A 72,089-nucleotide genomic window follows, 5' to 3' on the forward strand; every position below is an offset into this window, starting at 1 on the left:
TCACGATAGATTAAGTAGATGGAAGCTGTATTTACAGGAATTTAATTTTACAATAGTTCACATTCCCGGTACGCAAAATGTTATAGCAGACGCACTATCGCGTTCTCTCAGCAACAATCAGCAAGACGTAGCAACCCACTTCTGCAAAGCAAATTTCAGTGTCATGTACATTCAGCAAGTTGCATTTGAAAATTTTATTTCATCGTCATTACAGGACATAGCACAAGAACAAAACAAAGACAATGTGTGGAAAGAAATTAAACAGCTTTGGCAAGATAAGAATAATGTTACGATTAGAAACCACTACAATGTACGCAATGACATTCTGTTTCGCCGCTCTCATCCTGACAGCAACATTTGGTTATTATGCATTCCTGACGAACTGGTTAACAAACTAATTTGGTACACTCATTTAAGTTACGCACATTACGGAGCACGAAAATGTTTTCTTATACTGAGACAGAACTGTTATTTTACCAACATGGAAAAACGTATACGACGAGTTTTAGCGTCTTGTAAAATTTGCCAGAAAGCTAAATCAGACACCACTTCACATATTCCTCCTTTATATCCCATTATACCTGTGAAATTAAGACACATGGCCGCAGTAGATATTTTTGGTCCGATTCCGAGAACTAACAGAGGTTTTTGCTACATTTTTGTCGCTGTTGAGCTCACTTCAAAATTTGTTACTTTCACTCCGTTACGCAAAGCTACTGCTAAAACTGTTTCGAAAGCATTTGTAAAACATTTTCTATTTCATGTAGGGCATGTAATGAAAGTAATTTCTGATAATGGATCTCAATTTCGTAGTAGTGTATGGACACGCATGTTACGAGCTAGAAACATTTCTCCGATCTATATATCCAAGTACCACGCTTCTTCGAACCCTTGTGAAAGATTAATGAAGGAAATTGGTAAGCTGTGCAGAATATACTGCCACAAAAGACATATTGATTGGGATACACACATACTCTCATTCCAAGATGTAATTAATTCCATTCCAAATGAATCCACTATGCTATCTCCGACTGTTATACTGAAAAACGTTGAACCACTGAACAAAATTAAAGAATTAATAGAATTCCCCAAAAATCGTCGCCTACGACACCACGAAATAATTGACATTGCGCTGAACAACATCAAACGTGCCGCAGAGCGCCGGAGAAGACAGCAAAAACTGGTTTGTACACGCCGCGACTTTCACGTTGGACAGAAGATATTAGTACGTACACACTATTTATCCAGCAAATTAAAAGGTAAGTGCAGTAAATTTGAACTTCTATACGCAGGTCCGTATCGGATTCGCAGTATCCCTCACCCCAATGTTGTACACGTCGAAACTTTGAAAACCAGAAAATCGAAAGGCAATCACCATATCTCAAACATTAAACCGTTTATTGAGTGAAACCACTGTATGATTCAACACACTATGATGCCATTTACTAATGCAATTAATTCACCTGACTACTTATTGATGATTATCGTATTTTTTTTTTCTTGGCAAGTGCCCGGCAAGGTAAGGTTAGCAGGTCGCTTTTCTTGTCGTTACACATCAGACCGTGCAAATTTTCCATTTTTTGTGTATATGACTGTACTCCAGTTTTGTTTGTATGCACTATGAAATAGTTAAGATATAACACACACCAGTCGACTTTGACATTTTTTTTTTTGCCTTATGACATCTCAACATCGTGACTGTTTCACATTTTTTTTGCTACTGCATTGTATTATTCTGTGTACATTTTTTCGCATCCGAACACTGTCAATGTCTTGGACATATTACGTTTTCTGTCATGTTATGCTGTATGGTTAATTGTGTCACCATAAACCAGTCATTATTTAGTGGGTATAGGATTTAAATGCAAGACATTAATCTTTGTTCATCAATTTCAGAAAGGAATGATGATTCTAAGAAATAAATTTAACATAAATGGGAATTTCACCTACGGAATAAACGAAAGGAGATGCAATAACTTTATGAGGAAGAGTAAAGGGATCAGGATTAACAAGCATTAACAAGACTATACTATACTCATCACAGAATAGCAGTCTTAACTAATTTTTTCTTTCAGAATACAAGGTGATTGATGCAGGCTGTCAGAGAGAACTACACATCTTAGTTTTAGTGATGAAATATGCTAGAGATAAGGAATAGTTAGGTAATGAGTAATGAAGTGATTTTTTGCAGATGATAGTGAATACTGATGAATAATGATGAAGGAAATGGTATTATGAATAATGAAGTTTTTCTCTACAGGTGATGATAATGGTGAAGTTATGATGATATGGATAATGAAGTTTTTTTTCTTTATGCCACGTAGTTATTTAAGTAATTGTTGCGGTTTGCTTTGACAGCAGGTGTTACATTGCATAGTAGGATGACGGAAAGTTTTGGAAAGGACAGCTATGGAACACATTTTATACACATTTCACTACTTGTTAATTCGAAGTTCACTACTTTTCAGCATAGTGTGCGTTTCTTCTTTCAGGTCAATAATCCGTTTTTGTATTTTTTCCAGGAGAAGTTTTTCATGACACTTACTAAACCTGTTACCTATTATACCTGTTCTAGTACTTGCATTTTTATATTTTTTACCCATTTGTGTTTATCATTTATAAATGTGATCACATGTACTGCCTTGTTACATAATCTTGCTACAGCTGACTCATGACGAATGACGTTACCTATCCTCATTTGCAGCAATAGGTCAAAAGCAAAAAGTATTATGCCTCAGCAATTAATTATCGATCCCAACGCAATGCATTGCTACCAAAAAAATGTATTACCAGTCCCACATAATGTCACTAGTTTCTGATAATTCGGAATAATACTGATCAACTCTGAATAGCATGTCACTCGAGTAATGACCTCTTAATGAGACTATATTCAAAATAATGCTTTGTCACTAGCTAATAACTGCCACTGTTTATTGTAATGCCTGTGATTACTAATGATTTGACTGTAATTAACTGATTTTTAATAATGACTTTGTAATGATCTGAATAATACTGAATGATGAACTATGTTTTATTCTATTCAATACTTGATGGCCACTGAATGCCAATAATTAATGTCAATCAACGAAATTGTTATTAATTATGCCATTAATTAACTCTTGTTTTCAATGTTCATACTTTGTAATTGGAAATAAATGTGATTGTTTAATAATGCTTTGTAATTAGGAAAAGACTAATGATTCTTAATAGATTGGAATGACACATAATTAATTAACTATGGTACTGTTTAATAATGCTTTGTAATTAATTAAGGCTACAAATGATTAATTAATTAACTGTAATTAGACAAATGATTAATTAACGACAAATGATTAATTAACTGTAATTATACTAATTAACTGTAATTAGACAAATGATTAATTAATGACAAATGATTAATTAACTGTAATTAGGAAAAGGTTAATGATTCTTAATTATACTCTGTAACTGAAAAGAATGCGATTATTTCATAATATTTTGTAACCAGGAAAAGAAGGCTACTGATTCTATGTAAAACAATTAATGAACATTTTTCTGTAATACTACATACTTGGTACAGAAATGTTCAATAACTGGGCTATGAATGCCACGAACTATCAATGAAGACTGTAATTGTCAATATTATGTGACTTGATGTCCTTCACCTCATAAGCTGACTACCCTGAATTACTGCAATGTCCATTTGTCCTGTTTATCCCAGTGATCATGGAGCACTATATTTGGTTTTGCACTAATTCTACGTTGGTGTGCCTTGTAAGAGTGTGGTGTTGACACGACATGCTGTCCACCACCATGAGCGATGAAGACATTATTATGGTCCCACTGTTTGGTGTACCTAATGTACTGCCAAAATGAAAACATGGAACATTACTACGACAGTTCAGTGTCTTGGCTACACTGATAAATTCTGATGGGAAAAGAACTTCAAGTTGTGTCACTTGGTGTTGTACTACTGTGGAAAGATATGGACTTTCAGAGCAGCTGTGTGCAATCTAAAGTGCTACAACCATGATGCAATCCTTCCCTTTCCTATCCTGATTCTTGTCACATAAAGAAAAAATTTTTTTTTGGTAACATCATTTATGTTCATAGGTTATACATTTTTCGATTCGCTAAACTCCAGTGTGAGTACACTTATGTCACTGGTCGACATGAATTTTTTTGCCATTATGTTTATTTATTGTGAAAATACTAAAGACATTTTTCAGTGCATGTGCACTTTGGACATGAATTTTTTTTTGCCATCATGTTTATTTGTTGTGAAAATGCTAAAGACATTTTTCAGTGCATGTACACTTGTCAACATAATATTTTTTGCCAGTCTGTTTATTTGTTCTGAATATGCTAAAGAATTTTTTCAGTGCCTGTGCACTTTGTTATCTGTCAAATAATTTGTATATACTTTTCTGATTTGCTACTATGTTTTGTACTCACATTTTGTCTTTGTCTGATATATTTTGTACTTAGTGCGTGTGCACAACATTTACTTTATGTACTACACCTAATTATTCTTGCCAGTCTGTTTATTTGTTCTGAATATGCTAAAGAATTTTTTCAGTGCCTGTGCACTTTGTTATCTGTCAAATAATTTGTATATACTTTTCTGATTTGCTACTATGTTTTGTACTCACATTTTGTCTTTGTCTGATATATTTTGTACTTAGTGCGTGTGCACAACATTTACTTTATGTACTACACCTAATTATTCTTGCCAGTCTGTTTATTTGTTCTGAATATGCTAAAGAATTTTTTCAGTGCCTGTGCACTTTGTTATCTGTCAAATAATTTGTATATACTTTTCTGATTTGCTACTATGTTTTGTACTCACATTTTGTCTTTGTCTGATATATTTTGTACTTAGTGCGTGTGCACAACATTTACTTTATGTACTACATCTAATTATTCTTGCCAGTCTGTTTATTTGTTCTGCATATGCTAAAGAATTTTTTCAGTGCCTGTGCACTTTATCTGTCAAAAAGTTTGTATATACTTTTCTGATTTGCTACTATGTTTAGTATTCACATTTTGTCTTTGTCTGATATATTTTGTACTTAGTGCGTGTGCACAACATTTACTTTATGTACTACATCTAATTATTCTTGCCAGTCTGTTTATTTGTTCTGCATATGCTAAAGAATTTTTTCAGTGCCTGTGCACTTTATCTGTCAAAAAGTTTGTATATACTTTTTTCTGATTTGCTACTATGTTTAGTATTCACATTTTGTCCTTGTCTGATATATTTTGTACTTAGTGCGTGTGCACAACATTTAAATATTCTGTAAGTTGTAGGATTTTGTTAATTAAAGAAAAATTTTGCCGCGCTTGGCAAGTCCAAATGACTCACCATCGCTGCCAAATTTTTGCCCCCCGAGTGGAGGGTTATGAAACACGTATGTAACGCAGCAGCGATGGCGAGGCATTGTAGCATCTGTGACCAGAGAGTATGCGCTTGACCGCGCGAGTGTTGCGAGCGGTTCTCAGTCAGTAGTAGTCTTTGCGAGTTAGTTGTCGCTATGCAGAGTAGCAGTCAGTCAGTGGTTGCGAGTCTGTCAGGTCAGTCGTTGCGAGTCTGTAGCTCTGTCTAGTTGAGAGCAGTACTCAGTCTGTAGTCGTCATGCAGAGCGGTCGGTCAGTAGTAGCAGCCCAGTGCGGTTGTGTGATGTAGGCGGTCGGCAACAATGGTCAAGATGAGGAATAAGGTATACTGTTAATTAATATAATCATTAGATAATGAAAAATTTTATTTATTGTAATTATTCTCCAACAAGTCTCCCAATAATAATTTTTTATTTCAAAAGCATTTTCTCAAAAGTTTAATTTTTTTTGAACTAAAGATCTCGTTGCACTTCCCATTTCATTCCACTTCTTTTTGAAGAAAAATTTCACTAGAATTACAAAAAAAAGGAGAATATTATTATTTGCAATGTAGTTCCTCCAAGTGGTGCGCAACAACAAGAGCAGATATGTGACATCCATTTATTCTGAGGTAAGACTTTAATTCTGATTGTTTTTACACAGGGCCAAAAACCGATATTTCGGTTTAATTGAATTTTCTTGTCACTGAATGGACTTTAATTTTTTGAAGGATTTATAATTGAGTCAGATTGCGAATTTCACATTTGTTGCCATTGTCAGTACATTTGATTGTAGGCAGGTTACGCATAGAGCCATGTCCATCAGCATTTCTAATTAGTATCGATATTTTCTTTTAAAATTTTTGTGGGGAGGTTACACTTGGCTCCCATTTCTATTAAGTATTGCTATATTTTCTTTTAAAAATTGCGGTGGGGAGGTTACAACCTGTCTTGAAGTATCCTATTCAATACCGCTTCAACCGCACGCGAGCTATGTGCCGGACATCGATCATGTTGGAAGTGCATCGCCATACTGCCATGCAGTGAAACTTCTTATAGTAACATCGGTAGAACATTATGTAGGAAATCAGCATACATTGCACCACTTAGATTGCCATCGATAAAATGTGGGCCAATTATCCTTCCTCCCATAATGCCGCACCATACATTAACCCGCCAAGGTCGCTGATGTTACACTTGTCGCAGCCATTGTGGATTTTCCGTTGCCCAATAGTGCATATTATGCCAGTTTACCTTACCGCTGTTGGTGAATGACACTTAGTCGCTAAATAGAACGCGTGCAAAAAATCTGTCATCGTCCTGTAATTTCTCTTGTGCCCAGTGGCAGAACTGTACACGACGTTCAAAGTCGTCGCCATGCAATTCCTGCTGCATAGAATTATGGTACTGGTGCAATCGATGTAGCATTCTCAACAGCGACGTTTTTGAGATTCCCGATTCTCGCGCAATTTGTCTGCTACTGATGTGCGGATTAGCCGCGACAGCAGCTAAAACACCTACTTGGGTATCATCGTTTGTTGTAGGTTGTGGTTGACCTTTCACATGTGACTGAACACTTCCTCTTTCCTTAAATAACGTAACTATCCGGCGAACGGTCTAGACACTTGGATGATGTCGCCCATGATACCGAGCAGCATACATAGCACACGCCCTTTGGGCGTTTTGATCACAATAGCCACACATCAACACAATATCAACCTTTTCCGCAACTGGTAAACGGTCCATTTTAAAACGTGTAATGTATCACGAAGCAAATACCGTCTGCTGTGGCGGAATGTTACGTGATACCACGTAGTTACACGTTTGTGACTATTACAGCGCCATCTATCACAAAGCGAAAAAAGTGGTCCAACTAAAACATTCATATTTCTTTACGTATTACACGAATATGTAATAAAAATGGGAATTCCTATTTAAAAAAACGCAGTTGATATCCGTTTGACCTATGGAAGCGCCATCTAGTGGGCCAACCATAGCGCCATCTGGTTTCCCCCTTCAAGATAGACGAGTTTCGTTCTTTGTAGTTTTTTTCGTTTTTTTCGCAGGACGTTCTTGAGTTTACACCACATATAACTCTTACTATACGTTTTTGTGCCCGGAAAACTTTAGTTTGGCTTGATGAATTACCCCAATGGAATGAAAGTAAGCACAGCATGCCAGCTTTTTCGTTTTTATATCGCCTATGTCTGACACAATTCGCATTGCAAATAGAGATTTGTTAAGACGCTTCAGCAGTTCCGTGGTGTGCTCCTCCGAGTTGAATTTATTATCAAGCTGTAATTCCAAGAATTTAACACTGTCCACTTTTTCCATCTTCTTGTCATCGTATGTTAGGCTTATGCTAGTGGACACCCCTTACAAGTTCTGAACTCCATGTAGTGTGTTTTTTCAAAGTTTAGTGACAAAGAATTGGCTAGGAACCAGTGATTAATGTCCATAAATATTTTATTAGCCAATCTTTCTAAGACTACACTTGATTTGCTATTTATTACAATGTTTGTATCATCGGCAAACAAAACGAACTTGGCATTGGTAATGTTACTGATAAAGGTCATTTATATACAGAAGAAAAAGTAAGGGCCCTAAAATGCAATCTTGTGGCATCCCACATGTAATTGGTTCCCAGTTGGATGATGCCTGATAGCTTGATACATGTCTCTTTACTAATAACGCCCTTTGTTTCCTGCCAGATATATAAGTTTCAACCATTTTGCAGCGTTTCCTGTTACACCATAATATTCTAATTTACTTATAAGGCTATTGTGATTTACACAGTCAAATGCCTTTGACGGATCACGAAATATACCAGTTGCCTGCAATTTTTTGTCCAATGAATTATGCACATTTTCACTGTAAGTGTAGATAGCCTTCTCAATATGAGAACCCTTTAGAATTCCGAACTGCGACTTTGACAGCATGTTATTTGAGATAAGATAGTTATAAAACTGATTTTACATTATTTTTTCTAAAATTTTTGAGATTTCTGGCAAAAGTTAATTTGGACGGAAATTTCATGCTATTTCTTTATCTCCCTTCTTAAACAGTAGCTTAACTTCTGCATATTTCAACCATTCAGGAAATATTCCACTGATAAACGACTGGTTACACAGATAGATTAATATGTTACTTAACACATAATTACATAATTTAATTAACTTTGTTGCTATTTCATCATACCCACTAGATGTTTTTGATTTTAAAGATTTTGTGATGGGCATTATTTCTGCTGGGGTAGTGAGAGCCATATTCACGTTATGGAAGTTACTTGAAATGTCTGGTCTGTGGTATTACATAGCAGCATCTACAGAACCTGACAACCCCATTTTTTCCATAACAGTTATAAAATGTTTGTTAAAAAGTTCTGCAACACTATACATATCTGTCACCAATGTATCATTTACCCTTAATGAAGCTGTTTCGGATTGACAGATACAGTTTTCTTTTTGTTTTACAAGATACCCATATGCCTTAAGTAATCAATGGTTTCTTTGTAGACTTTACTCTAACCCTGGTTGGTTTTGGGGGAAAACATTGTTCATATAAGGGAAGCACTTTATTAGCAAAACTGTTATATTTTTCATTCATGTCATGAGCACTGTAATCATCAGTCCAGTGAATGTCTCTGAGGAGTGTCCTGAAATAATCAATTTTTGGCTTCTTGATTACCCCCTTGAGCTCAGATTTAACAGATTTTATATCCTGTTCAGTATTAACATCTAACAGAAGGAACTGCATGTCATAGTCCGAGAGGCCATTGACTATTGGTTTTGTAATGTAATTTTGTTCATTAGACTTTTCTATAAAGATATTATCAATGGCTGTTTCTGAGCAATTGGCTACCCTAGTCGGGAACTTTACAGTGGTAATTAAGTTGAATGATAGTGTTACTAACTCAAAAACGTCTTATTGGGAGAGTCTTTAGGGAAATCTACATTGAAATCACCAGTACAGCTTCAAGGTGGTTTGTGAACAGATTAAAGTTATCTGCAGGTGCTTGATATACACTTAATATTATGAAGGATTTTTTGTGTAATTCTAGTTTTGTTGCACATGCTTCCATATGCTATTCTAGGCAACATTTATGAATGTCGATATCCTTAAATTTATGACAGTTCCTGAATAATGTGGCAACTCCTCCTTTCTCCATTTCTGCTATACAAAAGTGAGATGCTAACTTAAACCTTATAACACTTAAAAGTTCTATACCCTTGCTCACATGATGTTCAGAGAGGCAGATTATGTCAGCTGGGTTTGAAGACCAATTCATCTATGCAGATAATTAATTCATTAATTTTATTTCTCAGTCCTCGAATATTTTGGTGCAACAAAGGTAGCTGACATTTCACATTGGGTAGATTGAACTATCTGCCGACTGTTGAATATTCTTAACCAATAGCTGTGTATGCTGATGTAATAAGCTAAAATGATGGTTTGTTTTTGTTTCCTTCTCAAACCAAAGGTTTGTCTCAATCCTAACCTCTCTTAAAAGTTGTTTTCTTTCTGTCTTCTCTACCTTAAAAAAATATTTTCTGAACCCTATACCACTGGTATTTTATCACTCATGACAGTGCCTCCCCCCTTTAAATTTCCTTCTGTTTTCCCAGCCAGTTTACCTTTCCCTTTCCTGTTGAGGTGAAGGCCATGTCTAGTATAATCCCACCTATTGTGAGAATCAACACGAACCACACCAATGTGTGACCCTGCACCCGACATTAACAGCCGTTCCAGCTCTAAATTAACTCTCTTAACAAAAGAATTCAAATGAGGTCGGTCTACCCAGGATCTCTGTCAATACTATGCCCCACCCACTATAACCATGGTGTCTTCCCTAGTGAAATCTTTGCAAAGTGATCCTAAATACTCTGTCACCTGCTCCAGACCAGCACTAGGTTTAAAAAAAATTGGTGACCAGGTATTCTGGTCCTAGTTCATCCTGCAAAAGTTGGTCAACACCTCTTACATGGGAAGTACCTAACAACAACACTTTCTTTCTCTTTACTGATTTCCCTACATTCTTACTTTTCAATTTGCTGCTGAAAGTTTGTTGTGCCCTGTCTACACCTGCAACTGCTTGAGGCGCACCAGCTTCTAACTGAAGCAACAGGTCAAATCAATTTTCCACATTCACCACGAAGCTGTCAGACAAAGATCTAGTCCTGTTCCTCCTGTTGCCTCTGGCCACTTCCACCTCTCTTTACCCTTCTCCCTCCTTAACATGTCAAGATCTCCCCTGGCCTTGTCTAACTCAGCCTGAAGGGCGGCAATATTCCCCTCCTGTTCTAATATCTTCCTATCTATGTCTCCAGCAAGCTTAACACAGTGTCTAACGTTAATAACATCCAGAAAAGATTTATGAATTAGATCGAGCAGCGATTGAAAAAAAAATTGTTCGTTGACGCTATTGTTCTCAACTGCAAAGTATGGTCTCCAAAAAAAATGTTCAAATGTGTGTGAAATCTTATGGGACTTAACTGCTAAGGTCATCAGTCCCTAATCTTACACATTACTTAACTTAAATTATCCTAAGGACAAACACACACACCCATGCCATTGGAGGAGTCGAACCTCCGCCGGGACCAGTCGCAAAGTCCATGACTGCAGCCCCTAGACCGCTCGGCTAATCCCGCGAGGCTATGGTCTCCAAACATGAGTAAACTAACGTAACCGCTAGATCCCTTGAGGAATCAAGTACTGTCGAAATAAATGTGAATGGCATTGACGTATAATTTACAAAAGATACACTAGATACACTATGTGATCAAAAGTTTCCAGGGACTCCCAAAAATATACGTTTCTCATATTAGGTGCATTGGGCTGTTATTTACTGCCAGGTACTCCATATCAGCGACGTCAGTAGTCATTAGACATCGTGACAGAGCAGAAAGAGGCGCTCCACGGAACTCACGGACTTAGAACATGGTCAGGTGATTGGGTGTAACTTATGTAATACGTCTGTATGCGGGATTTCCACTCTCCTAAAAATGCCTAGGTCCAATGTTTTCGATGTGATAGTGAAGTGGAAACATGAAGGGACACGTACAGCACAAAACCGTGCAGGCCGACCTCCTCTGTTGACTGACAGAGACGGCCTACAGTTGAAGAGGGTCGTAATGTGTAACAGGCAGACATCCATATAGACCATCACACATGTATTCCAGACTACATCAGGATCCACTGCAAGTACTATGACAGTTGGATTTCATGCTCGAGCCGCTGCTCATATGCCACACATCATGCCGGTAAATGCCAAACGATGCCTCCCTTCGTATAAGGAGCGTAAACATTGGACGATTGAACAGTGGAAAAAGTTTTATGGAGTGACGAATCACGGTACACAACGTGGCGATCCGATGGCAGGGTGTGGGTATGGCGAATGTCAGGTGAACTCATCTGCCAGGGTACCAATAGTAAAATTCGGAGGCGGTGGTGTTGTGGTGTGGTCGTGTTTTGCGTGGCACTCTCACCGCACAGGCCTACATTGATGTTTTAAGCACCTTCTTGCTTCCCACTATTGAAGAGCCATTCGGGGATGGCGATTGCTTTTTTCAACACGATTGAGTACCTGTTCATAATGCACGACCTGTGATGGGGTAGTTACACGACAATAACATCTCTGTAATGGACTGGCCTGCACAGAGTCCTTACCTGAATCCTATAGGACACCTTTGGGATGTTTTGGAACGCCGACTTCGTGTGAGGCCTTACCGACCGACATCGATACCTCTCCTCAGTGCAGCAGTCCTTGAAGAATGGGCTGCCATTTCCCAAGAATCCTTCCAGCACCTGATTGAAAGTATGCCTGTGAGAGTGGAAGCTCTCATCAAGGCTAAGGGTGGTCAACACCATAGTGAATACCAGCCTTTAAGAGAAAGTAGGATGTCAGACGTTGCACAGAAGAGATACATTTCTGTATCCACCCTTCCGAGCACTGAAAATGATGTCCGTTGCTGATAGAGACGAGACATTAATTCCTGTGAGTCAAATTAATGACAAAGTTTCAGTTACAGATAACCATGTAGTAATATGCTGTTCTGTTTTTTATCTTCTTCATCATCTCCCTCAAGCATTAGACCAGTTGATGCAACGATACATCTTGACCAGTCCATCTCTTCTTTGATTTACCAATGTTTATCGATGTACTGCAGCAATTGTTTCAGGATACGTTCAACGCCAATTATTTCGATTTGTTCTTTCCTTAACCTTTATTTTAACATAAAATTCCTTCATTATTTGTCATGGTCCCATTTTTAATCAATCTTGTTACGCCATAGTCTGTTGTCAAATATCTCATCTCGGCAGCCTAGAATACGCTACATATTCTAGAGTTCAAAGTATAGTTTTTCACTTCAATGTCGTCCACTTCGTAAAATTTTAGCATTGTTGCATTATTAATTGTTCCTTACAGTTTTTTAGGGTACCACGCATCACATTGAACGTCGCAATCCTATTTTTATGTATTCATTTCGTCGCGACATGATTGTCGCATCCCAAGAATCTGAAGATATTAACTTGTTCAATAGCTTTGTTTTCCATTATGAATATACATTTTAAAGGCTGAGAGCCCTGAAGCACCATCAACTTGTTTTTACTTGTCGAAATACTTGTTGCTTTGCCAGTACGTATAGTTCATATAGTGCTCTCTGTAAGTTACATTTGTTGTCGGCAACTGGATTCATGTTATCAGTTAACATAAAGCGTTTTCAACAATTTCTTTCTTTGAATCTGTCTTCTATATGGCTCTGAGGACTATGGACTTAACTTCTGAGGTCATAAGTCCCCTAGAACTTAGAACTACTTAAACCTAACTAACCTAAGGACATCACACACATCCATACCCGAGGCAGGATTCGAACCTGCGACCGTAGCGGTCGCGCGGTTCCACACTGTTGGGCGTAGAACTGCTCTGCTACTCAGGCCAGCAGTCCTCTATATCAAATTTCATAATCCGTTTATACCATTCCGTCACAATATCGTCAACATGTAAATTATAGAGTACCGATGGAATGCACACTGGTCTGAACTCTTTATTAATAGTTCCTTGGGACCTATCTGCAGATTCTAGCTTTAAATTGATCGTAGATCTATTTCGGATAGCTTCAATGAGATATAGTGGTGTCCCTCTTTTTCTATGATATTCCAAAGTTTTCCTCTGGGCACACTGCAAAAGGCTTTAACATAGTCTGCAAAGATTTTAAATTATTTTCTCTTCTTTTTTATGTGTTTTATTTTAATGAGAAAATATAGCTTTAGCAGGCCTTCCTTTCCGAACACCAGTTTATTCTCCGAATAATGTGATATTTACCATGTGTCTCATTCTCTTTACTGCTATTGACACAAGTATTTTGTATTACGTATTTAAGCGACTTAGTCCTCTAATTTCCATTGTTATTGATGCTCTTCTGAAAATAAGAATTACTGTTGGTTTCTTCTATTACATTAGTAATTTTCTTTGCTGTCAGCACTGATTTACAAAATATAGAGCCTGTGCTAGCTTCTTACGGTAGGTATTTGCAAAGTTCTCTATTCAGATTGTCAGTTTCTTGAGGTCTTCGGATTTTCCAGCTTAGTAAGGTGTCTTGAAATTTCTTAAAATCTATTTTCTCATTTTCCGCAAGACATAGCTTCATTTCTTCTACTTCCTCATTCTCCTTTTATTCCGATCGCCGATTTTTACACAACGTTTTTTTCCATTTGTTATTAAATGATGTTATTCTTAAACATCTCCCGAATATGCAGGTAAATTCGTGAATCCGTCTCCTCTAGTAAAATTTATTTCTGTTCGTGGTGAATTTAAATTTACAAAGTTTCTAGAAGTTTTTCCATTCTGATTAACTGCAGATTCTCCGTTTATTCCGATTAGGTCTTTACTGGGCTGTTTTCCTGTTCTAGCATTTATATCTCCTCGTGTGACAATATAGTCTTTCTTATTTATGGAATCAAGGACACTTTACAGGCTCTTCTAAAATTTATCAGATTCACTCTTCCTTCTTCCTTGTGGGTCATAAGCTAATATAGTACTCTTACATCCTGAAGCTATTTTAAATCTGTGTGTTAAAATTGTTTCATTTACCCAGCCGTAGGATGTTACCCTGCTTTTCCGGAGCTTATGATAAGCCCGTCTAGAGAACGTCAGACGTGCTCCCCAACCACAGAAATAAAGTGATTGTTTTTTAAGCTGCTGGGCTGTGGGCCACTCGATGCTGAATCTGTCAATGAGGTTGTGCTGTACTTAATGCAAATGGGTGATGATGATGATGACGTGACTCGGTTGGGTGGTGGAAACGTAACTAAGTCTAAATCCGAAGTTAGCTATTTTTGCGAAAAATCCAGACAGTGAAAGAAATTTCAGTGCGGCAGGGAACCTTATCTCGGAAAGACGAAGCAGACTCGATCCGAAATGAGTAGATGGTATTCTAACAATTCATTGTAATTACAATGCTAATAAAGTATAGTAAGGATTTCTGATTTTTAGATGGTAACTAACACGTATAAAATTGAATCAATAAAGGAGATGATGTTATACAGAAACATAATTTTTTCACTCTGAGACCGACCACCATTACAGAAGGTGGTAGTTCCTTAACTTTTCTTTGGAACTTTTAACTGTTTAAAAATTATGTAGTCGTCTAAAGCAAGCTCTTTTCTCTTGTGGGTCTTAACGAGGTCGCGATTACACGCTACCATACAGAAATATACGTCTACAGCATAACTAAACGGATGTTCGGTTAGTTTCAACAACGGGGTCGGTGTGCCAGTGGGGGGGGGCGGGGGGGGGGGGGGGCAGAATAACTCTAACTTACGGGCTTACGGGCACACAGGGCTACTACTACGGTCTTTGCAGCAGAGCGGTCAGCACGCCAGACCTTCTGAAAACGGCGCCTCTTTCGACCGCAACCTGGCCGGCCCACCAACGACCGAGACGTGAAATAATTGAACAATGTGTTATTATCTTTGTCGATATTCGACTTTCTAGGGCTCATCTGCTATGCTTGTCGTCTTTGCGTATGAAAGACGACAATCTGTGCACGTTATTGGTGTTTGTTAATATTGCCGTTCATTTTTAAAAGGATTTTTCCCCTTTCTTCGGTGAAGAACTGCTGAGCATCTGCCGGATATTCACAGGTTTTTGATACCCATTATTAACAATTTTGTTATTATAATTTTCTGCTTTACCCTAATCTTGAATTTGTCTTACTGTCTTTAAACCTACATGTGGACTGGGGTGCAAGGTCACAAGTGAAGTCAAAGTCTTACAATAAACGGTTGTATCTGATTACTACAGAGAAGTAAACACAAGTTTAGTTTACCAGGTCTATTCGTACCGAAAAGGGTTCTCTTTATCGCAAATAAGTAAAACGTGTAGCAGTGCCTGTTCTTAATTTTATAAAACGTAGGAATCTTTCGACAATATTAATCGATTTCTCTAACTGCAAGCACCGGCAGGACAGGACGACTGCTCAGGTGCAAAATTCAGATGCCTCTTTGTTCATTTCTGGAACCATAAACTGGCAGACGGTACCCAGAAATGACAGAGATTGTACGATCGCATTCTATTTTGGAGATTACTGTGCTTGCTGTTACTTCAGCAGAAATTTTCGTTGTCGCTATTTTCCAGCTGCATTATCGTGATATTTTAGCTCTTTGATTTAACATTTGAAGGCAGAAAACTTCAATTATCCGTGCATCTGACGCGTGGCAGGATTATCTGATCCCTGGCCGTAGGACTGTAAAAAAGTGAACAGCCGGCTAGTAATGGGGCATTACCTTGAGCAATCTCAAGCAAGTTTCTGGCACAGCTCATGGAGATGACTAGCGCGGTCTTTGGCGGCCTACCGGTGAGTGGGGAACGATGCCCTCCAAGGACCTTATATATTACGGCGTGCGCATCGGAGGGCACTAGTTCTCCAGGCACCTCCAGCAGAAATGGCCGTCATCAAGGTGAGTCACCGGGATATATTCTTGTCCTTGTGTAATAATTGTTACTAGTAAAACCTGTCCGCTACTGTTGGTGTCGTAAATGCCTGAACAAAGGCCTGTCATTTTGCGTTTCAATGGACTGGTAGACCTGTAACACAATTTACATACTCCATTAGCAAATTTTTAATAAGTAAAAGTTATAATAGCAGGGCAAGTTGGTTTTTATTAACTCCTTTTTAAATTTTTTGACTTGTCGAAGAAATTTTACTGATCGAATAGCAGAATTTTGCTAGAAACTCTACGTCAGCTTCATTATGTAACTGCGAAATAATTCCCGCTATAGTTAATGAAAAGAGTAAAATAGGTTACATACGTAGGTCATAAATATAGTAAGCGGACAACTTTCTGAGTAGAGAGATTCATAAATGAATATCTGAAAGGTTCAGTCTGATGTCCATCATGTAAGTAAAAGACGCATTTAATACACAACAAGCAGTACTAGCACTTTTAGCAGATGTATGTCAATATACGGAATCAACAGAAGAAATTCTAAATAACATGTGTAATCAAACTGGTGTCTTGAAAATTCTCTCTGTGTTAATAACGACGGCAGCCTTAATTCTCACAGTAGCGACAGTATTTGCTGCCTAGACACTGAGGAGAATTTACTTTTGTGAAAAATAAATAAATAATTAAGTAAACACGTTTGAGAAATCGTGAAATGCTTCTGTTAAGTCACTTTATTTTGTGCTTTCTCAAGTCTAGGAGACAAACTACTCCATTTACTCATTTTTGTATTTTGTGTCATTACAAGTTGTGGACAGAAACTGGCATCCTACTGTTTTTACTACCACTGCTGTCCTGTAGAATTGTATTCTGTAGTAACCTACATTTCGTTGCAAGAAATTTGTAGTGAGGGTAATATGCTGTATTCACGCTGGATCATATTGTACAGAAATGCTAGTTCTGTCATTTCGTTACAGTATCAACAGTATTTTCCCATTAGAAACACGTTTCAAACAATTCATTAGAATTTAATTTAGCGTGTTCATTTGTGTACTATACTACTCTCAAAACTTTTGGTGGCTGATTTAGTAACAGACGACTCCTTTCACTCCATCAAAATTTTTTTATGGAATGTGTAACTTCATTAATATTACTACTATTGTTATTATTTAATGGATTTCTCCTTTTGCACGATACTGTTTTCTTCAGGTCAGTTTGAGCAACGCGTTATCAGTTACCTGTGTGTTAACCGAGAGCCCCATGTACTACTCTGCAGGTGTTCTGCACAAGTGTGACCTGCAGTCGCCATTACAGTGAAAGCAGCAGATAAGGTTCCTGTAGACTCTTCACAGTTTGTTTTGGGAAAATTCCGTTCTTGAAATTTGTACTGGGTCAACGTAGACATATATAACTTCCTACACAACTTTTACGTCGTCTGACATATACCTATATTTACTCATGTCCTGCGTTTAGGTTATCTGCAGATTATGGGTTGCACTTAGCGATGTTTATGAAAAATAGTTATTATTGGCACCAGATTTTCGCTACAAAACTTTGTCACTAATATGCAACCTCTGTTCGTTGCCTTGATTTCAATAAATGCTCAGTGGCCAAACGTATTAATGTCAGGCTGCCAATGATCAGGATTCTAACTTCTGCCGATCCTAGGATTTTTTGTGCCACTTGTCGCTTCTTTCACCTCCTGGAATCATTTTTTTTACTATAAGAAGCGTCAAGAAGTACTGTGGGTCTGTGATTACGTCAAATTGTACTTGCCCCTGTAATTAGCCACGTAAATAGTTTCAAAGGACGAATGAAAGCAACGTCATGCAACTTCCAAAATGACCCTATTTAGTAAAGCTCTCCGGTGCTGAAACAAATCTCTGTATTGAGGATGACTTTGGTTTTTCTACACACTGGCCTATACATATAGCTCTGCTCTAGAATTAGTTTGATATGACTCGGTCTCTGAATAGGAGCCGCACATACACTACTGGCCATTAAAATTGCTACACCAAGAAGAAATGCAGATGATAAACGGATATTCATTGGAAAAATATATTATACTAGATCTGACATACGATTACATTTTCACGCAATTTGGATGCATAGATCCTCAGAAATCAATACCCAGAACAACCACTTCTGGCCGTAATAACGGCCTTGATACGCCTGGGCATTGAGTCAAACAGAGCTTGGACGGCGTGTACAGGTACAGCAGCCCATGCAGCTTCAGCACGATACCACAGTTCGTCAAGAGTAGTGACTGGCGTATTGTGACGAGCCAGTTGCTCGGCCACCATTGACCAGACGTTTTCAATTGGTTAGAGATCTGGAGAGTCTGCTGGCCAGGGCAGCAGTCGAACATTTTCTGTATCCAGAAAGGCCCGTACAGGAACTGCAACATGCAGTCGTGCTTTATCCGGCTGAAATGTAGGTTTTCACAGGGATCGAATGAAGGGTAGAGCCACGAGTCGTAACACATCTGAAATGTAACGTCCACTGTTGAAAGTGCCGGCAATGCGAACAAGAGGTGACCGAGACGAGTAACCTATGGCACCCCATACCATCACGCCGGGTGACACGTCATTATGGCGATGACGAATACACGCTTCCAATGTGTGTTCATCGCGATGTCGCCAAACACGAATGTGACAATCGTGACGCTGTAAACAGAACCAGGATTCATCCGATAAAATGATGTTTTTCCATTCGTCCACCCAGGTTCGTCGTTGAGTACACCATCGCAGGCGCTCCTGTCTGTGATGCAGCGTCAAGGATATCCACAGCCATGGTCTCCGGGCTGATAGTCCATGTTGCTGCAAATGTTGTCGAACTGTTCGTGCAGATGGTTGTTGTCTTGCAAACGTTCCCATCTGTTGACTCAGGGATCGAGACGTGCCTGCACGATTCGTTACTGCCATGCGGATAAGATGCCTGTCATCTCGATTGCTAGTGATACAAGGCCATTGGAATCCAGCACGGCGTTCCGTATTACCCTCCTGAACCCACCGATTCCATATTCTGTTAACAGTCACTGGATCTCGACCAACGCGAGCAGCAATGTCGCCATACGATAAACCGCAATCGCGATGGGCTACACTCCGACCTTTAGCAAAGTCGGAAACGTGATGGTACGCATTTCTCCTCCTTACACGAGGCATCACAACAACGTTTCACCAGGCAACGCCGGTCAACTGCTGTTTGTGTATGAGAAATCGGTTGGAAACTTTCCTCATGTCAGCACTTTGTATGTGTCGCCACCGACGCCAACCTTGTGTGAGTGCTCTGAAAAGCTAATCATTTGCATATCACAGCATCTCTTTCCTGTCGGTTAAATTTCGCGTCTGTAGCACGTCATCTTTGTGGTGTAGCAATTTTAATGGCCAGTAGTGCATTACCGAGCTCATACATATAATTGACTGCCATGACTTTCTTCAGCTGTGGAGAGTCACAGCATCACTCCTACGTGAATTGCCACGCTCAAGGTGATCAGTCTGCTAATTTCAGGTCTTGACATTTCATGCTACACGGAAAACGCATTTTTCGGAAGTAACTGAATTTTTTATTGGAGGTACATGGACGATACATTTAGCCTATTATTTTAAGCAGAATTTATCCTCTATTTTTATAGTCATCACGAGTATACTTCGGTTCAAACGTTTTTCGCTTACGATACTATCATATCTGATCTAAAGTTTTCCTGTATGTGCAATTTAGCCATTTACTGAGGAACGAAATGTTTTTAAAACCACTATAATAAAGATGGAATGAGATATTTTAAGTATGTATAATCAAGTTAGTGGCTAGTATCTCTTATAAAAGTCATATCACATCAACATTCACTGGACATCAGAACATTTTGAGGGTACCATTTTCAACCAAATAACAGTTTCCAACCTTGGAGCCACGAGGAAGGCCGATTTGGAGAGTATGATGCAGTGGAAAATTACGTAACGATCACTTGTTTTGTTAGAACTCGTATCGCCCTCTGAGGTGTGAAACGATTGTAGAATGCATTGCTGTCACTGTCGATCTTCGATTTTGGAGGGCTGATCTGCTGTGATTATCGTCTTGGTGATCGAAAGAGGACAATATGGGCACCATCTCAGTGTATAATAATAGTGAAATTTCTGATGGTTTGAAAAAAGTATCTTCCTACTTTTTTCGTGGGAAAATTCTGAGCAACTGTTGAATGTTTTTTTTTTAATTTTGTGTGTGTAGGGCACCAGTTGAAGTCAAAGTCTTACAATAAGCCGTTGTATCTGATTACCACAAAGATGTAAAAGACAAAGTTTATCGAATAAGCTGTTCATACCTAGAAGAGTTTTCTATAACACAATTAAAAAGTGTAGTAGTGCGTGTTCTTCGGTACTGTTTATATATTTGTTTTTCTGCAAGTACCGGTACGATACGAAAACTGCTCTGGTGCGAAATTCAGATACCCAGTCATTCATTTCACGAGCCATAAACAGGCAGACGCTACCCAGCAGTGACACAGATTGTACCCTCGCATTCATTTTAGGGAAATACTGTGTTTGTTGTTGCTTAAGCAGAAATACACGCTATTGCTTTTTCGAGCTCCATTATCATGACACTTCACCTCTTCGATTTAACGTTTGGAAGCAGAAAACTTTTTTCTGTGCGTGGCAAGATTAGCTGGGTACAGCAGTAAGACCACAAGAAATTGAAGAGCCGCCTAGTAATGGATAATTATGTTGAGCAATTTCAAACAAGTTTCGAGCACAACGTCTTGTAAGACGACTAGCGCTGCCAGTGCCTCCCTACCGGTGAGTGGGGGGTGGGGGGGGTGGGGGCGGGGGGGACTGGTCGATTCCCTCCGAAGACCCTATATAATACAGCGCGCGCATCGTAGGTCACTAGTCCCCCAGTCCCCTAGAAGCCTCCAGCAGAAATGGATACCGGCAGGGTGAGTCACCCGTATATATGCTGGTTCTTTTGTGATAACCTCGTTAAGCAGTCTATCTGCTACTGTTACTGTCGTAGGTATTAACACAGGACTGTCGTTTTGCATTTTAAAAGACTGGAGGACTTCGAACACAATTTACATATTCACTTATCACATTTTTACAAGTAACCTATGTCACAATCGTCAAGTTGGTTTATATTCACTTCTTTTTTTTTATTTTTGTGACCTGTCCAAGACATTTTACTCACTAAATTGCAGAATTTTGTTTGAAACTCTTTCTCAGTTTCATTATGCATCTATCAAATAATTCACGCTCTATTTAACGAAAGGAATAAACAGGCTGTGCCAGGTAACTCATAAATGTAAACAGTGTATAACGTTATGAGAGGAGAGATTCATGAATGTATATCGACAAGATACGGTCTTATTTCTACAAATGTCCATCGTATAAGTAAAAGACCAATTTCACGAACATCAAGGAGTCCTAGCACTTGGTGCAGGTGAGTGTTATAACCAATATCAGTACACGAACAGCAAGAGAAATATATGTAAAGAAATATGTGTATGAACATCCCCTCCCTGCTCACAAAAATAGCAACCTTAGACCTCACATTATAAATTACAACTCCAGTAATACGTCGTGGACAGTAGTTAATAGCCAGGTGAGAATATTTTGTGCCTAGACAGTGAGGAGAATTCATCTTTGAAAAAAAAAAAAGCAGCAGCATCCTGAAACGATACTATGAAGTCGATTTCATTTGAACTTTTCCAACTCGTGGAGAGAAACTTCTCAGTTTACTCATTTATGTTCTTTTTGTTATTAAGAGTTAGGGGGAATGCAACAACCCTCTGTTCCTACAATAAGTACCATTCTGTAGTATTTGGTGTAACTTACTTATCGTTCCCAGAATGAGATTTTCACTCTGCAGCGGAGTGTGCGCTGACATGAAACTTCCTGGCAGATTAAAACTGCCTTTCGCGGGCAAGTGCTCTACCATCTGAGCTACCGAAGCACGACTCACGCCCGGTCCTCACAGCTCTACTTCTGCCAGTATCTCGTCTCCTACCTTCCAAACTTTACAGAAGCTCTCCTGCAAACCTTGCAGAACTAGCACTCCTGAAAGAAAGGATACTGCCAGGAAGTTTCATATCAGCGCACACTCCGCTGCAGAGTGAAAATCTCATTCTGGAAACATCCCCCAGGCTGTGGCTAAGCCATGTCTCCGCAGTATCCTTTCTTTCAGGAGTGCTAGTTCTGCAAGGTTTGCAGGAGAGCTTCTGTAAAGTTTGGAAGGTAGGAAATGAGATACTGGCAGAAGTAGATCTGTGAGGACCGGACGTGAGTTGTGCTTCGGTAGCTCAGATGGTGGAGCACTTGCCCGCGAAAGGCAAAGGTCCCGAGTTCGAGTCTCAGTCGGGCGCACAGTTTTAATCTGCCAGGAAGTTTTACTTATCGTTGCAAGAAATTTGAAGTAATGCTACTGTTTTAAGTTGACTCACGAGCATATTCTACAGCAAAGCTAGTTTGAGCACCTCATCATAGTATATGTATTCTCAGCAGCAACTCGCTTTAAATAGTTCATTAGAATTGAATTCAACCTAGGCATTCGTGAACAATGATGACTTGTTACTAACAGGCAATTTCTTTTTATTGATGCCGCTTTTTTCACCTCTGGAAATTATTTGTTATTGTGAAAAACATCAAGAACCATCGTGGTTCTGAGTTTGCTATAAACTGAAGAATCCCTTGTAATTGTCCACGTAGGTCGTTCCAATAGACAGATGAAAGCAACGGCATGCAACCTGCAATAAGAGCATGTCTAGTGGAGTTCTCCACTAGAGGATAACTTTATTTTACAGTTCACTAAACTAAACATTTATCTCTGCCCTGTAATTAGTTTGATTTAATGTAGCTGTCCATGCTACTCTATCCTCTGCGAGCCTATTCATCTCGGAATAACTTTTGCTACCCATATCCTTCTGAATCCGCTTACTGTATTCATCTCTTGCTCTCCCTCTACGATTTCTAACACCCACACTTTCCTCCAGTACTAAGTTGGTGATCTCCTGATGTCCCAGAAGTGTCCTATCGACCGATCGCTTCTTTAGGTCAAGTGGTGCCACAAATTTCTTGTCTCCCCAGTTATTATTCAGTACCTCTTCATTAGTTACGTGATCTACCGACCAAACTTTCAGCATTCTTTTGTGGCAGCACATTTCGAAAGCTTCTATTCTCTTTTTCTCTAAACTGTTTATCGTCCATGTTTCACCTCTATAGATGGCTACACTCGATACAAATACTTTTAGAAATGAATTCCTAACATTTAAATCTATTTTCGTTGTTAACAAATTTCTCTTCTTCAGAAAAGCTCTTCATGCCATTGTTAGTCTTCATTTTATATCCCCTCTACTTCGGCCATCATCAGTTATTTTGCTGCCCTAATAGCAAAACTCGTCTTTTGATTCGACTGCATTCCATTATCCTTGTTTTGGTTTTGTTGATTTTCATCTTATATCCTCCTTCCAAAACAACGTCCGTTCCATTCAACTGCTCATCCAACTGCTTTGCTGTCTCTGGCAGAATTACAATGTTATCTGCAAACCTCAAAGTTTTTCTTTCTTTTCCCTTTCTTATTTCTTTCCCGTGAAGTTTAATTCCTACTACTTGTTCAACGTACAGATTGGATAACATCAGGGACAGGCTACGAACCTGTCTCACTCCCTGCTCAGTCACTGCTCCCTTTCATGTCCGTCGACTGGAGTAGTATTTATTCATTTATTGCTTACTTAGCCGGAACTGATTAGGGCCTAAGGCCATCTCCTACAGTTAACCCGGAACAGCACATGGCAAGGAAATTTTACAACAATAAATTCGCCAAACCCAAATACTACCATTGGATTGCCATAGGGTACAGTCTGACTCATCACTCCATGTCACTCGTTTGCAGTCAGCCTCTGTCCAATGGCTTCGCTCTTTACACCACTCCAAGTGTCGCATAACAATGACTACAGAAATTCGTGGAGTATGAAGAGCTGGGCGAACACTGTGTCCCAGTCTTTTTAACTTCTAACGCACAGTCATCGTGCCGACTGCTGGAAGCACTTTGGAACTCATGGGTCATTCTTTCCACTGATTTCATACGATTTTTTACAACGACTCGTCACAATGCTCGGCGGTCCCTGTCCGTCAATACGTATAGCCCGCCTGTTTTTGGTTTAGCTGTTGCTGTCCCTTCACGTTTCCACTTCACAGTCACACTACTAGCAGTCGTCATTCAAAAACTCAGTAATTCACGCACTTTCAAATCCAAACTGATGAGTATCCTCGCGGGCCACTCCTTCCAGTCTGTCGATGATGATAATGATGAAGTTTGGTTTGTGGGGCGCTCAACTGCGATGTTAGCAGCGCCCGTACAAATTCCGAACCTTTGCTTAGTTCAAACTCGCCACTTTCATGAATGATGATTAAATGAAGAGGATAACACAAACACTCAGTCATCTCGAGGTAGGAGAAAATCCCTGACCCCGCCGGGAATCGAACCCGGGACCCCGTGCTCGGGAAGCGAGAACGCGACCGCGAAACCACGAGCTGCGGACTGTAGTCTGTCCAGGAAACCTTTGAAAAGTTAAAGTGATCCCTACGTTATATTGTTGATTGCGCTTTTATAAACTTATAGTCTGTCGTCCTTTTAGGATTCATAAACATTTTATTTTATTTATTAGTACTTTTCTGTTGTAATTTCATGTACTGACACGTTCTGTGGCTACGGAGATTTGCTCCTCAGTTTGGTCTTATGCAACTAGACGTGTTAAAAAGAAAAAGAAAATATTAGCAGCTGTAGAAGGGTTTTAGATCTCCCTTACGATTTCTTACCCATGTCATAGCGAATGACTAGTCCACATACGAAGTCAGTGAGCACTCCTGACGGACACATCCTGCTGTTACTGGTCCTCTACTTAAAACAGCGCCCGCCTCCTTTTATAGTGGCTGCCCCACATCTAATGGTCAGTTCTGCATTATATGGTGTGCACAGATTAATTTTATAGGGGAGTGTATAAGCGGTACATTTCATGTGCACTCGCATTTGGCCGTCATATCTGGATGATGTGTGGCTGTGGTCGACTGATCTAGCTACAACACTTGCACTGTAGGTCGCGACTGATTGCTAGATGGAAATGATGGGTACTTCGTGTATGATGGGAGGCCACTCTGAATTCCCGTCCCCCTCTTGGCGGCTCATATGTTGTCACCATCAGAGGTAGCTTAAGAGGTGCTCTGGCATCCCCAAGCAGCGTCCTTTTTCACAGGTTTCTTTTACTGAATGTTTTAGAGTCAAGTATCTTATACCTAGTACAGTGTGTAACATGGCCTCAAGGGGAAACAGTCGCTTTTGACTGCTGGACAGTTGACTGCAATGGATACAGCTTCTCCACCGCTAAAACCTCTGGGATTCCTCCGCCGTGAAGCTGCTGATCACCAAGGGTTTACCATCGCTGTTTTCGTCCGCTGAATTAGTGTTTGTACGATTTCCGTATTTGATTTCTCCGGTACTTACATTCCTGGAAATCATTCCCCTGTCTGAGACCTAGGGAACCGATGGATGAAAGGCTAACAGTCCGCGAGTTGTTACTGTTATATTGTACTAAAATAATTATCATTACACTATTACTAGTTGAAATTACAGGACAAAGAATGATAGCAAAAGTTTAAATATTACTTATGACTGTATTAGGAATAATATTGCTCTGCGTACCCGTGGTCTAGGGGTAGCGTCTTTGATTCATAATCAAAAACGTCTTCGGTCCCGGGTTCGATCCCCGCCACTGCCTAAATTTTGATAAATAATCAGCATTGGCGGCCGAAGACTTCCGGCATAAGAAGTCAGCCTCATTCTGCCACCAACGGCCTTGTCGAAGAGGGCGGAGGAGCGGATAGAGGTTCAGGGCACTATCTTGTCCTAGGGGTGGGAAATTGCCCCTAAAGGCGGAAGAATCAGCAATGATCAACGGCATGAGGATGCAGAAGGCAATGGAAAGCAACTGCATTAAAGACACGTAACGTGTATCCACAGGACATGTGGCCTGTAATTGAAGAAGTGTCATGATGATCTCTCCATTGGCAAAAGATTCCGGAATAGTCCCCCATTCGGATCTCCGGGAGGGAACTGCCAAGGGGGAGGTTACCATGAGAATAAGATTGAATAATCAACGAAAGGGTAACCTTCTACGAGTCGGGGCGTGGAATGTCAGAAGCTTGAACATGGTAGGGAAACTGGAAAATCTGAAAAGGGAAATGCAAAGGCTCAATCTAGATATAGTAGGGGTCAGTGAAGTGAAGTGGAAAGAAGACAAGGATTTCTGGTCAGATGAGTATCGGGTAATATCAACAGCAGCAGAAAATGGTATAACAGGTGTAGGATTCGTTATGAATAGGAAGGTAGGGCAACAGTTCAGTGACCGGGTTGTTCTAATCAGAATCTACAGCAGACCAACACCGACAACGATAGTTCAGGTATACATGCCGACGTCACAAGCTGAAGATGAACAGATAGAGAAAGTGTATGAGGATATTGAAAGGGTAATGCAGTATGTAAAGGGAGACGAAAATGTAATAGTCATGGGCGACTGGAATGCAGTTGTAGGGGAAGGAGTAGAAGAAAAGGTTACAGGAGAACATGGGCTTGGGACTAGGAATGAAAGAGGAGAAAGACTAATTGATTTCTGTAACAAGTTTCAGCTAGTAATAGCGAATACCCTGTTCAAGAATCACGAGAGGAGGAGGTATACTTCGAAAAGGCCGGGAGATACGGGAAGATTTCAATTATATTGCATCATGGTCAGACAGAGATTCCGAAAACAGATACTGCATTGTAAGGCGTACCCAGGAGCAGATATAGACTCAGATCGCAATATAGTAGTGATGAAGAGTAGGCTGAAGTTCAAGACATTAGTCAGGAAGAATCAATACGCAAAGAAGTGGGATACGGAAGTACTAAGGAATGACGAGATACGTTTGAAGTTCTCTAACGCTATAGATACAGCAATAAGGAATAGCGCAGTAGGCAGTAAAGTTGAAGAGGGATGGACATCTCTAAAAAGGGCCATCACAGAAGTTAGGAAGGAAAACATAGGTACAAAGAAGGTAGCTGCGAAGAAACCATGGGTAAAAGAAGAAATACTTCAGTTGATTGATGAAAGGAGGAAGTACAAACATGTTCCGGGAAAATCAGGAATACAGAAATACTAGTCGCTGAGGAATGAAATAAATAGGAAGTGCAGGGAAGCTAAGACGAAATGGCTGCAGGAAAAATGTGAAGACATCGAAAAAGATATGATTGTCGGAAGGACAGACTCAGCATACAGGGAAGTCAAAACAACCTTTGGTGACATTAAAAAAAGCAACGGTGGTAACATTAAGAGTGCAACTGGAATACCACTGTTAAATGAAGAGGAGAGAGCAGATAGGTGGAAAGAATACATTGAAAGCCTCTATGAGGGTGAAGATTTGTCTGATGTGATAGAAGAAGAAACAGGAGTCGATTTAGAAGAGATAGGGGATACAGTATTAGAATCGGAATTTAAAAGAGCTTTGGAGGACTTACGGTCACATAAGCCAGAAGGCATAGATAACATTCCATCAGAATTTCTAAAATCATTGGGGGAAGTGGCAACAAAACGACTATTCACGTTGGTGTGTAGAATATATGAGTCTGGCGACATACCATCTGACTTTCGGAAAAGCATCATCCACACAATTCCGAAGACGGCAAGAGCTGACAAGTGCGAGAATTATCGCTTAACAGCTCATGCATCGAAGCTGCTTACAAGAATAATATACAGAAGAACGGAAAAGAAAATTGAGAATGCGCTAGGTGACGATCAGTTTGGCTTTAGGAAAAGTAAAGGGACGAGAGAGGCAATTCTGACGTTACGGCTAATAATGGAAGCAAGGCTAAAGAAAAATCAAGACACTTTCATAGGATTTGTCGACCTGGAAAAAGTGTTCGACAATATAAAATGGTGCAAGCTGTTCGAGATTCTGAAAATGTAGGGGTAAGCTATAGGGAGAGACGGGTCATATACAATATGTACAACAACCAGAGGGAATAATAAGAGTGGACGATCAAGAGCGAAGTGCTCGTATCAAGAAGGGTGTAAGACAAGGCTGTAGCCTTTCGCCCCTACTCTTCAATCTGTACGTCGAGGAAGCAATGATGGAAATAAAACAAAGGTTCAGGAGTGGAATTAAAATACAAGGTGAAAGGATATCAGTGATACGATTCGCTGATGACATTGCTATCCTGAGTGAAAGTGAAGAAGAATTAAATGATCTGCTGAACGGAATGAACAGTCTAATGAGTACACAGTATGGTTTGAGAGTAAATAGGAGAAAGACGAAGGTAATGAGAAGTAGTAGAAATGAGAACAGCGAGAAACTTATCATCAGGATTGATGGTCACGAAGTCAATGAAGTTAAGGAATTCTGCTACCTAGGCAGTAAAATAACCAATGACGGACGGAGCGAGGAGGACATCAAAAGCAGACTCGCTATGGCTAAAAAGGCATTTCTGGCCAAGAGAAGTCTACTAATATCAAATACCGGCCTTAATTTGAGGAAAAAATTTACGTGGATGTACGTCTGAACTACAGCATTGTATGGTATTGAAACATGGACTGTGGGTAAACCGGAACAGAAGAGAATCGAAGCATTTGCGATGTGGTGCTATAGACGAATATTGAAAATTAGGTGGTCTGATAAGGTAAGGAATGAGGAGGTTCTACGCAGAATCGGAGAGGAAAGGAATATGTGGAAAACACTGAAAAGGAGAAGGGACAGGATGATAGGACATCTGCTAAGACATGAGGGAATGATTTCCATGGTACTAGAGGGAGCTGTAGAGGGCAAAAACTGTACAGGAAGACAGAGATTGGAATACGTCAAGCAAATAATTGAAGACGTAGGTTGCAAGTGCTACTCTGAGATGAAGAGGTTACCACAGGAAAGGAATTCGTGGCGGGCCGCATCAAACCAGTCAGTAGACAGATGACCAAAAAAAAAAGGAATAATATTTGCAGATGATGTGGAGACATACAGAGAGAAAAATTTAATACGGTGGTTTACCTTTTTCTAGCAGCAGCAAAGGTACTAAACCGGCAGACCATCGATTTGAAATGAGCTCGGATGATAGCTAAGGGTATTTGGGCATCGTCGTACGGGACCAGCACTTGACCGTTATGAGCTGGAGTATCACTGGGTAAACGATATACTTTCGCACGTTGCCGATGCTGTCGCTACCTACCTCGCTACAAAGAGTGTTCGACTGATGCTGTGGCGCCGGCCGAAGTGGCCGTGCGGTTCTGGGCGCTGCAGTCTGGAACCGCGAGACAGCTACGGTCGCAGGTTCGCATCCTGCCTAGAGCATGGATGCGTGTGATGTCCTTAGGTTAGTTAGGTTTAACTAGTTCTAAGTTCTAGGGGACTAATGACCGCAGAAGTTGAGTCCCATAGTGCTCAGAGCCATTTTTTGATGCTGTGGTCGTCACATCCTTCAGATCCCTCAGTCATTGCCACGGGTCATGGGATGCTGCTTCTACTCAACCATGCCAATTTTTGGTCATCCCATGACCCGATGTTTGCAATGATTGATAAATGTGAAGGATGTGACGACCAGAGCAACAGTCGAACACTCTTTGTAGCTCATAACGTCAGGTGCTGGTCCCGTTCGACAATGACAGCTGTAGTCTGGCACCGTTCGTTGTCCATGGTTTCACTATAAATGGTTCAAATGGCTCTGAGCACTATGGGACTTAACATCCGAGGTCATCAGTCCCCTAGACTTAGAACTACGTAAACCTAACTAACCTAAGGACAGCACTCACATCCCTGCGACCGAAGCAGCCGTGTTGTTCCGGACTCAAGCGTTTCACTGTAAAAGAAACCGGAATACTTGACTACTCCTGTCTCCAGTGTTGCCATCGGACCCACCGCTGTTCCCGTGCCTGTCCCTGCTGACACGTCACGTGAAACTGCAGCAATAATAGCTGTGCTAACAGTCTTGGGTGCTCCACATGTCATCGCTCGGTCCATTTGGATATACATACATCAAAAAAGTTTTGCATCACCTCGGTTCCGTAAATTCCGGAAGTTGTACAGAAAATTGGAATAGAGATCAACATAAACATCATTTCTGCCCTTTTTATTGCTCGTGAAAACCAGACATTGCATGTTGTACCATCCTATAGCGAGACCTTCACAGGTTTATGGACCGGATTTCTGTACGCAACGGTACCTCTAAAACCTAGTAGAACGTCCTCTTGCATTGATGCATGTCTGTATTCGTCGTGACATACTATCTACAAGTTCATCAAGGCACTGATGGTTCGGATTATCCCAGTCCAGACGGCGATTCCGCGTAGATCCCTCAGAGTAGTTGGTGGGTCACGTCGTCCATAAACAGACCTTTTCAATCTATCCCAGGCATGTACGATAGGGTTCATGTCTGGAGAACATGCTGGTTACTCTAGTCGAGCGATCTCGTTACCCTGAAGGAATTCATTCACATGTGCACGACGGGGGCGCGAATTGTCGTCCATGAAGCCGTTACGGCGCCTATCATGACCACCAGCGGTGTACGTCAGCCCCACATAATGCCACCCGAAAACAGGAGGGAACCTCCACCGTGCTGCACTCGGTGGACAGTGTGTCTAAGGCGTTCAGCCTGACTGGGTTGACTCCAAACACGGTTCCGACGATTGTCTAGTTGAACGCATATGTGACACTCATCGGTGAAGAGAACGTGATGCCAATCCTGAGCAATCCATTCGGCATGTTTTTGGGGCCTTCTGTACCGCGCTGCATGCTTTCGTGATTGCAAAGATGGACCTCTCCATGAACGTCATGAGTGAAGCTGCGCGTCAGCATTCTATTGCGCACAGTTTGAGTCGTAACACGACGTCCTGTGGCTGCACGAAAAGCATTATTCAACATGGTGGCGTTGCTGTCAAGATTCCTCTGAGCCTTAATATGTAGGTAGCGGTCATCCACTGCAGAAGTAGTAGCCCTCGGGCGGCATGAGCGAGGCATGTCATCGACAGTTCCAGTCTCTCTGTATCTCCTCCATGTCCGATCAACATAACTTTGGTTCACTCCAAGACGTCTGAACACTTCCCTTGTTGAGAGCCCTTCCTGGCACAACGTAACAATGAGGACGCGATCGAGCAGCGGTATCGACCGTCTAGGCACGGTTGAACTACAGACAACACGAGCCGTGTACCTCCTTCCTGATGGAATGACTGGAGATGATCGACTGTCAGACCCCCTCCGTCTAATAGGCGCTGCTCAGTCATGGTTGTTTACATGTTTGGGCGGATTTAGTGACATCTCTGAAGAGTCAAAGGGATTGTGCCTCTGTGATACGATATCCACAGGCAACATCTGAGTTTTGAGCGCATATTTTTCGCTGAGAACAAGCCACATCCTAACTCGAAGTGAGTTGGCTGTACGCATGAGCAAAAAGTCTGACCTCTCGCGCGCTAGTCGCGTGGGGCTAGAGTCTGCTAGGCTTTGATTGTGGCCCTCCTTAAACCATCCAGTTCGTATTCGCATTACAGCTGTGGGATGCTGATTAACGTGAACACCAGTATCGCGAAGCGATAAACTGCAATCTCGGTAAGCAGTATTTCTGCCACTGGCGATTTCCGATACAAGTTCACAGACGTTTGCCCTTTTTACACAAGCCTCTCACAAACAACCATCGTTTCAGTGCAATGTCAGTGCAGTGTAAAATTTTCTTACGCATAAAATCTACATCTGCTTTCATGGATTAGGTTCGAGGAAGCTGTTCTGGTTTCAACTTCTTAGCTCCATCGCTTCCTGCGCCCACCTATGTTCCTAACAACTGTAGGGTATATATTGCAGAAATTTCTAGTGTGTCTGCCATCCTGCTCTTGTTGGCATGTTTCTTCCATTTATGGTTATATGTGTCGGTTTTCTCTCTTATTACAAATATTTTAAGGTCATTGCTTATGTCTTTGTTTCTTAATCCACTGTCCTTTAACTCAGGTGAGACCAAAAATTCGGCCCAAGGGCCAGGCATTGGTACGAGTGCCATGCAACTCAACCTATCTGGCACATTTTCCTCCAACACTACGCCACGCTTTCTGACGATGACGAGGGGGAAACGCGTAGACTTGAAATTTCAATGCACCAGTACTGTGGAGGATTTGGTTTTATATTTCACATTCCTCAACAACATAGACGAAAAACAAAACAATGTTTCAGTGTTATACAACCATTTTTGGCCCGCTGAAGACCTATAATTTTTAATAAAAACAAATCTTTCTCACACATTCGTGTATGTTGATCGAAATAATTTAGCACTTTTGCAACCTCGTTATGGAAACATGGAAACTCTGAAGAAAGAAATGTACAAGTCCTGATCAGTCAGTTACATTTCTACTGAAACGGCATACGATCTCTAAAACAGCTGTGAGATTGACAGTGCCCTCAAAACGTGTATTGAGTTAAACTTGTAATTTTTGCAAGGCCACAATGAATTATTCAAACATCGCGATTTCTTTAATACCATTGAGCTTAGGGACTGGACTCTGTCAGAATGTGTCCTTGCTATAATGCGATTTTCTCTTTAAATGCATCCCCAGAAAATCAGAAATAAGTCGTTTATCCGCTTGCAGTGTCCTGCTGTCGGCAGTGTGCAGCCAAGCACACTTAAAATGCAAGGTCAACAATCCATTCTGGGTGTTCTAATTTTCGTTCCTGCACTCGTTTTTCCTTTAAAAATTCAACCAAAGCGAGTTTTAAATTGAAAAATCGTTTCAGGCATGCAGCTTGAGTTTACTTTTCAGTAATATATAAAGTCTCGATACTCTTTGTTCAGTTTCATTGAAAATTGTAGAAAGTGACAGCGGAATATTGCATGAACGTATTCGTCATTCCAAATATGGGTGGCCATCAGCTGTAAACTTGAATGACGACAATGGAAATTTGTGCAGGACCTGCACTCGAACCCGGATTCCGCTTCTCGCTGCTTACTGCTCGCGATAAACGGGAACTGGTGTGTTGCTGGTGAATTAGTGCGAAGGACTAAGAGTGTATGCGACAGAACCATCGATTAGCCGTATTTGTAAACGCGCTTGCTACAGTGCCACACATATGCACTAATGATGATGCTGATGTTTGGTTTGTGGGGCGCTCAACTGCGCAGTCATCAGCGCACATACAAAGTCCCAATTTTTTACACAGTACAACTTTTACACAGTCCAATGTATACAATGTCGCGAATGATGACGATGAAATGATGTCGACAACACAAACACCGAGTCCCCGGGATTTACACAAATGAAGAATATGCGGGTATGGTGTATGTTTACGGCTTCTGCGAAAGTAGTGCTCCTCCTGCTATAGAAGAATACCATCGGTGCCTTCCGAATCGTCGATTTCCTGATAGATTGTTTGCCACAGTTTTCAACACAGTATGCAAAACAGGTATTCTTCCAATGTCCCATTTTTCTTTTGAACGTGTAGTTCAACGACCTGTTCAGCAACTGCAACATATTGTTGAAATGGTGCAGCCTAGTCCTATCGCCAGTCCACGGCAGCTTTCCGCACTAACCAATGTCCAACAAACACGGGCATGGCGAATATTACTTGCAGAAAACTAGTAGCCATTTCACACACTTCATCTCCACAGTCTTCACACTGACGACAATTTCACAAGACTTGACTTATGTGACTGGTTAAATGAAACTCTTCATTTGCTTCTATTACTACCATTCGCTGCTGAAGCCACTTTTACACGGTTTGCAATCAACATCACACGTAATAATCGTTGACCGTCGCAGGAAAATCAATGGGCTACAGTGGAAACCAGTTTCCAAGTTCCATTTTAGAAGGGCGAATGACTGGACAGAACGGGCTTTTTTTTCCGAAGCTTGTCCACGTTTTACGAGACATGCTGTGGAATATCTCAGCCGCTCTTATCCTAATCGCTGCGTTGGTCATGGTAATACAATTAATTGGCCATCAAGAGTCCCATACCTTACGCCATTAGATTTTTGTTTATGGCATTGGATGAAGGCTGAGGAGTACAAACGAGCGGACAATACGCGACATGAACTGCTTGGTCGCATCAAGGGCTCTTCTGTCGTCATTATGGAAGCTGCAGAGGCACTCAGACAAGCGACACAACATCGTCTCCCACAACTACACAAATATATTGAAGTTTACGGTGAAATATTCGAACATCTATTGCGAACCATGCTGCATGTGTAATGTGACATCAACGATAACGTTTGGAGACGGATTTACTTGTTAATATACGTATTGTCCAACTGATACTTCGTGAAACGCATGCTTTAACGTTTACTTACTGTTGTATATGTGTGCTAGTTTAAACCTGAGAATGTACTGAATAACACAGAAAATAAATATCAGTTTACATTGAATTCAGAATATGGCATATGTCCATATGAAATTTATTGCTCCAAGTAATAGCTTGTCACACCTCTGAATGTTGACCGTTGCTCCTGACACACGCTAAACACGGTGATTCAGTTGCCCCTACTACTGGCTTTCATGCAACCTGTAATGCGTTCTAATACCCATGTGCAAGATTTTCATATTCTTCGTTTGCTACGTGTGAACTATTAGTCATACAGAAGAAAATGAATAAGACGTTTTTGTCATCCTGGGATGCGTTTTCGCTAGAAGCCGTAGTTTTCGAATTATTCAAGGAAAACGTACAAAAGTAACCTTCACACGCATTTTTCTTGATTAACTGGAAAGCCTTGGCCTCCAGCACAAAATTTAATTACATTATGTTTCCTACAAAAAAGGCCTGTTCAATTTTTTTCGGTACAGCTTTCCGCTTAGCGAAAAACATAACATGAAAATCTCGCATGCGGGTAGCTGAAGAGGTTACAAGTTGAAGGCGTTGCGGGCTGCACAAAACCCAGTGACATGGGCAGCTGAATAATCCTGTATAATAAATTCAACAGACTTGTGAAAGACTCAAGCTTGTTCAACTCCTTGGTTAGTTATAATGTCGTACTTACTTCGTTTATTTCTTATTTTTCTTACAAATTTAGTTTCATTCTATGAATTTTAAGGTCTATATCAAGTGTCATACAATTCCCATTTTTAAATCCATATTGTCTTTAATTAAATTTTGTTTTCTATTATACAAACCAACCTGAAAGTGGTAATCATCCAAATGTATTTCGACTTTGTAACAGTTACGTCATATATCATACAACTGAGGCAAGGAACACATACTAAGCCGCACTATATCGCTGTAGACCATTTCTCAACTCTTACTAATGTCATCAGCTGCGGTAAAGGTTTTTTATGTTTAGACAGATTCTTGAGTCATTTAAATAGTTTCATCTGCGCTTCTAAATAATGTGGATTTGTCGTCCTACACGGTGTCTACTTGACGATCGATTTTGACCTCGCTGTCTGCTTGAAGTACCACGCGATAGCAGTTTGGAAAGGCATGTCTTAGGTACACAACGTTTTGCTAATGAACTTTCGTATCAAAAACATGTAATTCTCTTCAAATGCTACCTGCGTGCTTTCATTTGGACTAATGTGAAAAAGGGTAAATGGTATTAGATGAAATTGAGCCCACAGTCATTTGGTGACACACACACACACACACACACACACGCACACACGCGCGCGCGCGCAGTGTTCAGTCACGGAGACCCATCTGCTATGAGATTGACTGTCTCTAATAGCATGAACAGATGCAGTTGTGAGGGTAATGGAATCTCTACTTCGACAACATGTTGGAGGAGAGGCAGCCCTTAATAGTAGCTTCCCGGCGGAGGTTCGAGTCCTCCCTCGGGCATGGGTGTGTGTGTTTGCCCTTAGGATAATTTAGGTTAAGTAGTGTGTAAGCTTAGGGACTGATGACCTTAGCAGTTAAGTCCCATAAGATTTCACACACATCTGAACATTTGAACAATAGTAGCTTTATAGGAGAAATCTCTCCATCACTTGGCGCTTGCTTCGTACAGTGGTATAATGAATTGTATTAAATCTCTTACGGTATGTGCAAGTAGGTGTTCTTTTGTTTTCTTCTGACGTATGGGATAGCCCAGCATCTGGTTTCCCTTTTTGATAAATTGTTTTCTCGCGAGAGCCGACGAGGTTCATGTACACAGGGCAGCCTCGGTGGAACTATATACTCAAGACCAGGGGGCAATTTGACCTTATTAGCCAGGACGAATATAGTGTCTCATCCAGTAACTCACTCAGGAGCAGTGGTGGAAGAGCGAATAGTGGAGGTGGAGGCGTGAGAATGCGAGTTCAACAGCCTTTCAGGATAATATGAAAACAAATCTTACACCATTTCGTAATCCACTTAGCTGTAGAGCACAACTTACATATATGTGAAGTTTCATACATACGGTGATTCACATTTCCTTTTAAAGGCTTCTAGAGATTGTAGAAGGGACTTTCTAGGTAAAGTTTTGATAAGGAAATCATTTCCGAAAATGTTTCGTTTGGATGTAAAATAAGTTTAAAGATTGGACTGTTTTCGTATCTCCCGCTTCAGCGCACGCATACAGCGGAGACAATGTGCTCTGCCCTTTGAGTTCTACAGGTGCACTCTTCGTCGGGTTCTCTACTGCGTGACGAAGGATTTCCTCTTCAAAGTCAACAATGCGGCGCCTCCACGGAGCACCATAGTCCACGCTCCTAGTGGAGAACATACCAGTTTTTAAGCCATTGTTGTATTCGAAAAAATGGCATGCGATTTTATAATTACGGCGAAGACTGACGATGGTATCATCTTCTCAGTGTGCCTTAAGTGAAACAGGGGATCCCATTTTCAAACTCATTTCGTATATAATCGATACGTCCCAGATATGAGTCTTCATTAGCACTTTACCTACTATGTCCTCTCTACAAACCCTAGAAACCTGTAACAGGAATTGTGAAATATCTTGTAAAGAGCGAAAAAAATTGCAGCCTACTTTTCAGTTCAAGAGATATGCTCACCTAATTTAACGTCTTAGAGACGCTGGTACGGTGATAAAATATGCTTCTCCTTTTCTACACATTAAACTTCACGTCTGCGTTAGTTGTGCCCTTGTCAACTATGATACCGCTGAGTTCTTACTGTTTAAGCTCCATCCATTTTCCTTTTCATATTCCTGCGTGGATCACGAAATGCGATAACATGAACGTAATTTTCAGTTTGGTACCCCTTGATAATACCCATGAAGGCGCATTTCGGTAATAGGTAGAGATGAGTCATGCAAATAAGTTTTGAACCAAGCGTATAAATTTATCAGATGATTGTGCACCAAACGATTCAGTAAGATACAGAGGTCTTCTTGCCATGATATTTCCTATGAAGATTAACTTTTCGCCCAGTTAATAAATAAATAAATTTGTACATAAAGCCAAATTATGTTGAACTTTTCCGGTATGACTGACTGGTTGCCCCACATAGACGAGTTCTTCTTCTGCTGTCGCTATAACTACGAACATAAAAAGACTGAAAAGGAAATCTCGTCACGTTCCTGCGTTCTGAAGAACAGTTTCATATGATAAAGAATTGCTGTTCGAAAGTCTTGCAGGCCATTATGAATTATTTGTTATTGTTGCAAAGGACAAAAACATTATTTCCAGTCAAAAGCTTCACTTTTGAGAACGATAGAATCAGTTAACGTTGCACACAAAGTGAACTACGTTTGCGGTGTTGATTTGCTTTGTGTTAGATCTCGATTTGTTACAGCTCTTTGACATATACACCCACAAAAAACGTTCTGAACAAAATATGGTGCTCCTTTGAAATTTACAGATGGACATTCGGTTGTAGAATTCCATTTCTTATCGAGATAAATCACAAAAGTAACCATGCTAACGTAAGTACAAATGATGTCAGTGTATTTTAGTAACTTGTTACACCACTAAAACTGAACAAGAAAAAAAAAATAGCACTTGGTCACACTGTCACTCATTTGCCAAATTTGTGTCGTTGTCACGAAAAAACTAGATTTTATGTGAATGTGCACCCGCGAGTAAGGGTGACTATGATTGTGCTTGTACATTTGGTATGTACGTTCTTAGTGGTTGTGTTAGAGAGCAGTCTAGTGTTTCAAATGCAGTTATCTTTTATGTTGTACGTATTTTTCAGATTTTCTTGGTTGCTGTGTTCCTGAACGCTGTTCTAGCAGCACCGCAGTTTAGCCCGGGAGACGCTACAAGTCTACTGGAGAATGACTTCAATGGAATTGACCCATGGCACTGGAAGTATGTCACTAATGTATTATGATTAACACACACGCTGTCACACTTAATGCTAATACATTTAAATAAAACGTTTCCTATGATTTCTCATTAAACATGGAGACTGTGCTCAGTATAGTAAAAGTAGAGAAATAATGACAGTCTCTCAACTAATCACACTGTACATAGACCTTAAAATAAAATACGGGACACTGGTGCAGAGACTATGTTGTGAGGAAACATTTCTCCGGCGTTACAGATGTCGAGAAAACCAAGTGTGGTTAAACTCCCCATCGAAGACAAGGTTACTTTATCATTGGGGACAGAGTATAGACTCACGTTTGACAGATATACCGGTTCTGTTCTGTTGGAAGAAAATGAAAATGAAAATGGTGCGTTAGAGATGTGATTCTCGCACCTACAGAATGCGAGTCCAACTCCTTAACCATTATACAATTTACCATCGTTCCATGGAACCAGCAACCTCCTGGATTTCTTACTCCTTTCTGATTTTTGAACCTATGTCTCGCCACGATGTTATTCAGCCTGTATCCTCCCGTATCTGTCTTTCCTAGGTAAATCTTATTTTCTTTTATTTTGAGCAGTATATTTATCACCACTAGCTCAGATTTATCACAGAACTCAAGGAGGTGTCGTCTCTTTTATTCCGAATGGCTATAATATATACTCTGTATTTCTTTTCTTTTTCCTTTGTCTTCACCCTCGTACTACAAAACTAATCTAATCTTTCTCCTCTCTCATCTCTACTACCGGGCCAATATTCTCCCTTGATGCAATCTTTTTTGCTTTCCCACCTACAGTGTTCCAACCCCCACGATTATTAGATTTTCATCTCCTTTTCCTAACTGAGTTAGCTATTCAATGCCCTCACATACTCTAATTCTTCATCGTATGTTTTTGACGCTGAAATGTATACCCTAACTGTTGTTCAAGTACAAATTATTGTTCTTGGCGTTGGTTTCCTGCCAATTCTGATGAGAATATATTTGTCACTGAATTGTTCACAACACCTCAGTCACTACCATGAGTTTCCTATTCGTAACGAATCCTACTCCCGTTTTCCTGAGACAATCTGTTTTAACATTCACGTAAATAATGTAACCTCCCTGACAGACAAATACTTTAGTGCTGGCTTGCTTTTGTAAGTCACTGTCATTGTACGTAAAGTTCCGTGTTAATATGCGTTTTCAAAAAAGTGTTGAATCTAGATCAGTTTTCTGTAGTAACATGGATATTTGAAAGGAAGTCATAAAATAAGATACGATTTTCAATGTAAGTAAAATAAAACTAATTCAGTTCTTTTCTTAGAAAATTATCTATTTAGTTTTAGTGCATTCTTGGCTCAAATTACAGTAATGTAGGAGTTTTCAGCAGCAGAAAGTGGTATAACATGAGGTGGATTCTTTACGATTAAGAAAGTACAACAGAAAATGAATTACTGCGAACAGTTCAGTGGAAAGTTGTTCTCATCACATTCGACAGCAAATCAACGCGGACTGCGATACCTTAGTTATACCTGCTAAGGTCGCAAGCAGAAGATGAATAGGTAGGAAAAGTATATAAGGATACTAAACGGGTCAGATGACAGATGTCAAATGAAAACCTAATGATAATAGCGACTGAACCGCAATTGTATGGGAAGGAACAGTGTTACGGGTTAATATGTGCTTGGCAGTACGAATCAGAGAAGAGAAAGACTAATTAACTTCTGCAATAAATTTCAGATGGTAATAGCGAATACTGTGTTCAAGAAACAAAAGAGGGGGAGGTATGCTTGGAAAATACCTGGAGACGCTGGAAGATTTCAGCTAGATTACATAATTGGCAGACAGAGATTCCGAAATTAGATACTGGATTGGTAGCGATGAATTGGGGATTTTCCCGTACAACAATTTCACGAGTGTACCGTGGACATAAGGAATCCGGTAAAACATCAAATCTCCGACATCGCTGAGGCTAGAAAAAGATCCTGCAAGAATGGGAACAATGCCGACTAAAGAGAATCGTTCAGCGTAACAGAAGTGCAACCATTCCGCAGATTGCTGCATATTTCAACGTTGCGCCATCAATAAGTGTCAGCGTGGGAAACATTCAACAAACATAGTCGATATGGGCTTTCGGAGCCGAAGGTCCACTCGTGTGCCCTTGCGGACTGGACCACACGAAGCTTTACGCCTCGCCGCGACCCGTCAACATCGACATTGGACTGTTGGTGACTGGAAAGATGTTGCCTGGACGGAAGAGTCTCGTTTCAAGATTTATCGGTTGGATGGACTAGTATGGGTATGGAGACAACCTCATGAATTCATGGAACCTGCATGCCAGCAGGGGACTGTTCAAGCTGGTGGAGGCTCTGTAGCGACGTGGGGCGCGTGCAGATAGAGTGATGTGGGACCCCTGATAAGTCTAGATACGACTCTTACATGTGACATGTACGTAAGCATGGTGTCTGATCACCTGCATTCATTCATGTCCATTGTGCATTCCGACGGACTTGAGGATTTCCAGCAGGACAATGCGACATCCCACACTTTAAACACTTGCGCTGGCCTCCATACTCCCCAGAAAAGAACATCATTGAGCATATCTGGGATGCCTTGCAACGTGCTTTTCAGAAAAGATCTCTGCCCCCCGTACACTTACAGATTTATAGACAGCCCTGAAAGATTCATTGTGTCAATTTCCTCCAGCAGTACTTCAGACATTAGTCGAGGCCATGCCAAGTCGTGTTGCGGCACTTCTGCGTGCTCGCGGTGGCCCTAGACGATATTAGACAGTGTAAAATATGTGCAAGAAATTTGCGTGCCTCAACGATACAGATAGCCGTACTGTAGGTGCAACCACAACGGAGGGGTATCTGTTGAGAGGCCAGACAAACGTGTGGTTCCTGAAGAGGGGCAGCAGCCTTTTCAGTAGTTGCAGGGGCAACAGTCTGGATGATTGATTGATCTGGCATTGTAACACTAGCCAAAATGGCCTTGCTGTTCTGGTACTGTGAACGGCTGAGAGCAAGGGGAAATTACAGCGGTAATTTTTCCCGAGGGCATGCTGCTTTACTGTATGATTAAATGATGATGGCGTCCTCTTGGGTAAAATATTCCGGAGGTAAAATAGTCCCCCATTCGGATCTCCGGGCGGGGACTACTCAAGAGGCCGTTGTTATCAGGAGAAAGAAAACTGGCATCTACGGATCGGAGCGTGGAATGTCAGATCCCTTAATCGGGCAGGTAGGTTAGAGAATTTAAAAATAGGTTAAAGTTAGATACAGTGGGAATTAGTGAAGTTCGATGGCAGGAGAAACAAGACTTTTGGTCAGGTGAATACAGAGTTATAAACACAAAATCAAATAGGGGTAACGTAGGAGTAGGTTTAATAATGAATAAAAAATAGGAGTACAGGTAAGCTACTACAAACAGCATAGTGAACGCATTATTGTGAGCAAGATAGACACGAAGCCCACGCCTACTACAGAAGAACAAGTTTATGTGCCAACTAGCTCTGCAGTTGACGAAGAAATTGATGAAATGTATGATGAGATAAAAGATATTATTCAGGTAGTGAAGGGAGACAAAAATTTAATAGTCATGGGTGACTGGAATTCAAGAGTAGCAAAAGGGAGAGAAGGAAGCATAGTAGGTGAATATGGATTGGGGCTAAGAAATGATAGAGGAAGCCGCTTGGTAGAATTTTGCGCAGAGCATAACTTATTCATAACTAACACTTGCTTTTAGAATCTTGAAAGAAAGTTGTATGCATGGAAGAACCCTGGAGATACTAAAAGGTATCAGATAGATTACATAATGGTAAGACAGAGATTTAGGAACCACGTTTTAAATTGTAAGACATTTCCAGGAGCTGACCACAATCTATTGGTTATGAACTGCAGATTAAAACTGAAGAAATTGCAAAAAGGTGGGAATTTAAGGAGATGGGACCTGGATAAACCGAAAGAACCAGAGGTTGTACAGAGTTTCAGGGAGAGCATAAGGGAACAATTGACAGGAATGGGGGAAATAAATACATTAGAAGAAGAATGGTTAGCCGGCCGAAGTGGCCGTGCGGTTAAAGGCGCTGCAGTCTGGAACCGCAGGACCGCTACGGTCGCAGGTTCGAATCCTGCCTCTGGCATGGATGTTTGTGATGTCCTTAGGTTAGTTAGGTTTAACTAGTTCTAAGTTCTAGGGGACTAATGACCTCAGCAGTTGAGTCCCATAGTGCTCAGAGCCATTTGAACCATTTTGAAGAATGGTTACCTTTGAGGGATGAAATTGTGAAGGCAGCAAATAGGTAAAAAGACGAGGGCTAGTAGAAACCCATGGGCAACAGAAGAAATATTGAATTTTATTGATGAAAGGAGAAAATATAAAAATGCAGTAAATGAAGCAGGCCAAAAGGAATACAAACGTCTCAAAAATGAGATCGACAAGAAGTGCAAAATGGCTAAGCAGGGATGGCTAGAGGACAAATGTAAGGATGTACAGGCTTATCTCACTAGGGGTAAGATAGATACTGCCTACAGGAAATTTAAAGAGACCTTTGCATGAATATCAAGAACTGAGATGGAAACCGAGTTCTAAACAAAGATGGGAAAGCAGAAAGGTGGAAGGAGTATATAGAGGGTCTACACAAGGGCGATGTACTTGAGGGCAATATTATCGAAATTGAAGACAATGTAGATGACGATGAAATGGGAGATATGAAACTGCGTCAAGAGTTTGACAGAGCACTGAAAGAGCTGAGTCGAAACAAGGCCCCGGAGTAGACAACTTTCCATTAGAACTACTGACAGCCTTGGGAGAGCCAGTCCTGACAAAACTCTACCATCTGGTGAGCAAGATGTATGAGACAGGCGAAATACCCTCAGACTTCAAGAAGAATATAATAATTCCAATCCCAAAGAAAGCAGGTGTTGACAGATGTGAAAATTACCGAACTATCAGTTTAATAAGTCACAGCTGCAAAATACTAACGCGAATTCTTTACAGACGAATGGAAAAACTGATAGAAGCTGACCTCGGGGAAGATCAGTATGGATTCCGTAGAAATGATGGAAGACGTGAGGCAATAATGACCCTACGACTTATCTTCGATGAAAGATTAAGGAAAGGCAAACCTACGTTTCTAGCATTTGTAGACTTAGAGAAAGCTCTTGACAATGTTGATTGGAATACTCTCTTTCATATTCTGAAGGTGGCAGGGGCAAAATACAGGGAGCGAAAGGCTATTTACAATTTGTACAGAAAGCAGATGGCAATTATAAGAGTCGAGGGGTATGAAAAGGAGGCAATGGTTGGGAAGGGAGTGAGACAGGGTTGTAGCCTATCCCCGATGTTATTCAATCTGTGTATTGAGCAAGCAATAAAGGAAACAAAAGAAAAGTTCGGAGTAGGTACCAAAATCCATGGAGAAGAAATAAAAACTTTGAGGTTCGCCGATGACATTGTAATTCTGTCAGAGACAGCAAAGGACTTGGAAGAGCAGTTGAACGGAATGGACAGTGTCTTTAGAGGAGGGTATAAGATGAACATCAACAAAAGCAAAACGTGGATAATGGAATGTAGTCGAATTAAGTCGGGTGATGCTGGGGGAATTAGAATAGGAAATGAGACACTTAAGTAGTAAAGGAGTTTTGCCATTTGGGGAGCACAATAACTGATGATGGTCGAAGTAGAGAGGATATAAAATGTGGACTGGCAATGGCAAGGAAAGCGTTTCTGAAGAAGAGAAATTTGTTAACATCCAGTATTGATTTAAGTGTCAGGAAGTCGTTTCTGAAAGTATTTGTATGGAGTTTAGCCATATATGCAAGTGAAACGTGAACGATAAATAGTTTAGACAAGAAGAGAGGAGAAACTTTCGAAATGTGGTGCTACAGAAGAATGCTGAAGATTAGATGGGTAGATCACATAACTAATGAGGAAGTATTTAACAGAATTGGGGAGAAGAGGAGCTTGTGGCACAACTTGACTAGAAGAAGGGATCGGTTGGTAGGACATGTTCTGAGACATCGAGGGATCACCAATTTAGTATTGGAGGGCAGCGTGGAGGGTAAAAATCGTAGAGCGAGACCAAGCGATGAATACACTAAGCAGATTCAGAAGGATGTAGGCTGCAGTAGGTACTGGGAGATGAAAAAGCTTGCACAGGATAGAGTAGCATGGAGAGCTGCATCAAACCAGTCTCAGGACTGAAGAAACAACAACAACAACAATAAGACTGGACGAAGACTGAAGATCTCGGTTTGAAAATGATGTAAGGCAGGGATGCCTCTACTGTTGAATCTATACATCGAAGAAGCAATGACGGAAATGAAAGGAAGGTTCAAGCGTGCGATTCAAATCCAGGCAGAAAAAAATATTTATGATAAGATTTCCGGCTGACATTTCTATTCTCAGTGAAAGTGAAGAAGGAAACGAGGAAGAATGACAGGATCTGTTTAGTAGAAGAAACAATCTACTGAGTACGGAATACGAATTTCGTCTACACCGAGAAGGACGTAAGTAATGAGAAGCAGCAAAAATGAGAGCAGTGAGAAAGTTAACATCAAAATTGATAGTCAAGTAGCGAGAAACTTAGGAAATTCTGCTACCTTGAAGGAAAATAACACATAACGGACGAAGCAAGAAGGATATAAAAAGCGAACCAGCACAGGCCAAGAGAAACCAAAAGTAAGCCTGATCATGGATAATGGAAAACCGGAAAAGAAGAGAACGTAAAGGTTTGAGATGTGGTCCTACAGAAGAATGCTGAAAGTCAGGTGGATGTAATGGATGAGGAGGTTCTCCGTCGGATCGGCGAAGCGAGGAAACTATAGGAAACACTGAAAAATTGAAGGGACAGGGTTATAGGTCATAAGATAACAGGGAATAGCCACCATAGTGCTAGAGGGAACTGTAGAGGGTGAAAACTATAGGGGCTGACAGAGCCTGGAATTCCTCTAGCAAGTAATTGAGGACGTAGGGTGCAAGTAATGTTCTGAGATGAAGAGGTTGGTGTCGGAGAAGAACTCGCAGCGGGCCGCACCAAATCAGTCAGACTGCTGACTCAAGATGGAAGTTCTATTCTTTAAATCGTTTCTTGCTATTTATCACCACCAGCACAAGCAACTTCCACCGCAACGAAAGTCAGCCAACATGGCATGTGGTTTAAACGTCATTAACCTTCGTAATAGCAAAGGGACGGATGGGGCTATTTTATGAACACCTTTTGGAAGCATGGTAATCTAGTCAGTTTTTTTATATTTTAAAATTTTGAAAAATCTTGTACTTAATGAATCCTTCTACCACATTCAAGAAATGTTTTAAATTCTCCAGTTAAACTTAATCCAAAAATTTAAGTCTTCGTATTAGATGCTACTCTTCCCAGTGAATGTCGTATTCAATATTTTCAAGTTCAGGACCTTATTTACACATCAATATTTCTTGAGTCAACAATAATTAACGAATTTTGAAATTTTTTGTATGGGCTCAAGATATCCCTCTCGCCCCCCAACCTTCTCGTATAGCGCGATAAGCGATATGCATTGGTCTTGCTGGGGTTAATAGTGGCTGGTTATGATTTAAACTGTATTTTACGCAAACACGACCTCAGAACGTAAATTTTCGACATAACTGCGTGTCAAGAATACTTTTAGACTTTAATTAAACGTTTACGTGATTACCATTACTCGCACGTGAGTTCCGTTTTTAGTGACTCGTGCGTTACTTCGCAGTCGCTGGAGGACTGGCACGACCAGGTGGGCGGCTGCAGCAGTGCGACCTTTCGCACCGCGACCCACATTCGTACAGCTGTTGAGTAAACACTAGCCGCAAAGATCGCAACACGCTATTGGATTCGTCATTAACTCGCATCCAATTACGACTTGCGTGCAGCGTGAAACATAATTATGTGAATAGAAAAAAATGCTAGGCTGACGTGAAAAACAGTGAGTGCTCGTTACGAATCATCTTTAGACCTCTTGCAAAAACCAGACTTACGCTATACCTTAAAATAACCCTACATCAATTTTGAGAGCCATTTGAGAATAATAAAAATGAATACTCGCTCAAATGTGTTCTCGTTTTTAAAAAGAAAAATTAGGGGTTAACTCCCATTGGACGACAAGGTAATTAGAGACGGAGAAGAAACTCTGGTTAGTGAAGTATAGGGAAAGAAATCGGTCGCGTTCTTTCAAACGAACCATCCGGACATCTTCCTTAATCAACTCAGGGAAGTAGTACGTAAACCGTAGTCTGGATGGACACCCGGAGATATGAACAGCTGATCTCAAAGAACTAGTCCAGTGTCCACTATCTGACTAAAACGTCAGGTCCCTCACCTTTTTTTTTTTTTTCTTTCAAATCGGGCATCTCGTCACACAGTCCGTGTCCATTCGCTTTCCTTTTTTGCCTTCTTCGGCTAGCTTCTTGGCTCTGATTCTTTTTTTTATCTTTTTTGCTTTACATTATAAGGAAAAATATTTATGCGTTGCTAATCATTATATCTGTTCTGCTGATTAAGCAGCGTTGATTTGGATGTAAATTAAACTATGTGCAACACAAGGTATCCTCTTATATAACATCTCAAAGGTAGTTTTCGTTTTGAGCAAAGTGTACTTCTGTGGCGAAGTTCGCAAAGTCATAGTACATGATTGTGCCACACAGCGTTTCCGACACACACACACACACACACACACACACACACACACATATATATATATATATATATATATATATATATATATATATAGTCGACACCCCACAAGCCACTGTCCAGTGCATGGTAGAAGGGTACTTGGCATTTTGCTAGCTATTACGGCTCTTCCCGTTCCGTTGCTTAAACATATGGAACTCTGCAAGAATGATTCCTTGAAATCGTCTGTGGGCGCTGTAATTTATCTAATCTTGTCTTCCTACATTTTTCTCTTAGGGCTGGTCCATGAAATTTTGTAACTACGGTTTCTAGAGATACTTTACGTCTATGTTCAAGACTTGCACAAGGTTTTTCAGCATCTTCTTGACACACTCCCACGGGTCAAAAAACATGTTTCCTTCGCATACGTTCAACGTCTCTCGTTGATTCCATTTGGTATGTGTCCCATACATTTTCTAATACGCGTCGCAGAAATGTTTTGTAATCAATCTCCTTTGTAGACCCATTGCATTCCGTAGTACGAGGGGCGTTCAGTAAGTAATGCTACACTTTTTTTTCTCTAACAGTTTCAACTGAAAAAAATGCGGAATTTACTGTGGGACATATTGAAATATTCCCGCTTCAGCCTCTATAGTTTCACGAAGTACCGATAGCTGGCGGCTCTATACATAGCCTTCAAAATGGCGTGTGTAAGGCAGGTGCGTTCCAAGCAGAGAGCAATCAGTTAATTTTTTTGGTGCAAAATCAGACCAATGCGGATATTCATAGGCGCTTGCAGAATCTCTACAGACACCTGACAGTGAACCAAAGCACCGTGAGTCGTCAGCAACGCAACGAGGTCGTTCAAACCTGTCCATCTCCCTCGTGCCCGTTGGTCGCGCATAGCTGTGACTTCTGCAGTGTTGGAACGTGCGGACACTCTCAGTCGAAGTGGTGGACGGATCACAATCAAGCACCTCGCTGCGCAATTGGACGCCTCTGTTGCTAGTATTGCCACACTCGTCCACCACTTGGGATACTCAAAAGGCGTTTGCTCGCTGGGTACCTCGCCGCCTAACAGAAGACCATAAATGGCAACTAAGGACCAGCTGTGCAATGAAGGACGCACCCCACAGGAACTAGTATGTGAGTGCTGAGGAGGTTATTGGCGCAGCAAAACTTTGGACTCTAGGTCGATCAGTAGAGCGGTACCATGAGCCTTCCAGTAAGGTGGCGTAAGGCCGTCGCATTATGGTGAAAAACAGCATTGTGTCTCCAGAAGAGTGGGGAATAATATGACGTATTGCAATCCTGAATAAAATCAGACAAAAATGTATTATTTATTGAACGCCCTCGCATTTTACCACTAAACCAAAACATTTATCTACCATTAATTGTAAGAGTTGATCGATTCTAGTTGTGACTCGTATATATTATAGTCATAGAATACAATGTTACTTCATTTTCTGAACATTTAAAACAAGCTGCCAATCTTCGCATCAATTTGATATCTTTTCAAGATCCGACTCAATATTTGTTCATATGGTTCAGATGGTTCTGAGCACTATGGGACTTCACATCTGAGGTCATCAGTGCCCTAGAACTTAGAACTACTTAATCCTAACCTAACCTAAGGGCTTCACACACGTCCATCACCGAGGCAGGATTCGAAACTCCGACCGTAGCGGTCGCGCGGTTCCAGACAGAAGCGCCTAGAACCGCTCGGCCACACCGGCCGGCAATATTTGTTCAGTTTTTCTCAAAAAGTACTTCATTATAGACATCCGCATTTTCAGCGAATATTCTGACGATATATTTAAAGTCGTACAACACGAACAGTAAGTGTTCCAATCCCCCTGAAACAAGTTACATACCTGTCAACGGCTCCCTATCGAACATAACACGTTGCATTCTCCCTACTAAGAAATTCTGAATCCAGTCACAAATTTCATTTGATACACCAAATACTCGTAGTATCAAAAATAAGTATAGATATACTAGTGATCCAAATACGAGGGTTATTCGGAAAGTAAGGAACGATCGGTCGCGAAATGGAAACCACTGTGAAACACCGATGTTTTGCACAGGTGTGTTGGGCAGTGTCTCTAGTATGCCCGTCGATCGCGTTACGTCGTTCTTTTTATTTCCGAGCACACAGGGAGCACATAGAGATACGTGTCTCCCGCCAAGTACGTGGGTCTGGTGAGAAATTTCGCCTGAAGCTTTGCAACCAACATTACATAACTCTCGTGCGTTTTCTTCTTCAAGACAATTCTCAGCCGCATTCTGCAGCGGCAACGAAGAAGTTCCTGTATCGTCTTCATTTGCAAATGTTTGAGTACCCACAAAACAGCCCGTAATTGTCTCCCTCTGAGTTTCATCTCTGCTCACATGAACCGCTAGCTATGAAGACAACATTTGGGCACAGACAACGAGCTGTAGGCCAGCGTAGAGAATTGGTGGAAAGCACTAGCGGCTGCCTTCTCTATCGAGGATATTGGAAAGTTGGTACAACGCTACGACAAACGTCTAAGTCGAATCGGCGACTATGGAGATAAGTAGCTGTCGCATATAAAACAGTTTTGATTTTCACTGTGGTTTCCATTTCGCGACCTATCGTTCCTTATTTTCCGAATTAGCCCTCGTACTTTGTGGGAAAAAAAACTTACATCTCTGCGACAGCCTTGATTTATGGCTTTCGGGATGTCATGTGAGATAAGTGCAACATGGTCTCCAGAAGATCATTATTTTCGGAACCCATGCTGGTTAGCAAGAATGATCTTATTCTGTTTGAGGTACTTCATTACATTTGAGCTCAAAATATTTTCTAATATTTTAAGATAAATAGTTGTCATGGATACTGGGCGGCTCTTGTGGGTCACTTCCGTATCACACTTGCGGACAGGTGTCACCGGTGCTCTCTTCTAACAATCTGGCCCTGTTTTTGGTTCTAGGGATGTTCGGTATATTATGGCTAAAGAAGGAGATAAATGAGCAGCGAATTCGGTTTGGAGTCTGACAGTGAGTGTCAGGCCCTAGACCTTTGTTCAGTTTTGAAGCGATCAACTGTTTTTCAATGTCACTGACCCTGATATCCATACCACTCATATTTGAAGTGATGTGACCATTAATTTGTGACAATACTGATATATTGGCTTTGTAAAGGGAGCATTTAGAAACTGAGTTTAACAGTTCCGCTTTTGCTTTGTTACCTTCAATTTTAGTTCCTGTTTCATCCAAGACTGTCCGAACATTAACTTTCGTACCACTAACAGCCTTTACATGTGGATAGAATTCCTTTGGGTTTAATGAGAGACTTTTTGCATAATATTATGCGAAGGTAGCCATCACGAATGGTTCATTCGTTAATGTGTCAATCCTCACCGTACAGCAAATACGCTGTTCACGATGACGTTTCGTTCAAAAGCAGATAATTAATATGTTCAGTTCAAGAAACTGACGTTAACTTGGAGACAGTCTTTCGGGATCATGTGCACATGACATATTCTCGTTTTTTACACGTGAGAGACGTGAAGAATCCGTCGTAGGCGACAATGTCATAGATTCTTCGAAAAGTTTGTTAAGAAAACCAGAAACCACTGTCCGTCTACTCCGACGAATAATAATACAAGACTGACACGATGAAAGTCATTAGCTGAAGGCCGTATTTTAGAAACAAACAAACTGGCCTCACAGAATGAAAATAGCATGCCTCATTGAGACTGTCTTGAAGGACAGTTGAATTACACTTTCAGTTCTTCTATTATGCACGGAATTCCACGAAAAAGTTCGTCTGTCTATCCAGAGAGTTCAAGTCCCCGTGGAACAGTTTACAGTGTATGTACTACAAGAATAATTTAAGCAAAGTTTTACGACATTCACAACCACGAAGACAGATCTGTCTTCTGCGTCGTGGCGAATCAGGGCGTTATCCGTGCCGGTGGCGGCTCGTTGGGGCGGAAATGTGGCTGGACGTCGAGTCCTAGCTCGTAGTGAAATGCCGATGGACGGCCTTGTGGCAGTCTATATACTGTCCCGCATCAGAATCTCGTGGGATCTAGTTTCGGTCACGTGTGTTGCGGAAGCAAGTAGGTTCCTGAGACCCGCGAGCCCTGGTGGCGTTGCTACGACCGCCTTCTGGAGAAACAGCTAATCTACAATGGATGGAACTTTAATAGTGGAAAATATCTATTTACAGCTCGTACAAGATAGATTAAAAGCCGTAATGGCCTTCAAAGCAGTCACCAGCATAGTGTATAACCCGCTGCCAGCGATGTGGAAGTCGTAGGATAGTCTTAATAGTGCCAGTTGTGTTGACAGTTCGAGCAGCGCGGCGTTTTGCCCGACGAATTTGTAGCAGTCCTGAAGCGAATGCCGTGAAGGGTTTCCTTCAGTTTAGCAATAGAGTTGCACTCACGAGGGCTTAAGTCAGGGGTGTGCAGTAGGTGTATTGCAATCAGCAGCCCCATCAGTCAAACAAATCAGTAACAGTTTGCACTGTACGTGTTTGAGCATTGTCCTGCAAAATGATGGTCAGGTCCTGCAGAAAGTGTCAGCATTTCTGTCTCTAAGCTGGTTGTAGGTTGTGTTCCAAATACGAACAGCATAGAGACACTTTCTGCAGGACTTGACTATTATTTTGCAGGACAATACTCAAACATGTACAGTGCAAGCTGTTACTGATTTGACTGACGGGGCCGCTAAGTGACATACACCTACTGCACTCCCTCAACTTAAGCCATCGTGAGTGAAACTCGATTGCTAAATTGAAGGAAACACTTCATGGCATTCACTTCAGAACTGCTACAAATTCGTCGGGCAATAGACCGCGCCGCTCGAACTGTCAGCACAACTGGCACTGCTAAGAGTATCCTACGACTTCCACATCGCTGGAAACGGGCTATACACAATGCTGGTGACTACTTTGAAGGTCAGTAAAACTTTGAAACACATATCTATTTTGTAAGAGCTGTAAGTAAATAGTTGCCACTATTAAAGTTCCAACTCTCGTACTTTTCGGTGAAAATTTGTAACCTGCCTAGTGGGCAACCTCTAACCCTGGGAAGTATGATGTGTTGTCTACCTTGCAGACAACTTCGCGACATATCGGAATATTTCCTGAAAGTTTGGCCATGTATTTTTCTTACACCATGTATAGAAAACAGGTCACGTCTCAATGTAATTTTGACCTCTCCCGTATTTTCTGGCGCCCTTAAATTGTTAAGGTATATACACTCCTGGAAATTGAAATAAGAACACCGTGAATTCATTGTCCCAGGAAGGGGAAACTTTATTGACACATTCCTGGGGTCAGATACATCACATGATCACACTGACAGAACCACAGGCACATAGACACAGGCAACAGAGCATGCACAATGTCGCCACTAGTACAGTGTATATCCACCTTTCGCAGCAATGCAGGCTGCTATTCTCCCATGGAGACGATCGTAGAGATGCTGGATGTAGTCCTGTGGAACGGCTTGCCATGCCATTTCCACCTGGCGCCTCAGTTGGACCAGCGTTCGTGCTGGACGTGCAGACCGCGTGAGACGACGCTTCATCCAGTCCCAAACATGCTCAATGGGGGGACAGATCCGGAGATCTTGCTGGCCAGGGTAGTTGACTTACACCTTCTAGAGCACGTTGGGTGGCACGGGATACGTGCGGACGTGCATTGTCCTGTTGGAACAGCAAGTTCCCTTGCCGGTCTAGGAATGGTAGAACGATGGGTTCGATGACGGTTTGGATGTACCGTGCACTATTCAGTGTCCCCTCGACGATCACCAGTGGTGTACGGCCAGTGTAGGAGATCGCTCCGCACACCATGATGCCGGGTGTTGGCCCTGTGTGCCTCGGTCGTATGCAGTCCTGATTGTGGCGCTCACCTGCACGGCGCCAAACACGCATACGACCATCATTGGCACCAAGGCAGAAGCGACTCTCATCGCTGAAGACGACACGTCTCCATTCGTCCCTCCATTCACGCCTGTCGCGACACCACTGGAGGCGGGCTGCACGATGTTGGGGCGTGAGCGGAAGACGGCCTAACGGTGTGCGGGACCGTAGCCCAGCTTCATGGAGACGGTTGCGAATGGTCCTCGCCGATACCCCAGGAGCAACAGTGTCCCTAATTTGCTGGGAAGTGGCGGTGCGGTCCCCTACGGCACTGCGTAGGATCCTACGGTCTTGGCGTGCATCCGTGCGTCGCTGCGGTCCGGTCCCAGGACGACGGGCACGTGCACCTTCCGCCGACCACTGGCGACAACATCGATGTACTGTGGAGACCTCACGCCCCACGTGTTGAGCAATTCGGCGGTACGTCCACGCGGCCTCCCGCATGCCCACTATACGCCCTCGCTCAAAGTCCGTCAACTGCACATACGGTTCACGTCCACGCTGTCGCGGCATGCTACCAGTGTTAAAGACTGCGATGGAGCTCCGTATGCCACGGCAAACTGGCTGACACTGACGGCGGCGGTGCACAAATGCTGCGCAGCTAGCGCCATTCGACGGCCAACACCGCGGTTCCTGGTGTGTCCGCTGTGCCGTGCGTGTGATCATTGCTTGTACAGCCCTCCCGCAGTGTCCGGAGTAAGTATGGTGGGTCTGACACACCGGTGTCAATGTGTTCTTTTTTCCATTTCCAGGAGTGTATTATCAGCACTTAATAATGACTCTTGAGTCTGAACACAGTTGTGCATTGTACTCGCACATACCTTCAATAGAAGATAGTCCACTGAATGACTAGTGTGTGCTTGCTCGTGTTTCCATTCGTTTACTGTTATCTCCAGCAAGTGGATGAGTCGCGGTACGGCGGGTACCTGTACTGTGCTAGTGCGGGACGCTCGAAATCAGTTTTGTGTCACCTTTTTAGTAATGTCTTGTTTATGGTTTATGGGGATAGTACATTACAACATACATTTCAACAGTTCTTGAGGAGAGAAAGCGGATTGCCGAACAAAAATATCTGGCGCCATTTAAAAAAGGCGAACTGCTGTTCACATACTCGTAATGAACGACGCTATAAGTAAAACAATCATGCTGCCTGATGTGCCGCTGTTAGGTAAATAACATTTGCTAGAGACGTTTTTTTATTTTGCGTCTGGACAAAGAGTTATTCACAGTGGCCAAGATAAATAGAGCACCCTTTAAAAAGTGACCCAAAACTAACGATTCATGAAAGAATTATTGTAATCTATGCATCCATACGTCTCTCTGTAGTGGAAATGAGAGCCATTGATTACTAGGAACTTGGTAATGAAACATTCTAAGAGGTGAGTGGGCTGCGCAGTCGAAGATAGAGAAAAGAGAGAAAGAAAGAAGAACCAAAATCCGGCCTCATGTCAACAAATTCCGGCAAATAGGTAGTATGCTTGACAAGGAAAGTCCTGGACGGCCATCTACATCTGACGAATAAGCTTGCGGCATTCAGAAGGTCGCTAGAAGGTGCGTATTGCTTTTCACGCTGACGGCGTATCGCATCCTGGTATTATATTAACCGGAGAAGGATGATTACATTGTCTACATCTGTGTGTGTGCTGACCACTGAAATACTGTTAGATAACCTCCTAAGCTTAGACAGGCCACATTGCGTACATGTAGTTTTGCGAACCGTCACAATTGCCATACATCAGGCGGCAAGAGTCATCTGATGCAACAAGGTAAGAGAAACACCCTGAAACAGAACGGTTTGCTAGTGATAACAAAGACTCGGATTTATGGACCATTCGTTTTGGCAAAGCAAACGACAGTAGGTACTACTTACCTTGTCGTGTATTAGCTTCTCTTGGAACTGCAGTTACAGCCTGACTGAATTCTGAAGGGACACGTACAGCACAAAAGGGTGCAGGCCGACCTCGTCTATTGACTGACAGACCGCCAACAGTTGAAGAGGGTTTTAAAGTGTAATAGGGAGACATCAATCCAGACCATCACACAGGAATTCCAAACTGCATCAGGATCCACAGCAGGTAATATGACAGTTAGGCGGGTGGTGAGAAAACTTGGATTTCATGGTCGAGCGGTTGCTCATAAGCCACACATCACGCCGGTAAATGCCAAACGACGACTCGCTTGGTGTAAGGAGCTTAGACATTGGCTGAACTGAACAGTGGAAAACGTTGTGTGGAGTGACGAATCACGGTACACAATATGGCCATCTGATGGCAGCGTGTGCGTAGGGTGAATGCCCGGTGAACGACATCTGCCCACGTGAGTAGTGCCAACAGTATAATTCGGAGGCGATGGTGTTATGGTGTGGTCGTGCTTATATAGAGGGGGCTTGCACCCCTTGTTGCACTACCACAGTACATTGATGTTTAACCACCTTCTTGCTTCCCACTGTTGAAGAGCAATTCGGGGATGGCGACTGCATCTTTTAACGCCATCGAGCACCTGTTCATAATGCACCGCCTGTGGTGGAGTGGTTACACGACAATAACATTCCTGTAATGGACTGGCGTGCAGAGTCCTGACCTGAATCCTATAGGACACCTTTGGGATGTTATGGAACGTCGACTTCCCGCCAGGCCACATCGACCCACATCGATACCTCTCCTCAGTGCAGCACTCCATGAAGAATGGGATGCTATTCCTCAGGTAACCTTCCAGCACGTGACTGAACATATGCCTGCGAGAGTGGAAGCTGTCATCAAGAGTAAGGGTGGGCCTACACCTTATGGACATCAGCATCACCGATAGAGGGCGCCACGAACTTGTATGTTATTTTCAGCCAGGTGTCAGGATACTTTAGATCACATAGTTTATGGGCTCTTGTTGTACATATATTTTTAATTAACCTTTAACTGCTTTTGTGGGGTAATTTATTACTGTACGTGCCACTCTTTTATTTACGATTCCCATTGCAACATTGCGACTTCGATTTTATGCAATCTGTGTACTGACTGTGCTTCTACACTGTGCAGCTGTGTTCTAAGCAGCGACCGTTATTTCCGTAGATACGTACCAGTTGAGGTGGAAACATACCGCACAAAGCTATAAACGCTTACTTGTTATCATAAATCATTTTTGACTGTTTCAGACAGAATGGAGCAGTGTTAGAACAATGATCAAATTTTAAATTGGCATTAGCTAGTGAAGACTGACTCATCGAATACATCAGTTTATTTTTAAGCGGCGGACAAGTGTTGTGACAATGAAACAGAAATATCCGATGATGACAATGACAGCGAAATAGGGAACTTTTATGAAGAGAAACAAAAAATAGTAAGAATGTGGTTATTTTTATATATAAACATGTAGGTCTTGACTGTGATGACTGAAAATAAATTCCATGATTTAGACTAGGATATTTTTCGTTGTTTTAGATGATTCGTCCATGTACCTACTGTTATTTTTTATTGAAAATCATTGTTTATTTTTCTTTATATTTACCTTAATTCATCATTATTTGATCTCAGAACGTATTCGTGAACTTTGGTGAAGTAGATTTCTTTATATTTTAAGTAAATTCCAAAAACTATTTAAGAGGACAATGGTAGTGTAAGAGCCTTAACTGTGTGGAAGGTTATTTCTTTTTTTATAAAGACAGATTTTTCATAAACAGATGCCTTTCTTTTACTGATTTCTTAACGATACTCTAGATAAACGTACAAGTACATAGATTTCACGTGGTTTTTTATTTTTGCAGTTGAAAACTACTTCACGAAGCTATTCATATCAGTCTAAATCGCGAACGTAGCTAGTGGCTGACTAGGTGAACATTAGTAACGTTAGTTGGGGACACCCTGTACATGTATTTTTAAACACTGAATTTTAATACCAGTTCTTGGTCTTAACCCCACAGCAAGCGTTTGATGGTACTAATTCACACATTTACCAGCTGTGGTCTTAATTGTCCCTGTCGTTTTGGAGCCACACACCCACATATACTCAAGATCTTCTTGCTCTGTAGATAGCTTCGCACTCCGCCCTCTGCAGTAATGATTGGTGGGTGAAATGCTTGCGCAGGTACGAGACGAGCAACGGCATCCGGCAGGAGCAGTTCGGCACGGAGGGCGACGGCGCGCGCCTGCGGGGCAGCTTCTCGTGGCAGCCGCCGGATGCTGGAGGCGCCACCTACAGCGTCACCTACGAGGCCGACGAGAACGGCTACCGGCCCAAAGTCTCTTTCGGCAGCGGTCCCGTCACGGTGCGCCCCGCACCGCAGCAGTCGCTGCTACGATCCTCCGCATTTCTTGGAAGCAACGCTGGACTTACACTTGTCGGCTAAGTGGACTGCCACTGCTTACCTCACGATCATTCAAATGTATAATATCTCAACACAAGTTTCTGAACTAACAGCTTAAAATCGTCAAGCAAGTGCTTAACACTTACCACTTGTAGCTGGAATGTTGCTATTAATTCCTGGCAGCTAAGATCCGCATATGTCACAGTCTCACAGATTAAATGGGAATTTGAACCAACGGTATACTCTTCATCAATATAACTTATTGAAGTTATCGTACGTAGAAGTGAATGAATTATGTTTACATTCTTACTAAAAAAAAAAATTGTTCAAATGGCTCTGACCACTATGGGACTTAACATCTGTGGTCATCAGTCCCCTAGAACTTAGAACTACTTAAACCTAAATAACCTAAGGACATCACACACATCCAAGCCCGAGGCAGCATTCGAATCTGCGACCGTAGCGGTCACGCGGTTCCAGACTGAAGCACGTAGAACCACACGGCCACACCGGCCGGCATTCTTACTACAATGATGTGCCTCTATTTACGAGGGTCATTCGTTTATTAGGGTCCGATCGGTTTTATTCGCGATAGTTGACTTCACCTCCCAGCTACTTCTCCACGCAGACATTTGTCATAGCGCAGTACCAACGTTCCAGTACCCTCGCCATAGGGTAGAAATTTCCGACAATTTTCTGCGCTGGTGTGCAGCTCCTTGTCTGTGCCAAAATCCCGTCTTCATAGCTAACTGTTCATGTGAGCGGAGATGAAACTCACAGGAGAAACAAATCCGGCCTGTGATCAAACACTACCCATCGGAAATGCTATTGGGGCGTCTTCATTGCCCCTGCAGTGTGCTGCCGAGAATTGTTATGAAAAAGGAAATGCGTGGCAGTTATGTTAGGTGGGCTGCATAAAATCAGGCGAAATGTCACGGCATGCACTTTTGCTTGGCATGGTAGACTGTTTACTATGCATCTTTATGTATTCGCGGTGTGCTGAGAACTGGAAAGACAGACGTGACGCTGTAGACGGACCTACTATAGCGACTGCCCAACATTTGTGAAAAGTTCCATTGAATTTTTGCTGTTGTTTTCATTTCATGAACGATCGGACCTTAATAAACGAATACCCCTCGTATTATTTTTCATAAACCCTGTCTTATTTACAATGGCACGATCGCTATATTACTGTCACACTGCGACACATATGCGTGTGTTTTGTAACGAAGACAATACACGAATTTCTTCTGAGCACCATGCCTTACTGCTAAAGATGTTGAATGACATAATTTTCGCAAAAATACTTATCGATTCTTCAAAAATTTATTGACCCTCTCATAGATATGCTTTGAAATAATTCCTCTACAGACAGTCAGACCAGTCTTAAATAAAACAAATTTATCCCTAAACATTTGCAGGTTTTCATAAACAAAATATTGGTGGCCGTATATGTTTACGTGGCTGTGATGGTCTATGAACTAGAGCAGTGGTATTTGGCCCTGAAGATCCCAGTTTCAGTGTCAGATACGGATGTTAATTTTTCCTCGTTCTAATCCCTCCACGTCGGCCCTGGTTCCAATTAGCCTGCTATCAAATGAGTACCGGGTCCAGAATGAGATTTTCACTCTGCAGCGGAGGGTGCACTGATATCGAACTTTCTGGCAGATTAAAACTTTGTGTCGGACCGAGACTCGAACTCGGAACCTTTGCCTTTCGCCGGCAAGTGGTAGAGCTCTTGCCCGCGAAAGGCAAAGGTCCCGAGTTCGAGTCTCGGTCCGGCACACAGTTTTAATCTTCCAGGAAGTTTGAGTACCGTGGTCTCTCTCGGAGGAGAGCGACTGGGGTGCTGGGCTTGCTACTATCCGCCTCCTACTGATGCGCTGAAGAAAGGCAGACCAATAGGGCAGTGGCGGGCTTATGCCCCATATTTTCCTTTTTATATAGTGGTTTGTGATAATGATATCACTCAAAAAGAACAATACTTTGCCTGTGAATTATCACTAAGGCAGGTCGATTATCAGTAAAACTGATGTCATGTGTTCCTTTCTCAAATAACGTCCTAAAAGTAATGATACTAATATGTAAGTCTATTCTTCGTCGTAGATCTGTCGAATATATTTTGCAATAAGTCACAAGAACTTAAATATAAAAGTACGATACTCCATGTACTTTCAGAATTCTAGGAGTGTCAAAATGTCCTGCGAGCTTTGTGACTGCTTTAAACCTCGTTAAACTTTTTTTGCTGAAATATGTGAATAATAATCACAATAAAGTTTCACATAAGGCTCTAAGAAATCAACTCATCTAGGAATGGAACAGATAAGTACCATGTGACGACTTTTAGCAGAAAGCGAACGTACGGTAGTAAAATTAAGCAACGAGCACACAAACTTAGAAAATCAAGATTATATCTTCACAGAAGGAAGCGACATTTTTTACAATTGTCTTGAATGAAAAACAGCCCTCAGTTGCACTAAATTATGTTTATTTTAAATCTTCACCATGGTTTCAGCTATAATAATGTAACCTTCTTCAGAAGTTATACATACTAATAAATGAAAAATGTCTTAGCCCAGCGGCGCTGGCTATGAGGAAGGCTATGTTATTACAGCTGAAACCATGGTCGAGGTTTAAAATAAACATAATTTAGCGCAACTGTGGGCTGTTTTTCATTCGAGTCAATTTCATAACGGTTACTGTTGTCGCTGCCACGATGAAAATAATTTTTTTAGCACTTGTACGTAGTCAGACTACAAATTAAAATGTTCGATGTTTAGTGATCCGCTCGTACTAGGATTTGTTATCTCATTTGTAAGTTCTGCGTGCTCTGGCAATTATTGACATATGCTAAACAAATGCAAGGTGCACGGCCGTTCCAAGTCCAAATTAAACGTTAAATCTCCCATAAAAGGATGCGTAAGGAAGTTCAATCGAAAGAACAGAACCATATGCTGTAACGTAGTAATGTAGTGGTGATACTGAGGTTTATAGGCATACGCAATAACATTCCAATGAACAATGTTCCATCCTTGATAGGTGGGACTTAGGGAAGGTAGGAAAAGGTGTGGACGGGGCTTAATCAGTTACCGTTGGTTGCACAATAAACATGTACACTTTATTTAAGGAATAAATTTCTTTTAAATAATCATTTTAAAAAAAATTACTGTAACACAAGCTACAGTGACGGCTGATGGCATTATTACGAAAGAATTCAAATTATTTGTTGGCTGAAGGCCACAAGCAATACTTCAGAACAATTAACGGCTGAAGGCCTGAATTACAAGTATGAAGACAACTAAACGTTGAAAATACCAAAATCATTTTTAAAATAATCATTTAAAAAAATTGATTGTAACACAATCTACACTGACGCCTGTAGGCCTTATTAAGAATAATTCAATTTCTCGCCTGAAGGCCACAAGCAATAGGAATATATTGAACAAATATTTTTAAACAATTGACACAATCAGACCAAATAAAGAAGGGAGAGATCCACAGGCAGTGCTCCAAGGATCTACCTGAGGAAAGTCCCTACAGCTGCGTAAGCGTTGAGACAGGCAGCCAAGAGTTGTTATGCTCACTTAACGGAATAGCAAATCAAACCAGTCACAGTTTAAACGCATGACCAACACTGTCGCAAAATCTACCTAACGTATGATGCCCAATACAAAGATGGAGTAACTCAAAAAAATTGTTCAAATGGCTCTGAGCACTATGGGACTTAACATCTATGGTCATCAGTCCCCTAGAACGTACAACTACTTCAACCTAACTAACCTAAGGACATCACACAACACCCAGTTATCACGAGACGGAGTAACTCATGCCAGGCAGATGGGCGGATTACATTCTTGACATCGTAAAACGACAATCATTATACAAGAGAACATGTTCAAACGCAAGAATAATCGGAGGTCATCGCAACAAGTTGCCTCCACGAATCCAGTACGCGGACAGCGTTAAAATGACTGCTCACTCAAAACCACACTAGATACACACGGATCCGCGAAAACAACACCACACGCAACTCAAACAATACTAAAGCCAGTCGCTGTGGATCAACAAGGACGAATTACAAGTCCACACAAACGCAGATACCCCAGAAGCGGTCGGAAGACCAACTACACGTCGTCCGTTGAGACAGACGACCGACCGAACGAACAACCAACGGTCGCTCTCGATCAAGTCAGGCAAAGCAAACGTTCCAGTATGAATCGTCGACTGACAGCTTATTCCATGAGGTCACTTCGGCGGACACACACACACACACACACACACACACACACACACACACACACACACACACACACACACACACACACACACCAGTGAATAACAATCCATTCAACTTAAACTCGCTGAATCCGGACCTCGACGTGGTCGTTCACTCTCGCGACCACGTCCTTCCATGGGGCAGTGCATGTGTCGCCAGCTGTCCCGGCGCGTACTGGCGCTATGCTCCGTCGCAACTCAAATGACTCCGACATAACACGACCCGCAAATACTAGAGGTCATTCAAAGATAGTACCACAGTACTCGCTATCGATAAACAGCGCTGCTGCCTCTCACGGACAAAGCGGGCAAACGTAGTGGCGCCAGTGAACGCACTAAGAAAACTAAAGATCACAATCCGAATACACGACGCCAATCTGTCAACGGCACAAACGCGAGCCGGAGCACGGCTCATTCCTTTTCTCACACGCAAATTTTTAAACAGGAAATTAATTCAAGAGGTGAAACCCCAATTCGATACACAAGAGACTCGATAAAGCAATTTTTATAGCACAGTGTTCTGAACGCTGAACACAGAAAGAGTCTCCTTTGATTTACGTCTATGGTTACAAACATTTCGTTAACAAAAAGTTTGTGACCATAGACGTAAATTAAAGGAAACTGTTTTTTCGCGACAATGTCACAGCTTGTGAAAGAAAGAGTCTCTTTTTTTAAAAAAAAAAATAATAAACTTTTAAGATCAATGAGCAGGGAAAATTTCAATTTAAACTTTCATTCCTCCTTTATCTTTAAGACTGCAGCTATTGAACGAGCTTCACATAATCGTACTTGGAATCAAAAAAATTTTCAAATTATTTGCTGGGTTCACCTTTCTGTATTTAGAATAAACAATTTTAAAGCGCCCCCAGAATGTTTCGATACAGAACAAATTCCATCAACTAACATGGCAGACAGAAGTCGCACAGATCTCAGTAGCAATGAACAATTTCACCATCCCGTATTTGAGAATATATACTAAAATGACCACAGGTAATACTTACACAACAGGCTAGTCCATTGCTACATTCAATTGATAATTCACATGTTTTTAATACCTATATACAGCCCTCCTCCCGAAAACCTTTTTTCAAAAATGATCAGATGAATAACAGGACACACAGTACTCATATGACTAGTACATAATGTAATAAACGTGACTCTTGTCAAGTGAAGCACGCCCCCCCAAAACCACGTGGACTCAGTACAATAACCACCCTGCGCACCATTAACGTACTTCGCTCCAGCCAACTAAGTTACTCAAGAGTCTGGTCACTGAATACGCATTTACAAGCTGTAACGGCCACTCGAATCCGCATAGTCTAATCAATTGCAAACGGCCATATCGACGAACATCACCTTTTATGTGGCTGCTTAATGTCTCTCAGAGTCCACAATTCGGCAAACGGCGATATGCAGCAGTTTGCCAGCGGGACCCTTCGTAAAACTCTTCATGCCCACTGGATCCAACAACGGCTTGCAACATCCGGTTGACTGACCATGTATCCCAACCAGTCCAACGGATCACCAGGGCGAAGTCTGCAACCACTCTTCACCAGCTGTCTCTGTCATAGAGAGTTCACGTCGTCCACTTCCGGACGGTTCTGCCCGCGCCAGGGGCGTCGCTCGGCGGGAATTCAAAGTGGCAGCCTTTGGCGCCGGAATCGAAACATTACACACGTGGTAGAATCTTTCAGTTTTCAAGACTGCTTTACCTTCACTAAACCAGAAAGCAAACTGTGTTGTGGGTATGAAAAATGTAAAAGAAAAGAAACGCTAACAAGCTTCTACTACAGAAAAGGTAAGAGTTAATTTCAAACGATGACACAAATATGACAGAACATGATGAGCTATGAAAAATCTGATAATACAATTAGCTGGAAACTTCAAGAAAAATAATGAAACAAAACAGTGCGGTATTTGATGGAATTTGGATAGTGATCAGTTAAAAATGATGATGGCTCAGTAATTAACAATGAGAAAAACTGCAAGAAACAGTATATTTCTATAAATTTTTGCGTAACTCGAGAGATGAACCTCAACAGCTGCTAAAAGAAAGTAATCTTTAATGCGGTGAGTACGAGGTTCTAGTAAAGGCACCCGAAGTCCTTGGTTTTCCAATACTTTTGATAAAAGGTGGAATAAAAGTAATAAAATAGTTACTTGGTAAATTATTTACAGAATCTATTTGTAAGATGACTGCGCCGCCAGACTGGTAACTTGCTGTAATTTGTCTTAATAAAGGAGAGATACAAAACACAATAATAAAATGGCTCTGAGTACTATGGGACTTAACTTCTGAGGTCATCAGTCCCCTAGAACTTAGAACTACTTAAACCTAACTAACCTAAGAACATCACACACATCCATGCCCGAGGCAGGATTCGAACCTGCGACCGTAGCGGTCGCGCGGTTCCACACAAGGTGATTAAAAAGAAACAAAATTTACAAACTGACATGGCGCATCGGGCATAGAACAAGGATCAGTTATAGAGTAGGAACCGTGGTCGCAAAGCCCATACAGTGATACTAAATGGCGTTGCCATTGTTAAGTAACATGCTACAAGCGGGCGCCCACTAGAGGAAATGCTCAAAGATTTCTCCACATGCATCGATACACGGCCGACATCGACACTGCATTTAACAGCGCACCCTCTCAAAGGTACCTGCTGCAACAATCCCGCCCACTGCGTACTTGAGCGATGTAACAGGTGTTTCATACACAATGCTCTTCAGTATATCCAAAGGAAAAAATCCATTGAGGCAGGTCGCGTGATAGTGGTGGCCATGTGACTGGCCCACCGCAACCATTCCAGCAGTCAGGGAAGGTTGCCTGTAGATGTCTGCTGAAATGCGAGGAGCACCGTCGTACTGAAACCGAATGCGGCAACGAATAGGCACTGAACATCATTCATCACGTCTGCCCACACGTCTCGTAGGAATACGACATGTGCGACCGCCAAGTCGGTCAGCGACTGGAGAATGTGCAACCCAATTAAACAGTCTCGAACGATGCCATCCCACACGTTATGGATAAATTTGCATTCCGAGGCATGTGTACGTGTAGCAATAGCCTCAACAGTAGAGGGGACACTCGCTCTGAAGCTACTGTCTGCAGTGGATTCCTGCAGAAACCACCGCCCGAATCGCAAGGGCTCGTTGTAGTTCCCCGGTTGTAAAGCCTGGGCGTGTTGGAAAGAAAACGAATGCCGTCCTTCGTAGAGTAGAAAGCGCCAGATACAGGGTTGGGAGATATCAATGGCGCGGGATATATCTCGTGTACTAGTTGATGGCGCACGCTGTGTCCTTTCGAGAAAACATCCTTCCGCCTGAACTGCTCGTGTTGTTCGCTGGCGACTAGAACTGACTTGTGCGCATGGAACGAGACGACTTAGCACAATCGGCGATCCACGAATATCGTATGGTACAGCATCTTTTATCGGGATATTTCGCACGATACACTCGCACAGCTACTCGTCCATTGCTGTTGGCTGCACCATAAATCAAATTCATCGCAGCCATTTCGTGGTACATGTAGCTAGCCATGTTGATCCCAACGCTTCCAGGGCGTGAATGGCGACGGTTTCTCCGTGTGATCCGCCGATGTTAGTCGGGCACCGCCCCTTTCCTAACCGTAGCGTCCTCTCCTGGAGTTTGCGACCCCCGGTTCCTATGTAATTACTGATCCGTGTTGTATGACCGACTAGCTATGTCTGTACGTAAACGTCCGCAGCTCGTGGTCTTGCGGTAGCGTTCTCGCTTCCCGCGCACGGAGTCCCGGGCTCGATTCCCGGCGTGGTCAGCGATTTTCTCTGCCTCGTGATGGCTGGGTGTTGTGTGTTCAAAATCATGATTGACTCGCAAGTCGCCGAAGTGGCGTCAACTAAAAAGGACTTGCGATACGGCGACCGAACTTCCCCTCATGGGGCCTCCCGGCCAACAATGTCATACGATCATTTCATTTCTTTTGTATGTAATTTTTTTTTTAATCAGTCTTTACGTATAATAAAACTCTCATGTGGACCACTGTAACGTCTCAACTGATCTCTGTCTCAAAAATCTACAGGTACCAGTCTTTAAACCCTGGCCCCTATTTTGACCAGAACCGAGGTTGGAATCTTTCTACACGTCTGTCAGGGAGCCTGAAGGCGGAGTAATGTATCGCCGAAACTGGTAGCCCAATTAAATAACAATCTGGAAATTTAGAAGGCTGAAAGGTGTTTGATTTCACATTTTTTACTGAACAGCTGAAGTCCTGCAACCGTCTGAAAAGATGGACATACAAATGGTTCAGATGGCTCTGAGCACTATGGGACTTAACATCTGAGGTCATCAGTCCCCTAGACTTAGAACTACTTAAACCTAAGTAACATACGGACATCACACACATCCATGCCCTGGCAGGATTCGAACCTGCGACCGTGGCGGCAACGCGGTTCCGGACTGAAGCACCTAAAACCGCTCGGCCACAGCGGCCGGCGATATCCATACACACACACAATGTTTATAGTGTTTCTTTCTTGAGCGTTTCGGCGGTAAGCCATTGTCAAAGGAAGTGAATGTAAAAGGAGAAGCACACATTAAGAAACGTATCTACACAGGGAACGGAATACGATAGTACAGACAACAGAGGCTGCACCACCAGACAACTTTTGATAAAGAGTATCAATCCAACTCTTACTCCCTATGAACAGTGTTCTGGTAGGTTCAAATTCTGCTGTCTGTAGATGAGTTTATGATGTAGATACCTTTCTCACTGTGTGCTTATCGTTTTATGCTCATTTCCTGTGGTAGTTGCATAATGCCAAAAAGCGCAAGTAAGGCGCCCGCTAAAGCCGCTGGGCAATACTGGTGATTAGGATTGTGGAAAGGACCAAATCAGGTATCGGTCAGTTTACTTGAAAATTGTAATTTGTTGTAATTTAATAGCTCCTTTAAACCAAAACGGCACATAGCCGAACTTTTACAACTACGAGTTTCTAACTCCAATTCTTTCACGGCTGAAGGACTTCATACAAGAAATCTTAAAAATCAACAAGGTAATTTTCAAGTGGCTGAAGACACGCAGTTAAAATTACAAATAAAGTAATTAATATATATCACAGATAGGGTGAAATCCTCAAGGGAATAGTGGATACACAAACATAAAAACAAGATGCAATACAAACGGCTGAAGGAGCACAATAAAATTTTCAAGATTTTAAAACTAATTGCGATAACCTTTCAAAGGCAGAAGGCCGCAATGTTTTTGCTTGAAGGGTAATTTCAAGAATAAGGTTCCAAGCGGCTGAAGGCCCACAATTAATTTTGATTTACGTAAAACCCAGTGAAACCAAGAATTTTTTAACCTTCATGCGCTCGCGCTAGAAATAGTCACGCGAGCAATCGCGCGGGCGGTTGGCCGACCGCCCGAGAGTTTTCATCAATCTCTTGAGATTTTCCGTTTTTAAAGGTCATATTTCCATAAAATATCGACATAGGATATCTCACACAATTGCAAACACATTTGTAACCAAAATTATTTATTTAACAATAAAATATACAATGGAATACAAAAAGGAAGCCAAATACCCAAATGAAATATAAGCAAATTTTTTTAACTGTAATGTTTTGGGACTATATAATGTAATACTTAAGACTAGAATTATTCACTGTCTTAACTCGTCACAAGAAAAGCTAATTTTGCTTTGAAAAAAGAATTTTTGATTGAAAACGTCACAAACATTTCTGTCAGATGAAAAATGCTGATCAGTCTGTATGCATTCCATTTACGTTTTGAGACTGACAACAATTATCGCACGTAATTGTCGCGATTGAATGTCGTAGACAGACGTTTCTTCCACATTCACCGCATTCTCGCCTTGTTTTTATATTCTTTTTCGAGCCACACAAATAACATATTCCTCTCCTTGTAGGGGTTGATACAGCTGGATAAACTACGCCACTCTCTCAGTAATTTTCCAAAAATACTGCAAATCGTTTGGTAAATGCTTCAATTTAGCTCTTTCATTCAGGTTATCGCTCATCAGTTCCAAAGATAACGCATATAAGAATTGTCTTCTCGTTTTTTCTTTCATATTACCTGTGTTCAATTGAGAAAGAGGTGCGACTTGGACGAACTTTGAGCAGCATCTGTCGGAAAAAGGTGCAACTAGAGAATACATGTCCCTCCCGTCGCCTTGTTACCTTTGTGGAGTAAGTATGATGCGAAATTGCAGAAAGGCGGTCACTTCACCGCCCGCGCGAGCGCGTGAAGGTTAAATCATTGGCTATGATAGATTATACAGACAATTAAACACCCGCGAGAAAGACGGTAACGACAAGCGGCACTCAGAAGCCTCCAGGGGTCGGTCTACCCTGTAGGTGAGTCCAACTACACTTGATTCGTCGGAACCCAACCAAGGGACAGCCACGGACCGAACGACAAACGACTTGCTTGCCACCAATCGGTACATGAGAACTCAAACACAAAATGTTATGAGCGAAATTATTCACAATCAAATATGTATACTTATTACGCTGTCAAAACTACACGCCGTGTTGGACAGGGACAACAGATGAGGAAAAGACACTGCCTGAAGTTACGTTAGTGGCCAGGGCAGGTAACCGGAACACTAACGGCCACAAGGCAGAAAATTCCTCTGGTGCACTTGAATTTTAGTCAACCTATATAATTAATTCCATCGCATGGCGGCTAAATTTCAGCAATACAAACACTCGGTGTTGCTCACACGAAAACCTCCCCAACAGCGAACCACCGAAACGAACCACACAACATGAATGGATGTGGCTTGGGAACTTAAAACACCACTCAACTTTGACGTCCTGGGTCGGTGAACCACGAAGCTCGTAGCGATCGAACGGCTTCACACACGCTCCGACACTGTGCAGGGACCGCCAGCGGACACAGCCGACTGCACCGCGCGGAGATATCCTTCCTGATCGGCACCGACCGACCGACTCCTCTCAGAATGCAGACAACATCCAAAATATTCGTGAGTGGAAATAACGCCTACTACACACAGAACCTGACAAACACTTGCATGAAGACCTGAATGATACCCAACAGTAACTAAGCACGCACGAAGACAAATCGGGAGTCGATGCACACACACACACACACACACACACACACACACACACACACACACACACGCACACACACACAGCTGGCTCATGAACGATCGGCGAGCCAAAACGCGTCGTCTGGTAGGATGACCAACCGACGATCCACCAAGACCGTGGCCTGGCTCAAGTGATGCGTGGCTGCAATGGTCGGGCGAGCCATGTCGACGCAGACCTCACTGCTCCAACCCCGCTGCACTAGTACCGCATTACAACTCTCCGACTGGCAGGTCCGGACTGCGCTTCAGACGCGTTCCAACTGACTGGCAGCCCGAGCTCGCGACGCGGACTGGCTTACGACAGACAACGACCTGGAATTAATACACTCCTGTAAATTGAAATAAGAACACCGTGAATTCATTGTCCCAGGAAGGGGAAACTTTATTGACACATTCCTGGGGTCAGATACATCACATGATCACACTGACAGAACCACAGGCACATAGACACGAGCAACAGAGCACGCAGAATGTCGGCACTAGTACAGTGTATATCCACCTTTCGCAGCAATGCAGGCTGCTATTCTCCCATGGAGACGATCGTAGAGATCCTGGATGTAGTCCTGTGGAACGGCTTGCCATGCCATTTCCACCTGGCGCCTCAGTTGGACCAGCGTTCGTGCTGGACGTGCAGACCGCGTGAGACGACGCTTCATCCAGTCCCAAACACGCTCAATGGGGGACAGATCCGGAGATCTTGCTGGCCAGGGTAGTTGACTTACACCTTCTAGAGCACGTTGGGTGGCACGGGATACATGCGGACGTGCATTGTCCTGTTGGAACAGCAAGTTCCCTTGCCGGTCTAGGAATGGTAGAACGATGGGTTCGATGACGGTTTGGATGTACCGTGCACTATTCAGTGTCCCCTCGACGATCACCAGTGGTGTACGGCCAGTGTAGGAGATCGCTCCCCACACCATGATGCCGGGTGTTGGCCCTGTGTGCCTCGGTCGTATGCAGTCCTGATTGTGGCGCTCACCTGCACGGCGCCAAACACGCATACGACCATCATTGGCACCAAGGCAGAAGCGACTCTCATCGCTGAAGACGACACGTCTCCATTCGTCCCTCCATTCACGCCTGTCGCGACACCACTGGAGGCGGGCTGCACGATGTTGGGGCGTGAGCGGAAGACGGCCTAACGGTGTGCGGGACCGTAGCCCAGCTTCATGGAGACGGTTGCGAATGGTCCTCGCCGATACAGCAACAGTGTCCCTAATTTGCTGGGAAGTGGCGGTGCGGTCCCCTACGGCACTGCGTAGGATCCTACGGTCTTGGCGTGCATCCGTGCGTCGCTGCGGTCCGGTCCCAGGTCGACGGGCACGTGCACCTTCCGCCGACCACTGGCGACAACATCGATGTACTGTGGAGACCTCACGCCCCACGTGTTGAGCAATTCGGCGGTGCGTCCACCCGGCCTCCCGCATGCCCACTATACGCCCTCGCTCAAAGTACGTCAACTGCACATACGGTTCACGTCCACGCTGTCGCGGCATGCTACCAGTGTTAAAGACTGCGATGGAGCTCCGTATGCCACGGCAAACTGGCTGACACTGACGGCGGCGGTGCACAAATGCTGCGCAGCTAGCGCCATTCGACGGCCAACACCGCGGTTCCTGGTGTGTCCGCTGTGCCGTGCGTGTGATCATTGCTTGTACAGCCCTCTCGCAGTGTCCGGAGCAAGTATGGTGGGTCTGACACACCGGTGTCAATGTGTTCTTTTTTCCATTTCCAGGAGTGCAGTAGTCGAGCAAAGATACTATGAGAGGGGATAGATACGCGCTGCTAGCGTCACTCACGGTCAGGCAGAGCAGCAACTCAGTGACAGTATTAATTTAAATTAACGTAGTGAGGTGTAAGTACGTTAAAAACAGTGTGTGAAATACATGACGGCAGGAACATTAGCCACATACGGCTCAGAAAAGAAGAAATGAAACAAATATTTTGTTGCTAAGACGAGAGTTTCATTACAAGTGCGGAACATGACCGCGACCTTTCGTAAATGTTTCTGCAGTAGGTATGTTAGAACGAATTGTTGGTAAAATGTAGCCAAAGAAGGTATGGAGATGAATTCCAGAAGGAAGTTGACTACCTAGAAGATGGGAAACGGATATCTAAGTAAGCTACGAACGCCAGGCGTGTGTAAGGGAATAAGGGGAGACTTAACTATGGATGTTGAGAATCGAGAAGTGGCGTTACCTCTAAGCAGCTCACAGTACAGGGTGGTCATAGACAACCTCTACAGTTTCTAAGCATGTTGCAGAGTATTTTGTGCTGACAAATTGTTGTTAAATAATGAAACGTTACGCCTTTTCCAAGCTAATTAGCTTTGAAGTTAGCCAATCAGGCCATTGCACAAGGAAACTGAAGGGGCCCTCCAGGGACTGTGTCGCCAAATTTGTACTTCGTTTGATTTCCTAAAGCGAAACTAGAGAGCTGTGTAAAAATTGAGCTGGGACTGTAGCAAGGATCTAACCCGAGCAAAAGGTGAGCAGTCTCGTACATGGCCAAAAACTTTACGTTCGAAGGCTGTACAGTCCAGAAACTGAATGGTCATAAGGCAAAATCACCTTGAGCGTTGAGGCAGTCATCACTCCGACGCGCCAGGTTGGAGATGCCCGTCTGCTAAAACACCACGTCCTGCTGCATGAGAAAGTACATAATTGCCCACAATACATCTTATCCTATAAGAACTGCCCAACCTTTTTTTTCTTTACCAGACAGCAGTCCATCCCAAAGGCGGTCAGCTGGCGGAAAATGGGTGGAGGAAGGAATTTAAGAGAGACTGCTTTGTGCAAATGATGGGAAGATCATAAAACTCCATGCATTCTCACGTTAGAATCTGGGGCGATAACAGCAGAGCAGCTGGCGCACATGTTTAGTGGAGACAACACTGTAGTCCCCTCTGATGCCAGGAAGTCGCCAGGTTCTTTTAATGAGCGGCAAGAAAAACATGTTTCACGGGCAAAACTGCCTGGGAAGCTTAACAGTCTTTCAAAAATTAGAGATGTTTGGCCTGGAAAGATTAAATCTCTCCGTGAATGAGAGACTGTGGGCCCATCTATGTGGATTTTTTTTTCTTTTTTTGCCCAAACATGGCCATGCTTAACGTAAGAACGATCCCTCCATGGTCAAAACCCTCCTTTCTTCAGACCAGAAAGAGTTTGAGTTGCTGACTGGCTCTTCTCAGGATGTGCGAAGTAGAGGCTTGCTCCCCCCAGTGTGGGCCCTTTATGCTGTATCTGAATTGATTAGTAGGCCAACAGAACCGTGTTGAAGGGAGTAGATTCGATTAGTTTGTACACTGTGGGGGCGGTTTTATTTTTGCTAATTTGGCTGCCATACCGAGACATACTGGAACGTGGTTATGATTCTTCGC

The 72,089-nt window shown here is 42.1% G+C and overlaps 1 protein-coding gene across 1 annotated transcript; it reads left to right on the plus strand.

Annotated features, from left to right (window-relative positions):
• The first annotated feature begins 21,189 nt into the window (after positions 1-21,189).
• Positions 21,190-57,549, plus strand: LOC124545098 (flexible cuticle protein 12-like). Its single transcript, XM_047123910.1, has 3 exons — positions 21,190-21,228; positions 38,400-38,515; positions 57,095-57,549. Exons 1-3 carry the CDS (start codon positions 21,214-21,216, stop codon positions 57,354-57,356), a joined length of 393 nt encoding a protein of 130 aa, XP_046979866.1. The 5' UTR covers positions 21,190-21,213; the 3' UTR covers positions 57,357-57,549.
• Positions 57,550-72,089: the final 14,540 nt, after the last annotated feature.

This window comes from Schistocerca americana, chromosome 8, assembly GCF_021461395.2.
Source record: "Schistocerca americana isolate TAMUIC-IGC-003095 chromosome 8, iqSchAmer2.1, whole genome shotgun sequence".
Taxonomy (NCBI): domain Eukaryota; kingdom Metazoa; phylum Arthropoda; class Insecta; order Orthoptera; family Acrididae; genus Schistocerca; species Schistocerca americana.

Excerpts from the sequence above, each read along its gene's own strand:
- LOC124545098 (XM_047123910.1), top strand. Across the intron at positions 38,516-57,094 it reads ATTGACCCATGGCACTGGAA|GTACGAGACGAGCAACGGCA; the intron begins GTATGTCACTAA and ends ATGCTTGCGCAG.